This window comes from Talpa europaea, assembly GCF_964194135.1.
Source record: "Talpa europaea genome assembly, chromosome: 8".
Classification (NCBI taxonomy): Eukaryota; Metazoa; Chordata; class Mammalia; order Eulipotyphla; family Talpidae; genus Talpa; species Talpa europaea.
Window position 1 is genome coordinate 32,982,964 of NC_140075.1, and position 55,146 is coordinate 33,038,109.

At 38.9% G+C, this 55,146-nt stretch overlaps 1 protein-coding gene across 8 annotated transcripts; it reads right to left on the reverse strand.

Moving 5' to 3' along the window:
* Nucleotides 1–483: 483 nt before the first annotated feature.
* ZNF106 (zinc finger protein 106) lies at nt 484–38,862 on the reverse strand (the record flags this gene model as incomplete). Of its 8 annotated transcripts, none has more annotated exons than XM_084241263.1 (21): nt 484–540; nt 1,268–1,414; nt 2,927–2,998; nt 3,799–3,870; nt 4,672–4,791; nt 5,453–5,515; nt 5,948–6,139; nt 8,281–8,397; nt 11,795–11,929; nt 13,242–13,387; nt 14,340–14,395; nt 14,726–15,242; nt 17,709–18,050; nt 18,340–18,400; nt 18,485–18,639; nt 20,460–20,529; nt 21,765–22,392; nt 23,431–25,617; nt 28,455–28,655; nt 34,525–34,586; nt 38,809–38,862. In XM_084241263.1, the coding sequence occupies 21 exons, from the start codon at nt 38,860–38,862 to the stop codon at nt 484–486; spliced, it is 5,454 nt and encodes a 1,817-aa protein (XP_084097389.1). The 8 variants fall into 8 exon arrangements, with proteins under 8 accessions (XP_084097389.1, XP_084097387.1, XP_084097388.1 ...); XM_084241261.1 differs by having other exon boundaries at nt 14,726–15,503; XM_084241262.1 differs by lacking the exon at nt 28,455–28,655 and having other exon boundaries at nt 14,726–15,503.
* Nucleotides 38,863–55,146: the final 16,284 nt, after the last annotated feature.

Sequence of the window (55,146 nt, forward strand, 5' to 3'; positions counted from 1 at the left end):
TTCAAATGCAGTTATTACAACTAGAGAAATTAAAACTGATCCTAAGTCTAGCATTTGAACAAACTTACACTTAAGAGCCTGACTACTGGTTTAAACCATCATAAGAACATAAACTAAAAATCACAAACTGAAATTAAAAAAAATTTATGATCAAGCCCAAACTGGGTAACCAATTAGAATCTGTATCTTTAATAAACATCTGGAGAACATGAGTAGCATAAATTACTTTATGCCACGCCATTCCAGAGGAGTATGGTTCCTTAAAATCTGTTTAAATCTAACAAACCTCCAGCAAGAACTTATAGTGTAACAAATCACCCCACAGAGCTGCCCAGACTTATGCTAGTGGTAAGCCTGACTGACAACCAACTCTTTCCCTCCTTCCCTGATTCCCTGTGGAAGGAGATAGAGTGTGGCCTGTGTGAGGGGCCAATGTGATATTAGTTGCATTAATGACTTCCCAACATGGGAGGCAAAAAAACTTCATGAATCAATTTTGCTGTCATCCTCAGCATGTCGTTCAATGTGTCCTGCAGCATCCTAGAAATAAAGGGGGAAGGGCCTGTGAGAGAATAGTTGGCAGCAGAGTAAGAAAAAGTCAAAGCAAAGGGGGTCTCCCCAGTGGCATAGGGGTTAAGTTTCAGCACTATCAGTGCTATGACCTGAGTTCGATCCCAGGCCAGGAAGCTAACCCACATATGGCTCAGCAGATCTCTCCTGTCTCTCCCGCTGCTCCCCTCAGCAGTGTATTCAGTAGATCTGCCTGTTCTGCTCCCCACTCTGTCTCTAGTGAATCCTCTTACCCCCGGCACTTCTGACCTACATTCCAGTTCTTCTATGCATACATGCATACATACATACATAAATTTAAACAATAAACAATAACAAAGTCCAAGCCAAAGAGAGTTTCATGGGCACAATCTAAGATCCATACACAAAGACAGTTAGGATCCAGCTCTTTGTTAATTTGCTAATGAAACTATGTACTTGATCTAGAGTTCTGTCTTTGCAAAAGCACTGTAACAGCCTCTGGGTTCAGTTACCAGATTTGAAACATTTGAAAACTTTCTTTACTCTCAAACACAACCTAATTCTTCCTTTGAAACCTCAATAAGTTACCCCCAAATCTCTGAATAATTAATAAAAAGAAAAATCCCTAAACTCTTTATTGCAATGCTGAACATTCTAAGAAGATAAAAAAAGGTTTGCTTTTCCTTGCCCTGAGCAGACAAATGACCCCAGATTGACCCGAGTCCCACTAATGTACCTGCTTGGATCCTTTCCTAGCAGTGAAAAAGGCATCACAGTTCTTCCAACGACATTTCAGAGTTTGAAAGTTCGGATTCGTATGGTCAGTCAGTAAATGTTGTTTTAAATGATCTACAACCCCAAATATCAGAGAGCAACCATGCCACTGCATAGAAACAGAAAGAAAGTTACAAAGTGTATAGGAAATATGCAATCAGAACATTCTTCACTTGTACCCCAGAAACACCGTGGAAGCCCTTTATTTTTTAATTTACTCTTTGGCTAGAAAATATAAGGAAGCTACCAAATTAATGGCTACTATTAAAGTTGCCATTACATTGTTAGAAAAGGAAAATGTCAGTAAATATTTAGACAAGTTACCACAAAATTTCATGTAAGCCATATTTATTCTTTATCTTGCCATGATAAAGTGTGTTTCTTAGACCATTTATTTTATTTATTTTTAAAAAATATTTTATTTTATATAATTCTTACATCATTTTTCATTTTTGCACAATGTATGCATTTTCATTTTGGTTATATTCCCCACACAATTGCACCCCCCCCCCTTATTTTGACCCTAGTCCTTCCTCTCCCCCCTGCCCCATAGTGTATCTCTGGTTTATAGTTGCTTATTGATTTTGATTTTTACTTTGTATTAATTAGTCTTTTTCCTGTTAGACCATTTATTTTAAAAGGCAGAGAGCCTTTTAAAAAATATTGAAAGGTTTGCTTTTAGCAATTTTTTTTTATTGAGGTGTCACTGATTTACAACATTGTATGACTGACTTAGAAGTACAGGATCACACCCTTCAGGTCTTGAGTTGTACATTTTAAAATAAAAATGTCTGATAAGGAAACTACGTTGTGGAAATACTTGTCAAAAATTGTGTTTGCAATGGGAGCCTGATTTTACTCAGTCTTTATCACGTGTATCATAACAACTACCAACTTTTTTTTTTTTACTGTAAATTTACTTATAAATGTGGTTCAATTTCACTTATTAGAAGGCATGCAAGTTTTGCCTTGGCTTTCTCCCCACAGAGATTCTGACTAAAGACTGCAATTCTAACATGCTCATTTCAAAAAAGCAATCCAAATTTGAATTTTCCCTTGGTCAGTACTATCGCCACCCCTTTAGTTTAAAAACAGAAGGTATTCCCCTCATATCTTTAGATATATTAGAACTGATGAAACAAATTAAAGTTTATAATAAACAGTGTAAAAGTTTTAAATTGTGTTCCTCAAAAATCAATGAAGGCCCAAACCCAACTATCAATATATCTAATGCCTGAGGAATGGTATAGTAAGCAGTTATAGTGGGCAGGTCACAAAATAAGCATTTCCATTTTTTACTTCATATACTTCTATACTGTTCATATTTTTGTAAGCTTGTACTGGTTTTACAATCAAACAAAAGCCTCCAAGGAGACAGCCATTGGGTGGACAGTATTTAAATATACCTTACATCTAATCTTAAAAGAGGTTTTTCATTAAAGTAGTATAGAAGAATTTTATGTAGGGTTTAAAAAAAAACAAGCTTCCTTGTCTTATAGTGAAAGGAATAAAGTAGATGCTCAAATATAAAAATGCTAAACTGATGTCAACAAAGATCCATAAATTAACCTAGGGTTAAGCAACTCCTAAGTCTTATGACAAAAATAGTTTCATTTCTTACCCAGCAGCGGTAATTCTGCATCAGATTTAGTCTCACGGCCTGAATACTGCCATCGTAACAGCCAGTATAAATCTAGAGAAAGAGGTTTACCATATCAGACAAAAAAAAAAAAAAAAAAAAAAACCCACCAAAATAACGATTATAAAACATCCTAAAAATCAGTGTCAAAAACTACTTGTAGCTGTCAAATAAAACACAAACCTAAACCAAAACCAGCCCCAGAGTACAGCGGGAAAGGATCTTCTAGATCTTCTAGACGAGACACCTTAAGGCTATGCTCCTTACAGAGCCACAGTTGGGACCACACTGACAGGCAGGGCTCAGAGGCACCCACTTTTACTTTAACTGGGGTAGCTCTGGCGTCTACTGAGCATTATATAGTAGGTACCTGCATTTGATTGGAAAAAGGATTCTACAGCTCAGAGCTTGAAAAACACCCATTCAAGCCCATAATTTAAGAATAAAGTAAATCAAGAATTAGCAATGTTAAGTGAATTAGCTTCTGCTTTATATCTGCTACGACTGTGCCACACTGGTCAAATCACCTGACTCAATCCCAATGTTCTATTCACATCATAATATAATATCGCTGGAAAAAGCACCACTCAATTTTTTAAAACCATCTTAAATCTTTCGGTTCAATGGTAAGATTACTTTTTATTGTATTTATTTTAGCTACTAAGAGAAAAAGGAATATTCAACAATGTTACTGGGTTACTTCTCGATAATATGCTAATAGGTAGTCATTCAACAGTGAGACATGTCAGAAATAGATGTCATTTTCTGAAATGGCAAGGAGTAACATTATATGGGTTTGTAGAATTTTCAGTAAACACATTCAAAGGCAAATATGTAACAAAGCAAAAACTCACCATACTTTTATGAATGGTCATACACATAATCATGTCCTTGTGTCCTCCATAAACCTGCAACCGGTCGTGGGACTTAGGTGGAGGGAAAAATAGAGACAAAATTAAGGTTATTTAGACCTTCTGTTTAATAAGCATGGTGCCTGAAGGCCTTTGCCAGATTTAAAACCACACATGAGGTACCAAATGGAAGCACCAGGAGCATTTTAAGACATATTTATCTAGTGGTAATCTTTCTAGTAAGTCCTCCCCCTCAAGGAAGAGCTGGTCAATGGAGATAATAAAATCAATTTCTGTGTAGTGTCAAAGTCTCAAACCTGAAATTGCACTTAAGGAGAAATAGACAGGTTTTAGAGACTACAATTGTTGTCCAGAAGCCATTTAAGTTTTGATACCCTCGAGCCTGTCCCTATCTCAGAACAGTATTCCTGAAGGCACAGTCCCCAGACCAGCTGCTCCGTGAGAGTACTTGAGAGGGATGCACAGCCCAGTTCCCACCTCGGCCTTCATACATAAAAAAATATGCCCCAGGGCCTCCCCTGGTGGCATAGCGGTTGAACGCTGGGCTGCGAAGCTGCCCGCAGCCTCTGCAATGCTGGTTCAATCCCCAGCCACCGGCGAGGGTCCCACATGGCGCACAGACCTATCCTGCCACGCCCACTGCTCCCCTCAGCAGTGTATTTCATCAGTCTGCCTGTTCTGCTCCCTGCTCTGGCTCTGGTGAATTCTCTCACCCTCCCGTGCTTCTGACTGTACCCAGTGCTTGTATAAATAAATAAATCTTAAAATAATAATAATAATTCTTAAAAAAAAAAATGCCCAAACCCAAACAATCTCCCCCAATCATTCAAACAAAACACTGGATATGAATTCTACCTGTAATTCATAGACACGGACAAATTTATCCAGGCAAGCAGTCACCATCACCTTGCCTAGGATGTTCACCACAGTCACGGCGTGATTGTGACCTTTATAGATCCGCACAAGCTCACCAGTCTGCATCAGAAGAGAGGTAAGAGTCACTAGACTGACTTTCAAGATACCTTCCAACTTTTGAGGTTTATGATTATATAATTCTGAGGCTTACTTGTACCGGACATGCAGCTGTACTAACAGCTGAAGTACTCCCACAAGCATTTGTTACCCACATAAAATATATGAAATGTATCCTGATGGAGAGAACTTAGTGTCACAGAGAGAGAAGGCCCACAACTCTACCTGTAAATATACCGTAGCTTTTGAAGCATTTTCAATTTTATCATTTCATTGGAACTAGACAATACGTCTGTGAGGTTGGATTACCCCAAGGTTTACAGACCAGAAACTGAACTTCAAAGGGCTGCCTCTCTGACCAGAGTTGAGTCCTGTTTCTTCTTATTTGTTCTATTTTAAATTACATCTCATATCCATTTTTGCAAAACCTCAGACGTTCAAACTAGCTCAAGTTTTAAATGAGGCATTACATAACCTTGAATCTGCCCCCCACTAAATATTTCTGATAAGGTCAGATTTTCTAGGATACACATTATTATAAGAACTTATGCTCTTAGATTACTAAGATATTTACTGGGAAAGGGGCTTAACTGAAATTGCAAGAGGAATACATTAAGCTTTAACCACTATTCCATTTGAGATTTCTCTAACCACCATCGCTTACGTGGATGTTGTGGGCATGAACGGATTGATCACTGGAGCCACTGAACACAAGGTCATTCACCACCTTAAAGAGAAAATTCAATGAGTTAGACTTGTTAGAAGGTTCCAAGTTCCCTCTGTAACTTGTAAGGTACACTAGCAAATTCTAATTTCCATTCTATTTTGAGATAAACATAGTGAGGTATAAAATATGTTTCTTAGATATTTTCTGAACTGAAACTTATATCCTCACCACCAGGCATTCTGATTATGAGATAGTCTAGAAGGACAGAACGAATATCCACTTTCTACAATAAAATACATTTCATTGTTTCCCAGTTAACATATTTAAAAATAGCACATCCCTGAGTGAGCCAGGTCTAAGGAAAAGAAATATAATCTCCTTGTTCTTTTAAAGATGACTATTCTAAATAAGGATTAGAACATAGGGAAATGTCATTCAAACCCTCCTATTTGTGCAAGGCAATTAACTCTTATTCTCTTCAGTGACACTTGCCTTCATGCAAAGAATGGTCTTGCTGTGGCCCTCCAGAGTTCTGAGGAGCAATCCATTCCGTGCATCACGTACACTAATGGTACAGTCATAAGACCCCACAACCAGCAGTCTCCGGGCACCTTCCTGAGCTGTGGCCAGACAGCTGACAGCCCGAGGGCCATGACATTCAAAGATCTCAAGTCGTTTGTTGTTCTGAAAAATAAGCCACCATTTTATGAAGTAAAAGCAAAAAATAACTTAGCTGGAAAAATCTCAAAATCAACTAACCAAAAATGACTACCTTGATACAAACTCTAAATTCCACCACCTTTGACTTCCCAACTTCTGCCATACCCATTCAGCTCTCTGTCTAGATCATGACTTTCTCATCCCCCATTCCAATGGGGCAAACCCTTACCATATCAACTCATTTTTAACTTCAGCCCATAACTACCTTTATCATAATAAGAACTTGGTTCTTTTTTTTTGCTGCCCTCTCGTACTTCCCTTAAGTTAATGAGTGAGTGATCAACCTTTCCTTTTTTAAAAATACTCAGACATTTTCCAGCCTACCAGGAATTCTGTTTTTGCCATCCTAAATTCTCTACTGAGAACTTCTTTCTTAGGCAATTTCAGTCAGGGTCTCACATTCTTCACTTTTTTGTGATCTTACATTCTTCTGACTTCTGGCCCCACCCTGACTTCCAAACATTCTTTCATTCAGATTTTAGACTTGCTTCCCTAATCAATACAACAATGTTGTTCATAAAGTTTCCCACTTCCCCCAAGTCTCTAAAAAGGTACTTTATGTGCATACATGGGGTAAAACTCCCAGAAAATATGCACAAACCAGCAGCAGGGGGCCAATAATGCTAAACAATGATTCTAGCCATACTGATGCACTTGAGACTAGGCTGACTGGAGTTCGGGGACTGATAGTGAATAGGCCCTGGTAAACAGCACTGTCTTTCTGTTAAGATACCAAAAGCACTGCATTTTAGGAGTAATGTCAGCTTTCAAAATTCATATCTGTGCAGTCTTACATCTCTGTCTCAAGGCCCATCTTCTATACAGCACTAGAACTATTTTAAGAGACTGTTTCCATTTGAACTTACTGTCCTCATCTTACCTCAAAAGGTGTGCACCTAATGTTTGTTGACCTCTGATAACAGTAATCTCACAAAATAGGTGATGATCAAGTTTTACCCTTTAAGGTATCTTTAATTTATTCTTTATTCGTCATTCTTATTGTCCTAACCAAAGCCTAGGCTGAGAACATCCCATCTGGAATGTAATAGCTACCCTTCTGTGATCTAGCTAGTGAACCAACTAACTTGGGCTTGATTACGTATGTGCTAGATTTTTCTAATTTGATCCCAAGCATCTTAAAGACAAAAATCATGACATATTTTATAGCATCTCTTATACGTAGTTTCAGTGGAAAGAGAAATAGTAGTCACTAAACACAAAATGAGACTGTAATTGACTGGACATAGCAAACACTAATATGCTGTTAAAAGATAACAGGGTGACTTTGGGATAGTGTTAGAGCTAATTAGTAAAAAAAAAAAAAAAAGCTATCAATTTCATCTTTTAGATTACATTTTTTATCCATTCTCATCTCTTCATCCTTAATCTAACCTTTCACATCAGTTTCTATTACAAAGCCTCCTAATGGTCTCCCTGCCTCGTATAAATCTTTTTCAATCTCAGGAACTCCAGAGTGACTTTTTCTAAAATACAAATTGGATCATGTCTCTCATATTTTAAAAACTATAAGATGAAGTTTAATGACATTAACAAAATACACAGGGTCATCAAAAACTGGTTCCCATTCATTTCCTAAGCCTTTTCCTAGGGCCTAGCATAGAACAGATGCTCCATAAAGGTTAAACAAACAAATGAATTTATCTTTGGGTAAGTATGAGGTCACATAAACACGAAGGCAAACTTTTCACTTAGTTCACTTTACAGACTAGGCACCCTCATGAAACCCTAAATTGGTTCCAAACCACATCGATGTCATACTCAAAGGAATTTAAACACATTTTTCACAGTGTCATTCTCAAGACAAAATAAACTAGTTTAACCTGTGACTCATTATCTGGCCCCAAATGATCAGACTTAGTTTAATTTAGCAGTTACATTTTGGTCCTGGCACACTTAGCTCTGAGCAGAAAGAATGCAGGATCTTGTTTCACTTATACCAGAAGATAGCAGTTTTTGAGTTATCAACTAATTCTGTTGCTATCTCACATAAGAGAGGAACATGCCTGTCTTCCACTTTGTCCTACACATACTCACACTACTTTCACGCGGTACGGGAATTCTGCCTTCCCTCCCCAACCACTAACCTTTACGTTGAAGGTCACCACAGTGCCATTTGCCAGTCCTGCATAGAGGATTCGCCATCTATTGTGGAGGCAGAGAACCCGGTCTTCCAACTGTAACTGCTCCTTACACTCTCGAGTCTGATAAAAATGCACAACACCTAATCAGCAGACATTAACAGCAAAATAAAATGGGAAAACAATCCTGCTGAAAGTAGAGTGTCACATGATTGTTAGTAGGTAGAAAATGCAGCCTCCTTTTTTTTTTTTCACTTTTGAAACATGTGGTCAAAGACCCTCAAGCTGTAGGTAGCAGTGGAAACAAATATAAATTCTAATAAATACTACCATGCTTCTAATCTGGGATGTAGAAATTTTTCAAAGAACAGTATGTATTGGGTCTTACTCTCTTAAAATAAGTAGCCAAAGATGAAGTTAAAATTGCATTTGACATAGAAAAGGAAAATGAGGACTATAGTAGTATATTTGATAATTGCACTAGTCAAATACATGTTTTCCTCCAATTGATTTCTTTCCTTTTTTTTTTTTTTTTTAAAGATTTACTTATTTATTTATACAAGCAGTGGGTACAGTCAGAAGCGTGGGAGGGTGAGAGAATTCACCAGAGCCAGAGTGGGGAGCAGAACAGGCAGAAGGACCGAAGTACACTGCTGAGGGGAGCAGCGGGCGGCAGGAGAGGTCTGCGCGCCTTGTGGGACCCTCCTCTGGTGGCCGGGGAGCAACCGAGGATCAAACCGGCGCTGTAGAGGCTGCGGGCAGCTTCGCAACCCAGCGCTCAACCACTGCGCCACCGGGGAGGCCCTCCTCCAATTGATTTCTATTTCACTAGCTCTCAAATCATCCGCCATAATCGTCTATAGTTACCCAAGAAACTTAGAATATACAGAGTATCAAGCTTCATGATTAATACTTGAGATTTTAATTCAGTAGATCTAGAATATGTATGTTTAAAGTTTTTCTTAGTAATTCCTGCATCTCCACACTAACCAAGCACTAACTTTCACAAAACTGGTTTTTAGTTACAAATCTAATTATCTAGTTTAGGGCAGGTAACATAATATGTGTTCAATATTTGCTGCAGAGTGTTACATAAAGTAACTAAAGACCCAACTATAGCGCTTGTTTTTTTTAAGATTTATTTTTATTTATATATGCATATAAAAACTGGGGTATAGCCAGAGGTGCAGGATGTGAGAGGATTCACCAGGGAGAGTAGGGAGCAGAATAAGCAGATCTACTGAAATACACTGCTGAGGGGAGCAGAGGGCAAGACAGAAGAGGCCTGCTGTGCCGTGTGGGTTAGCTCCCTGGCTGGGGATCGAATTCCTGTAGCTGTGGCTGGTGATATCTTGATAGTGCTGAGACTTTCACCCCTGTGCCACAAGGGAGGCCCCCAAGTGTATTTTTAAACAGGTCTGGATATTAATCAAGATGGTTACAAGCGGGTAGGATGGGACAAGCTATGGAGAGGTTAAGAAGTAGGTTTTTAAAGTCTTTAATCTCTTTAGCCACCTTTCCTTCATACCTAAACTAGTCTTTCAAATTATTCAATCTCTAGCCATAAAATTACAAATATAAATGTTGCATATAGAAATTGTAAGATAAACAATAAGACAGTAAATATGCCCAATGTCAACACTCATGTTGCCTCTACTAAACTTACGTGAGATCTTTTTGTAATTTTAGAGAGAAATGTATTATACAGTATAAAAAATAGGGCTTCCCTGGTGGTGCAAGGAGTTAAGACACAACCTATGAAGCTATCCGCAGCACTGCAGCATGAGTTTGACCCCCAGCCGGGAAGCTACCCACATGGTGAAGCAGATCTCTCCTGACTCACCTGCTGCTCCCCTCACCAGTGTATTTCAGTCAATCTGCCTGTTTTGTTTCCCACTCTGTCTCTGGTGAATCCTCTCACCCCCCGCACCTCTGGCTTGTTCTTGTATGCATAAATAAATCAATCTTCAAACAATGACTATGTACATGCAATAACATATCTGAATTTCAGACATGGAGAGCTAAAAATAGGCATGAAAGAATACATGCAGTATCCTTATAGTTGTATGATGTTCAAGCACAGACAAAAGTAATCAACAATAATAGAGGTCAGAACAATGGTTATCTTTAGAGAGTGGAAGGTCTGAAAGAAGCTTCAGGGGATAGTTTTGGCTATCCTTTGATTTTGGTGATGGTTACACAAATGTATACCTATGTGATAATTCATCAAGCTGAAAGCTAGCATCAGTGTATTTTACTGTATGAAGTTGTACTTCAATTTCAAAAACTGGCTAAGAATGTTTTTCACTAACGTACATCTCATTATGGCAAACACTACTCATGTAGAAACCTTAACAATAGTGAAAAATGCTTTAAGAGTTCTTGCTGATTTTTTAAATCAAAATGGTACTGAATTTTGTTTTTTTAATATATTTCTTACATCATTTTTCTTTTTTGCACAATGTATGCATTTTCATCTTGGTTATATTCCCCATACAATTGCACCCCCCTTATTTTGACCCCAATCCCATCTCTCCCCGCCCCCTGTACTGAATTTTGTTTTAATTTTCATCTGTTGGCGAGATTGTATTGTGTTCAAAGTTTTTTTAGTATTTTCTTCTTTTAAGAAGTTTTTCTGTCTTTTCCCAATTATATATAGGACTTTCAGTATTTTTCTCTACAAAGAGATATAACATTATATTAAATCCATGCTTATCCTATCTTATGTTACAGTGGATAGGAACTATGCCTATCCTATATCCCTTTTTTTACTTCAGGTTAATTCTTGCCAAAATTTATTTATAATTTTTTAAACAGTTTTAAGTATTATTTCCATGTAATAAAAGTCACCATGTTAAATATACATTTTAAGTTTTGGTAAGATATACAGTCATGCAACTACTATCATTTCAACCTTCAGTTTTGGAGGTAACTCCAAAAAAGTTATCTTGTATCCTGTCAGCCAATCCCAGCTGCCATCAGACAACCCTGAGAGTTTTGCTATTGATAGAATTTAATATAAGGAGAATATTTAGCCTGTAGTCCTTTACATCAGGCCTCTGTCTCCTATCATATTTTTGAGTCCAACCCATGTTGCTTCATGTATTAACAGTTTGTCCCTTTTTGTGGCTAGTAGTATTCCACTTTTTACATACCACATTTATTTTATGCACCATATTCACCCTACTAGTTGATGGATATTTTCATTATTTTCCTGTAAAACATAATACTTTTATTTTGGAAATTTATGTCTTTTCTCTTTTTTGATCAATTTAGCGAAAAGTCTTTCTATTTTATTTACTTTTCAAAGTACTAATATCTAGTTTTACTGATTTTTCCTAAACAAGTTTGCTAAAATCAATCAGAAGCCTGGACCACCTCCTCCCCCACCTTCTCAAAAAAAAAAAAAAAAAAAGTGGGCGGAATAAAGCATCTGTGTTTGTTTCTTGAATGTTTTAACAATAAATACAGTCAAAATCAAGTCTGTATTATCAGTTTTGTTTTTTCTGGGCCCATTTACCTTAACATTATAGCACCGAATTGTGTGGTCACTGGAACCAGTAAAAAGGGCAGCATTCTTCCCAGAGGTTTGAGTAACCAGGAGGCAGTTCACTTTGGAGGTGTGGCCCTCAAAGACACCAATGCACTTCCGATTCTAAAGTCAAGTACACAACAGAGATTACTTGTAGAAACAGAAAATTAGATTACTTGTGCATATTGAGGATTAGAATCCTCAACCAAAAATGCCAAAACATAGTTCACTGCTATACTCTAGGTATTAAGGTAGTGCCTACTACACAAAAGGTGTTTAGTAAATATTTGTTCACTGAAGGGTCCAGCAGTCACATGTATTGAGGTGCCTGCAATTATGTTAGTTGAGCCATACCAAAAAGTATATAGGGCAATTTTAATTAATGAGAATTTTAATTAATGCCTAATTTAATTAGGGCAAGACTCTCTAACATATGGACCAAAGATCTAGCAACTCCCAACTGTAAACTATAGCTCATTACCCAGGTAAGTCCCTGCATTTAATCAGTAACTTGAAAGGATGCTCCACAATATTCAAAGACATATCAGGTGCCATCACAGGGCCTTGGGGTCTAGGTGCAGTTTCATAGGAGAACATACCAAGTGTTATCTTCACACTGAGATAACATTTAGGATGTACACACATACACACACTCACCCTATAATTTAGAGCTGAAGCCAATCTCCCACGTTACACTAACACCTCCTGGTATCACCGTTGTGTCCTGGAGTCATCCTCATGACCTCTTATACCATTAGGCTAAAGGAAACCATACACCTGTTGCCTACAGCAAACACATTTTCTTGGTTCATTACTTAGCCTTTTCACAGCATCAGCAATTTCCAATACTTTCCAGGTGTTCAGATGACATAATTTTCCTAAAGTTTCTTGGCTATCACTGTTGTTAGAATTTGATATATACCATATTCAAAACATTCATTCTGTGAAAAGTGACAGTAATGAGCGTGGGATTATATGAAGTGTAGTATAGGAGAAGAGGGCTGCTCTCCTTAATAACTTGGACAATTAATCGATTTCAGGGTGAAGGTCTCCTCTCAGATTTCCCCTATATTCATTCCATTCCATTTCTATTATGCAGTAGACAGGTGACCTCATTACCAACTCCAGGGCTGGGGCCTGACTGATGTAATCTCATCTCCTTTGCCTAGATGACTCCTCAGGGAGTAAAGGACTAGACCTTTTTTCTGGTGGTGGGGACCCCAGTGACTCCTGGCATCTACATGTGAGCAGACAAACTACCTTTTAGAAAAGAAGAAAAGGCAGAGTGGAAAGTCAGAAAGTATTGAAAGGATCTAAAGTCAGTCTATAACCTGCACCTACCTCTGAACAGCAAATAAAGTTCTCTATTTAAGAGAGTTGGACACTTTAAAAGCTGCAACCAACTAAAAATATTCAAACTGATTTATCAACTTACCACCAGATTATAAACTCGGACAGTTTTATCTGCTGAACAGGTATACAATAAGTTTCCAAATATTTGAATTGCATTAACTGCAGCTTGGTGCCCCTCAAAACTCCCTTCTGTGGGCTCATCATCATCTCCTGGCTCTGAAGAAATTTCTAGAAAACAAGAATGTGTTTGAGACTTGTCTGCTTGTGTCTGAAAAGATCCTAAAAAATCAAAACCATTACATAAAAAGTGGTCCTAGCATTCTCCTTCTAGCCAAGTTTCCCCAGCAAAATACCATGATTCACTCATGAAGGCTTCATAAGAGAAGGCCGAAAAGATCTTCCACTTAGAAAAATGAAAGATACTTATTTGAAAGATAATTTTCAGTGACAGTGTAAAGTACCAAATCTTTCCCACATCCAGTCTCCTCTGCTGCCACTTATTTACTTGTATAAGTAATTGTTCTTTAAAAGCAGTTGCTAAGATAAACTCATGCCATTCGTAGCAACATGGATGGAGCTGGAAGGGATTATGCTCAGCGAAATAAACCAGAAAGAAAAGAAAAATATCGGATGGTTTCACTTATAGGAGGAATATAAGGGAACCAAATAAGGGATCAGGAAAAATAGTTACAAAAAAAATTAGCAGGCAACCATAAATCAGAGACATTCTGCAAGGGAGGGGAAGGCAGAGGGATGGAAACAGGGGATGAAAGAGCACAAGGGACTATGGTGATGGTGCCCGGGTGAATTGGAGGTGGAATTTTATAGGGACGACACCTGAGAGGAGAAAGTATACACTGAACAAAAATGAACAATGATGTAAAAAAATACACACACACATATAATATATATAAATTAAAAAAAAAAATAAAAGCAGTTCCTTCAAAATCCTACAGCAATGAAACCTTAATACTATTGATAACTGGCTGAATAGTAAAAGAGCCAAGTAAGTGAGATGGGAGTAAGAAACTGAAAAGGCCAGAATATAAGGATTTAGGGCAACTCTTTAGGTGACAGCCCTCAAAGCCTACTCTAAAAGCATAATTAAGGAGAGTTAAACTCTGGTACACTTAGAAGCTTTTTTCCTGTGGTTAATTAAATAAAACAGAGAACCATATACCTGAAGAGTGCTTTGATCCTTTTATAGAGGAGATCACGGTCTGAGTTTCTGCCACACTACAAAATAATAGCAAAAGTCTTCTTAACATATGTGTGAACAGGACAGGTAATAATGCTTACATTTTCCTGACTCAAAGCATTCTGAACAATGGGCAAAGTAGCAATGATGATATAAGAGATCAGTTTTTCCACCTATAATTTCTACAGAAAGGAAAAAATACAGTAAATATTGACAACCCAAATGAGGAAGGGGAAAATCTCCATTGGCAAGGTTTGACTTTACAATATTTTACATCCATTTGAGTCCTTTAAAAATTTTATTCATCACAAAAGTCTGTTTTTTAAGAAAGGAAGAAAGCTATTCTGATTGAACCAATACATCTTTACCTTACAGGGATGCCATCTTTATTGCGAGTGACAATCTCACTGGTTGAGCTAACTTCATCACAGCCAGAACGAGAAGTTTCTAATGAGTTTTGCTCTGTGGAGTGCCAAACATCCTTTTTAGATGGGCTGTCCGGTTTCTCTTCTCCGGATTCAGAAGAATTGATAGATACTATTACAAACTGAGGATTAGGGATTTCTAGGACTTCCAGAGACGAGTCACTATCTGGCTCATCTCTGACACTCTCTTGTTCTGGGCCAGTTCTATCTTCCCAGGTGGAGGTTGTTACTTTCCCCCCTTTAGTTGACTTTCCAGTTTTCACTTTTCTTACAGGTTTAGCGGTAAATATATCCTGTTCAGTGTCACTGTTCTCAGGTACATGGGCAGCCCGTAGAGTTTTCTTCTTCCTAAGTCTCTTCCTTCTCCTGTTTCCTCTAGTTTCAGCTGATGTCAGAGTAGACTCTGCCTGTTGTTCAGGCTGGTCAGCTGCAGAGTGAGTCTCCTTCTCTAAAGGGGTTTCTGAAGCAAAGGACAATCTTTGAAAAAAACTGGTACAGGCTTCAGACCCACTGTTCCCCTTGGCTGGCTCTTCACCTTCTTTACTTAGGGTAGGAAGACCAATTGATTGGGAAGAGGGGCTATTTTCTCTGTTTCTGGTATTTCTTTGCTCCATGGAAAACTTCAATTCTTGGCTAGGTTCATGGAAACTTTCCCTTAGTGCTGATGCAGACAACGCTGCTGTGACCTCTGGATAAACTGGACCACTGTCAGTGATCTCTCCTGATTGAGAAGAAAAAAATTATTGCATATTTTATTGTGTCTGCTGTTTATAGCCATAAACTACAGTTATTGATTCCTGATTGCATCTTTACCAAATTATGACATTCTGATGTTATCCAAACCATGACGATAAAACCGTTCATCTCACCCCCTCAGACATTTCTACTATAGCACTTTGTAGACTTTGTCTTGCATGAGTATCAAAAATGGCATGCATGTCTTATACCCTACCAAAGCCCCTTATGGGCAGGGATTATTTTTATTGATCTTCTTTCTTTCTAACTTGAAAGTCTATATATCTAGCATGTGCTTTTTTTCTTAGTAGATACTTCAATATCTACTTAAATGAAGTGATTTCACCTTTATGTCTCATAAGTTTTATTATGCTTTCTCTTCACATCATCCAATTCAGCTATATACTAGTAGTTAAAAGTCAGCTCACTTGCAAATATCTATTTTTTTACTTAGTTATTTCATTCATGTGTAAGAATTTAAACAGATGAAATAAGCACAAAGACATACAATGTAGTGTTATACAGAATACTAAAGAAGAGGAAAAGCCTTAAAATTCAAGGGAGATCATATAAATTACTGTATATATGTGATTATGCAACTTCTCAAATACTATGCAATTACTACTAAAAACATTTTTAGATGAATTATTTTTATGGCACAGGAAAATGATCATGATACATTAAGTGGAAAAATGTCAAGTTATAACATACGATCATTTTCATATGTATAAAGTCTACATGTAAGCACATTTATGATTTAAGAATAATACATCATATTTACATTTATACAGTTTCCCAACTTTTTACAATACTATGAATTACTTTAGCAATCAGAAGAAATGATAAAAGCTATTTTTGAAAAAGTAGCTTAAAAAGTGACAATAAGGCCTACTCATTTTTTAATACTAACTACTATCCATATAAAAGTAATAAAATTCAATATAAAAGATAATATACATTTGATATAGAGTTCTAGATTAGTGTTGTACTAGGTAGTAAAATCTAGTGTAATTCTTCAGACCTTTTGGGTTTTGCTCAAAAAAAAAAAATCACACAATGCCAGTTTATTTGCTTTTTTAAAAAAGCATTATTCCTTTATTGTAAGATTTTATTGATTTTATTGATTTTGCATAGAAGAACTAGGGTGTAGACCAGAGGTGCAGGGGGTGAGGGGATTCACCAGAGATGGAGTGGGGAGCAGTACAGGCAGATCTACTGAAATACACTGCTGAGGGGAGCAGCAGGCGAGAGAGGAGAGTCTGCTGCACCTCATATGGGTCAGCTCCCTGGCCAGGGATTGAACTCAGGCCATCACAGTGAGCCGTTGTGGTGGTAGCACTGAGACTTAACCCCTAGGCCAGCAGGGAGGCGCCAGTTTATTTGCTTTTGATTTAATTTCCAAGATAGTACTATTTGGTTGTGTAAACTTCAGATAGATTTTAAATAGCTTAGTAGTTATTTTCAAACAAGGTGCTATTTTATGAAAATTTCTCAAAATTTTCACCCAAATTCCTATTCAAATCACAGAGTTCCTGCTTTTCGTCATTGACATCTACCTCTCAGGTTTATATCAATCCTAATTCAGAGAAAGAAAACCAGGGGATATATTTTATCTAGAAAATTGATTAACATCAACCACATTTATCTCACAAAAACCAATTATTTCTCTGTACTAATCCTAATAAAAAGAATGTCTTAGGTATTAATACAAAGTCAACTTGGTAATTCTAGATTAAATTAGGGAAAAAGTTACTGATGGTTAAAGAATTCTCCTGAATGAAGGAAATTTCCAAAAAAGTTCATCGTAGTACTTTTAGATTTTTTTTTTAAAGATTTATTTATTTATTCATTGCATAGAAGAAGAACTGGGGTGTGGGCCAGAGGTGTGGTGGGTGAGGGAATTCACCAGAGACAGAGCAGGGAGCAGAATAGATGGATTTATTGAAATATACTGCTAAGAGGAGTAGTGGGCGAGACAGGAGAGGTCTGCTGCACCATATGTGGGTTAGCTCCCTGGCCAGAGATCGAACTCAGGCTGTCATGGTTATAGTGCTGAGACTTAACCCCTAGACCACCAGGGAAGCCCCATTACCTTTAGATTTAATGGGCAAGTATGACTCTCCATCACCAATATAGAACAATACTAGGCCCACTATAGGCTTGCTCTGCGCCCAGAGAAAAGTTTACATACTATTAGCTTGCAGTAATTCCTTGGTCACACTGCAGGCTGAGCTCCGTGACACAGCATTCACATTCTCTTCTTGTTCAGGAGACATGGGTTCTTGTTTAATCTGAACCGATGAGTCTGGAGCAGGAACACCTCCATGGACTTGGAAAGTAGGAGGTGGGGTGACTTGGAGAGGGGCTCCAGTGGACGATGGAGACACATGGGAAGATGGAGGCTCCAGAAACACTGGGAAGAAGGGTGTAGGCAGCATTGCAGCATCAGCAGATGTTTGAGGTCTATTGTTCCTCTGTTCTTGTATAAGGCTACAGGGAACCTGGTCTGGATGCTCAGAAGGTTCATATGTTTCTAGAAAGGGAAACACATGTGTACAAATGCAAAAATGTTATCTGAAATGTCACCTGCTTTGAATCAATTAGTATTTTTAAAGATTACAAGAGAATTTTAAAGTTCCTCAAAGTAAATTGTCATATAATCACCAGAGATACAGACAGAAGAGGAATCAATACTCCACTGTTCAGATTTTAAGTGATTTACCCAAAGTTCTACAGGCACGACACAAAGAGTCAAGATTTGAACTCATGTCTTTTGATTCCCAAACTAGCCTCTTTCTATAATATATGATCTCTCCAAATACCTTGTAATCCCTGCAGAATCTGTATTCTATGGGTCCTCAGTGCACTCATCTCCATAGTTATCTAAAAAGAAAGTATTTTATTAAGCATTTACATACTCAGTTTTTGAGATAACCCATTTTCCTTAAATGTTCCATCTATTGTTACCTGCTGCTTGAGCATAAGTAGCCTCTGAACTTCAACATAAGCTGTCTGAAGTGCTGCCCGGGCTTGCAGAAGGTTGTTATCCATGCACTGCAATGATTTGCTTAGTTCTTCCTCCCTTAAGGAAATATTCAGCAGCTGGTCAACCTGAGAACGTTCTGTCAAAAAAATCATAAGGTTCAGTTTCACACTGGAGGCTTCTTTTTATTTTTTTTATTTTTAAAGATTTATTTATTTATTTATACAAGCACTGGATACAGTCAGAAGTGTGGGAGGGTGAGAGAATTCACCAGAGCCAGAGGGGGGAACAGAACAGGCAGACTGACGAAATACACTGCTGAGGGGAGCAGTGGGCAGGGCAGGGGAGATCTGCGTGCTTTGTGGGACCCGCACCGGTGGCCAGGGATCGAACCGGCACTGCAGATGCTGCGGGCAGCTTTGCAGCCCAGCGCTCAACCGCTGCGCCACCAGGGGAGGCCCTGGAGGCTTCTTTTTAAATAATATAGTTCCTCAGAAGATGGAACCACATCACGTTACCTAGGATAAGCCTTTATTCTCCCTCCCCCCATCCCCTGTAGGTCAGTAGACACTCATCCAAACTCATAAATCACATAGTTAAGCCAGATGCTACCAGAGCTAGAAACCAAAGGTGACAATTGGTAAGATGGAGGTGCCTTCTAGGTCCAAGAACACCACTGTATAATATCACTTTACCTAATCATCATTCCACCACTAGCTTTCCAAGGGAGGTCGCTGTTCCAGGCAAATCAACTCCCATTCTTCCTTTATCTACCAACATCTTTACTCAAGGTTTTGCTTACAATGGACCCCAGACCTGAACTGCTTGTGCTCTCCCCTCCCAATCCATATTTTCTAGTCTGTGTGTTACTGAAAATAATTCCCTTTATGGGGGCAAGGGGCCCAACAACTATAATGGAGGATTAAGGGTGACTTGTGGTGGGTGGCATGATGTGGTGTGGTACCAATACCTTTGAAAAAGGCGTGCGTCTATACCCCTAAATCATATATAGTGTTACCTCAACATAAAATAAGACCATTTAAAAAATAGAAAAATAGATGTCTTTACTAGTGTAGGCTTCCTAAAAATATACATTTTTATGTTTATATTTTATATTTATATGTATTACTAAATATAAATATATATATGGCTTTGAGATAGTATATTTTAAATAGAATGTTCTACTACGTATATTTGTCATCTTTATGTTTGTCTCTTTCCCATTCAATATGTCAAGACCTCGCTCCTAAACTCCAGACCCACGTACCAACTATCACTGTGATCATTCTAGCTGGTGTCTCTAATGTCCTTTAACTCAAAGGATCCAAAACAAAACTTGTCATTCTCCTGTATCCTCCTGCAACACTTGGGAATCTTCTTGTTCTGTAGATAATATCATCATCCACACAGCTTACCCACTCAGAACAAGGGTCATCCTTGATTCCTACCTTATCCAGCACAGCCCATCATCCAACACTCACTTCCCTCACTAGTCCTTATACTAAAACTCATTTAGAATCAGTGGAAAACAAAAGTTGTACAAGCATATCAGTCAAGGGCCCACACTAATAACTTCTCTCAATTCACATGGAAAAACAATCAAGATGTCTTAAAATGGAAAAATGGGAGAAACGGTTATAAATGACCAAGAGAAATAAAATTTTTACTAAATGGCCTCTTCTTTTTTCCACTGAAAAAGCCCTAAAGAGACTGTCTGGCTTTAACTGAAATCAATTTATCCATGCTATATTAAACTTTTGTTTACAGGTTTATATTACATTATTCTACACCTGTAATTGTATGTAGTCGAAAATTTAACTTTCCTATGCATTTAAGATGAGAAAGTTAAAAAAAAAAGGGTATTCAGTGTTTGGTAACTATAAGCTATACTGTCACGTTGTCAAAAAGTTAAACTGATATATGAACAATTTCTTTCTACCAAAGTATTTTGCACTATACCTTTCTTTCCTTTAATTTTCCTTCTTTTGTTTTTTCTCTCAAGACTTGGGAGTTCAGGGGAAGATCCATCCTGTGGAGATAAAGAAGACTGAATGATACTATATCTATGAAGACCATTATCCAGAAGAGGAAAGAAGTATCAATCCTAAGACAGTCATACATTATTCTTCAATATATATTATATTCTTCATCTCTAACATGCTAGTCTAAGTCTCATACACACAGTATGAACTCAAATATTAGTTAAATGAATGTATCTGGTTAAAAAAGAAGACTCCAAGGTCAAGTACCTTCCTAGAACCTACAGATGGGAAAATCACGAGGCTTAGGCAAAGCATTCCATGTTGGTAAGGCAAGGCGTAGATAGCAGTATGGACAAAGATGCTGATACATGTATCTGACTCATCTTGGCAGTTTCCACATTAAATTTCAGCAAAAAAAAACTATAACAAAAAGCTGAACAGTTTATGAGACAAGTGCCAGCATAATTAGCTTTATCATAGAAAATCTCTCATTCAGTAATGTCCACCACAGTGTCCAAGGCGCAGAATTGAATCTGAATCCAGATCTACAAACCATGTCCTTGATGACTGGGCTACACAGTAGCTTAGTATTTAGAAATAGCCCATTTCCTCACAGTGCCAGATCCAAACTATATCACCACCAGCAACTCTTTCTTTCCAGAAATGGCTCCTGAATGGGCTACTAGTGACAGAGAGGCCAGAAAGGAAGCGGTATGAGTGAAGGAATGGATTCTGAAAGGGCCACACTGAGTTACTGCAGTACAAAAGAGAGGTAACAGAAACTGAAAATATGTCCAAGACTATGCTCATGGAGATGCACTCTAATAGTATTACAACTACTCTAGTGTTAAGTCCACTAGTCCTGGGTCTAGCAAGCATACACGCCCTACAAATGCAACACTGGAATGCTTTTCTTCAGCAGCAGTTCAGAATGCATCAGGAAAACAGATAAAGTTACAGTTGAAGATATGTCTTACTCCTTGGTCAGGTGATACAAAGAATCACTAGCTTGGAGACAGACTAGTTTTAGAGATGACTTCATATTTTCCTAGTACTGTACTTTCATATTCAATTACATCTAACCTAGTAGAATTACTCAGTGAAAGAAACCAGTAGGATAAGATTATGAACGCAATAATAGAGCCTCCCAAGTCTTCTAATTCCAGAGCAGGGAGAACCACAGCCCCAGAAATTAAAGAAAAATTAAACAGTTAAATCTTTCTTAGAGTAACTAAGTCACCACAGGAAATGGTCTACAAAAAGCACAGAGAATCATACTCACTCCAGTGGCTCTTCGTTTCTTTCTAATACCTTGGCCGTCATTTTGTTCCGCACCAGAGGTACAGCTACTATCTGTGGCTGCATCTGCCAGACTGGAGACTGCAAGGGCTGAGGATGCATTTGATGATAAAGAGTTTCCTTCTCCATTACTCTCCTGGGCATTCTGATTCTCTGGAGGTGGTGTAGAACAGTCCTGACTGTTTGGGTCTCTTGCAAAATGCATCAAAGGTACAGCACGGTCGGAGGATAACTGTGCGCTATGACGCCTTTGGACAACATTTTCAGCCCTTTCACCTGTTCTTAGGGAGGCAGCCAGAGGTGTCACCTCCTGCTTCAGTCCCATGGCTGCTCTCTGATTCTGTGCAGCCCTCAATGAGTTACTAGGTGAAATTTGCTGAGGCTCATTTTCTTTGCCTGTACCTTCCTCACTGAAGAAGTTATACACGGAAGGAGCCCTGTCCATGATCACGCTGCTCTCAGAAAGGCTTCGTTTCCTTGCCAACCCCGGCGAGGAAGAAATGGAAATACCTTCCCACTGGAATCCTTCTAGATCGGACAGATCAGGTTCCCCATCCAAATCTAAGACCTCTTGCTCATTTTGAACCAGAGGCACCATTTCTATGCCAAACCTTGAAAGAAAGAAAAATCATAAATCAGATACGGTTGGGGGAAGAAGGCACCGCCTATTGTGCTGGGTGCTGTTAAACACTGGGGCTATAAACACAAATAGGAAGATTTCTGATCGCAAGGATCTTACAGACTAATAAGAATTCCAGATATAAAGTAATCAACTATAATATAAGTACTGTAATGTACCAAGTACTGGAGATTCATATAGGATTGTGAGAATATACGACTGTGAGAATTCATATACATTTGAGGAAGTAAAATATGAGGATCTTATTTAACATGCAGGTCCAAACCAACAACTAATACATAATCTTTAACAGCAGGCAAAGCAAAACAAACAAAAATATTTATCAAGCATTCACACGTGCCAGGCAGGCACTACACTAAGAACTTTTTAAACTCAGTAATACAAGTTATAGAAAAGGGAGAGGAGCACAATAAATGTGTTATTTCAACAAGGATAGAAAGTCAAGCTTGGAAGTCTACATAATAATAATATAGCAGGATTATTTTCAAGCAACAAAGCTATACTGAAGGCTGATTCCCATCCTTAAAAGTTGAATACCTCAACTTAAGATGAATGTTCAAAATATTACATTAAGTCTTAAGCATTTTGTGACAACAAATACCATGTTCAGAGTACATACAGAAGGTTAGCCAGCCACAGGTTATAAATAAAAAGTACTGAGAAGAATTATATTTTAAAAGTTGTACCACTTAATAAGCCCTGGAGATAGAAAGATTTATAAATAAAAAAAAATTTATGCTGTCACTTTCTAGCAACTACAACGATAGTGCTGAAATTCTAATCATTTTTCCCCCTTCATGCCAATCTCCTTTCTCAGAAGTAGGCATGCTTCTTTTCAACCTGAATCCCCTACTAGGAAAAATTTTATTTCATTTGCTATAGAGTGGCAGTCCCTATTTAAACCAGACATCTACAACGTATATTTTTTGCAAACATTTAATGAAAAGTAACAAGGGTCAACGGGTAAGTTAAGAAGAAAGAAAAATGAATACTGAAAAGAGACACACACCTGGGTAAGCCTTTGCCTAGCTCTTGCTTTTTCTTGGTTACTTGCTGAATGACCTGCTCCCAGTTGACATTTCTCCGAGATGCATTTAGGATCTGCCGTAGGGTTGGCTTGAGTCCAGATTCCTTCTCTGTCTCACTCTTTCGATGCCCACTAATATTGCGAATGCGGCGAGCGCTGTTGAGGTTTGGCTCAGGAAGGTGGGATCCAGGTTTGCTCTTCAAACTAATGTGTCGGGTTAGATCTCTTTGGAGTGAGGCGGGAAAGCCAAGTTTACTTAGTTCAGGCAGGAGAGGGCCTGAGGGCTGACCTATATCACTTTTTTGAAGCTCTACATCCAGACTAGTACTCTCAAAGCCTTCTGTTTCATATGATACAGGAGATTTACTAGGGTCATCGACCTGCGCATCTTCTAGAGAGGCTTTCAGGTTCAAGTCTAGCAGTAAGCCAGAGTGTGGACTAGCTGCAGGTGTTATCTGTAACTCAGATGGTTTCTGGTGAACGGCTGGATTAAATGAGGAAGTGGACAGTTTTCTAGATGTGTTCAGGTGTTGGTCTTCCCCCTCTTTCTCATCAGTAATGTGAGTGCTGCAGGATAAAACTTCTGTGGTTGAAGAGGCTATGGTTCCAATTTTTGCTTCATGCTTTTCTGTGTCTGATATCTCTCCATCGCTCTCATCTTCTAATGAGCGTACTTGAAACTCAATCTTCAAAGATCCTTTTTCAGACTCTTCTACATTCCTGCTGGCTTTCGCATAGTTCCTCGTCCTTTTAGAAGTGCTCAGAAGAGGATTTTGCAATGACTCAGGAGCCGGTAGCACCTCTTTGGCTTTTTGTAATGTATCATTTAAATTTTCATCGGGTTCCTTTTGAGCACCAAGTGTACTTTTATTCCCCTTTGAGACACGAGGGCATGAACTACGCAATTTGGATAGGTAAGGACCCTTATTATCTTCCATAGTGGGTTTTTTCAAGGGATTTGACTGTTCCCCAGGGAAAAAAGAATTAGTTTTTGTGGCTTTTGAGGGATTCTTTGACTCCTGCATTTGAGGAATTGGTTTGGTGACTGGAATTGGAAGGAGTGGGGATTTGAATGATGGCATTTTATTTAAGTTAGTCTCTTGTTCAGGTTTTTCTGTAATGGGGAAATCTCTCACCACCTCATAGGAAGTAGTACAGTCAGAAGTGGCCTTGTGATTAAGAGATTCAGTATGTGTTTCTTTTTGGGTTTTCAGCGTAGGGGGATTATTTGTGTCATCAATTTGGGGCTCCTGTGTTCCTGTGGCTGCCAAACTAAAATCAAAGAAAGGTCTGTCTGTCATTTCTGACTTGTTACCCGTGGCTTCTTTCACTCCTGATTGTAAATCCAAAGTCTTCTGAGTAGGGTAGGGAGTCCAGCGATGGAGCTTTTCCCTCGCTACACTGCCATTCTTCCCACCAATTTTGGAAGCTAGAGTGTCTGTATGTTTGGTAGTTTGGCTTTCCAGTTGCTCAAAATTAAAGTCAAGTAAACTTTCTGAAGGAAATGTATCACTTGTAAATCCTTCAGAAGGACCTCTGTATGTTCCCACTGTCCCAACTTTGTCATTTTCTTGCCGCTGCCATTTATATCTCTCTTGATTATATTTGTTTGACTTGGATTTCTTGTTCCATAGCATAGTCATGTCTTCCATTTGACAGTTAGAATTTCTGTTTCTGCCTGGTTGAAATTTGTCTCCAGAGGCACTGTAATTCCAACTATTTGTATTACGTACACTAGATTTCCAGTTTCCGTTATTGCTGTTCATATGCCAACTGGAAAATCCACCTGTTCCTTCAGAATGCCAACTGGAATTCCTCCCTGTACCATTATGATTCCAATCTACCATTCCATTATTTGAATGCCAACCACCTCCAGGATTACCATGGTTGTGAAACCAAGCTGAGGAGCCTCCTGAGACACCCTTATGCCACCCGGAACATCCTCTTGGTCCACCACTATTCCTCAAAGAATGCTGAAAGCTGTTTTTCCTAGTGTTATTAAAGCCATCTTTCTCCCACTTCCAGTCCCGCTGGGGAGGTCCACGATGATGCCATGCTGGCTGACCATAGCTCTCTCTGTCTTGGTAAGGGATTCGGTCTTCTCTTCTCCATTGAGGTCGCCTGTCATCAGAATTTATTTCTTGGCTACTATGGGAAGGTTCATTTTTTCTGGGGGGGGAAAAAAGTGTTTCATTAGTGATTTAAAGGTACTAATGCTTCCTTTAAAAGTTAACCCACCAAATTTCCTTTCTACCTCCTTCCACTGTTACTTAGCATATGGAATAGAGCTCATTTATATTTCCAATAGTAGTTGTTTTCACCTTTGAGTGATAACAAATTTCTATTTCACATTTTACTAACTTAGAAATGAAAGAGTATCCTCTTATAACCCCAGAAATATTAAAAATTTGACACATTTATATTTCCTCCCCTGCCTGCTCCTGTATTTCTTGACATATTCTGGGATCTTTCCCTGTCTAGCAAACAATTACTATTTTTACATTGTGCAACTTGTTAAATTTAAGTTCTTTTTTAAAAACCCAGTTTCCTGACCTATTTTAAATCTTAAGATTTATCTCTGCATGATCATTTTCATTAATAAACATTTTATCAAGCATACACTCAATAACTTAGTGGTGAAAGAAAATTTTCACCAGCTAAGGTCACAAACAAGAGTAAAATAGCATATACCAAATAAGTAGTACTCAAATCAGTGCTCTAAGGAGCTCCATGAGCGAGAGGCTTTTATAAAGAAGCCCAGCTATTTGAACTATTCATGTTAGACAAGGAGTCCACAGAAATGTGAATAAATTTAAGTAGACATCATGGGAATATAAACCTATTTGTTTCCAGAGAAAACCACCGTTTTCTCCTACAGACGGCCTATAGTATGTCTGCCATAGTGCTCAGCATATGGGCAGGTGCTCAAAAAATGGAGAAAAGCTAAAATATAAGTACCTACTAATTATCATATATTTAACATTAAGCACTTTATATAGATCATCTCATTTAATTTCCACACCTCCGATGCAATTATTCTTATTCCTACTTTTTAGATGAGGAAACAGGATTAGAGGTTGGATAACTTACCTGGAGTAAGATAGTAAGTGATAGTATGGCAGAGATTTGAACCTTGGTTTTAACTCTGATTCTAGAGTGTACACTTTTAAGCACTAGGCCTCAATTGAATGAAAATCCCAAAACAAAGTTCTTGAAACTGAGTTCCCTTTTCTGAACGTAGCCTGAATCTTCTAATGTTTAACTGATTTTGGATACAAATTGGAATTTCTTCCTTTTTCACAAGATAGAATTAAAATATTCACTTATATTATGGGTTAACCATTTCTAAACAGGAGACCCTATCCCCCCAAATAACAAGTGCTATTACATGTTTGCAGGATTTTATACAACCACAAACCAAATTGCTTTTCTCTTCTGTTTGCAAGCAGTATGCAATTTTTGACTTCCAAGGAGATCACTGACTTAGCTATATTAATTTGTTCCAGAAATGGGTGGAGAATTGGGAAAAAAAAAATCAACCACAAAGTATAATTATCAGATCACCATGAATTAGTCTTATAGAAGGGACAACAGTGTGCAGCTAAACCCAGAAAGATCACTCTTCTTTAAAACCTCATGAAGAAAAAAGGAAAACAACCTTATTAAGAAATAAGTAGATAACTTTATAAAAAGGCCACCAAAGAGGCATTATTAGAATACTTGATAGAATATTAACTATAAGAATGTCTAGCTCTTTTATCACATGACTTAATGTTGAATCATTTACATAAATAAGTTAATGATGGCACAGTGTGTAAGAACAAAAATAGAAGCTAGTCTCCAAGAGGCTCCAATCCCCTAAAAGAGGAGAGAGAATAAACTGAAAGTGGTGAGAATGTCATTTGAAGGACTAAGTAACTGAACAATTTAAGAACCATGTCGCTACTGACATTTAGGGCCTTGTTCAAAAAACTTTAACATAAGAGTGAAAAATATTTCTTTTCTTTTATATTCAAATCTTTACCTAAAAATAAAGTATAGACCGGATATACCCACCATACAAGAAAGCTCTTTAAAAATTTATTCTGGAATTTGAAATGTTTCTCATCTTATCCTAGGACTTAAAAAATTACCACTTCAAAAGGTGGTTCTATTCTTTCACTCCTATTTGAAAATTTCTGCTTCATAAGCTCTTCAGAACACAGGTCAGTAAGGTGAAATTATAAAAGCCAAACACCTGAGTTATAGATGCACATATGAAATTATGCAGTACAAGCTGGAAAATTATATTGCTCAAATGATCTTGACACTGTCAAACTTAAAATATACATTTATTCAATATATATTTACTGAAGCACTAAGAAGGGGATAAATCTGTCAGAGACCAGCTCTGATGAACAGGGTTGAGAAGAATACGAAAAAAACGAGAAATAAAGAATTGACAGACACAAAATAGAGTTTAAGAGAAGCAGGACCCAGGGGACATAAGGCTTCTCAGTCCCAGCTCAAGTGTCCCAGAGTGTCAAGTGCAACACATTTTTATTGAGACACGCCACCCCCCTCTCCTCCTTGTTAGTTACTAGACAATGAATTTGGTAAAAGCACCAAGTTAAATCACAAGAGAAAATATTTTTTTTTCCTTTAAGGACTGTAATAAGAAATACTATATGATACACATTCAAGCGAAGTTTTTGTACTAATACCTTTCCACTAGAAAACTTGGATACCAAACAGTTCTAAACATAGCAAAAAATTCAGATATGTAACAACTATACTAGCTTTTATGTAGATACAATACTGAGTTGCTTTTTTTGTAAAAGCAGAATAGCACAGCAGTTCAAGAAACAATTCTACTGCTCTTCTATGCATAAAAAGGTAACTTCGAGCTAAGCTTTATAACTAAGATACTTCTGAAAATTAAAGCCAGAAAGTAAGAGGGTGGAAAATGTGCTCCCTACTCTGTTCTGTTTCAGATAGTTTTTTTCAAAATCAAAATCATTACTCACCGACTTTGTTCTTTCCTTTGTTTTATTAACTGAACAAGTTCTTTGTCAAAATAATCTTCTTCCTCTTCTTCTCCCTTTCCATCATCTTCTCGTTCCTGGGCATCAACGTTATCTTTGTGCAACTGGCCAGAAATGTGCTTTGCATATGCAGAAAGACCCACTTCTGTGACCCCGCACACTCGGCACTCATGACTACTGTCCCTAGGGAGAGAGGGAGATGAGGGACATTCAATTCTCCCCACTGGCATGGCCCACTCACCAGATCTGTTATAGTTTCCTCTGAACAACAACGTGCACTTTGGTACAGTGAAAAATCAGTGATTATCAATTTCAATGCTCCTTTCATCACTTTTAATAAGTTTGTTCGCAAATTATTTTTGAATGAATTTAAGATTCTTTTCCAGCAATCAAGAGGCAATACACTTTGGAACAATGTAGTTTAGGAGGAGAAATCTTCTTGAGTTGCTGTACTTAAAATCTTGCCAGAGGAAACATGGTGAAAGGGGAGGCAGGGCAGGGGGCTCAGAGCAAACAGAAGTTGCTCTGGAGCACGCCCATGGTGCCAGCTGCACTCAGAAAGCCTGGTGACAGCTCTTACTTTTAATCTCTGGCAAAAGTGCTTTCTCCCAGTGAAAGTTAAGGGGTGGAGAAAGAGTAGGCGGTGTAACCAATCCCAACCCGGAACAGCTGGAGCTCTGCCAGGAATGTGAAGATTCCTATTCCGGACCCTAGGACAAATGATAGGAGTAGTCTCAGCAAACTTTTTTTGGTGTGCATGATACATGTGATCCACATTCTGCTTCAGAAGGGCTTATTTGAAAGGGAATGGAAAGTATTTCAGTTGTAGGAAGTTAACAGCTGCGCTAGGCAAATGGTTTTTCTCAAGTTTCAGAACATGCTACAGTTTAGAGAGAGGCAAAACCAGGTTCTTAAGAAAGAAAATGGGTAGGCTTTTTTATTTTCCTTTTCCTTTCCTCATTTAGGGAGTTTAAATGAGGAGTTTAGGGAGTTTAAGAAGTTCAAGTCTTGGATCAATGTCCAGAGTTGCTGTAGATGAATAATATAACTGGTCTTTTAGCTTCCTGAGATCCCTTGGTTGGTTCAGCTGTCTATGCAGTCACTGCTGAGAAACATATGAGCCCACAGCGCAGTAATGAATGGGACACTAATATCCATTCAGTAATCCTCACTGATTTAACTATCATTTGTCTTAGGCTTTTATTAGTGATAATTTTGCATTTCCTATGGCAATTTAAAAAACCATAATAGGCACAAAAAGCCTTATTTTGAATAAAAAACAAAAAAAACCCTTCAAATCTGAGTGCAAAGCTGAGGCTACTGAAATGGGTTGGGAGGAAAAAAGACGGGCGTCCAGTGGACCATGTGGAGGATTGCTGGGGCTTTGGTGGAGGGCATGGTATAACATGCATCTGAAGAGATGTGAACCTATACTCCTAAAACATACAGTGTTGTAAATCAACTTTGCCTCGATAATCATAATTTTTTTTAAAAAAGACATGCTTGATCACACACACACACACACACACACACACACACAATGTTCCATTCTTTCAAGTCAGAATTTGAATCAATTAACCAGAAGAGACCCTCAAAATTGAGCACTTCATATACTAGAAGATTGTTGCTATTACAGATCATTTTTAAAATGAATGTTCATTAAAAAAAAAAAATGATTGAACAATTACAGGCACCAAAGCTAAATATATGGTTACAGTTGTCTGGAGTGATAAAATAGGAACCATGCCCAGTAAGCTTTTAAAAAACAAAAGTTTTTTTTAACTTTGTAAAAATTATAAATAACACCTCAAAAAAAGCAGACTACTTTGTAAGGTGTTACCTTTCTATGGACCTTGTAACCTTAAATGTTTTGTATACAGTACAGTTTTTGACATAAGATACATTTTAACAAATTCTTACCAGACTCCCAAAAAATATCATGACCCCATTGTACTATACAGCAACATTCATTGTACTATACAGCAACATTCAACAGTACTATACAGCAACATTCTATACAGCAACATTCCAATTTCTTCTAATCCTTCAGGAACTTAAATACATTATTTTCCACTGTACTTACTACATTTACATTTATATGAAAGAATAATCCTCAACTTTCTCTAGCTAACCAGGAATATCCACGCTTTTCTCAGTGAATGCTAACTTGTAACAGAAAAAGAAGCCTTTTCTCACAGTGACACTGGAGTTAAAAATTATGCAAGTAGAAATCTTGTATAATGACACAGGAGTTAAAAATTATACAAGTATAAATCTATTTACAATGGCGGCATCAGAAGAATCTGAAGACTAACAAACCTATAAAATTAACACTAATAAAAATTCAAATCAACTGAATTTTCTCATTGTAAGTTTTAACTGTAAAATTATGGAAAGTGTTTTAGTCCACTTTTGTACCTAAAATTTTATAGAATGTTAAACTGTTTATTATGGTACCAGGGACATCCTTCTAAAAGTCATTCTTCAGTAAACTCCCTCATTTTTATTTTACTTCTAAGATGCAGAGAAATTTTCTCATGTCTGAACCATCACAATCCCTCTCTCTTTATAGATACAACTGGAAGGCCATGATGACCAATATTAAAGAATCCAGTGTAAAGTAGGTAATATCTGACCAGGTAAAAATAAACATCCACAATCATAAATCCACACACTTTGCAATACCCAAAACAGAAGCATATGTAATACATGTAATGGACACTCAAACACCTATTTTTAAAACACTTCTCTCCTTGTAAGAACGTATATAACCATAGCTCTAAAGTCATTTGACAGAGGACCTCAAGAGATCCTAGCCAGCAGGCTACAGGCAATAAATGCAACGTAAAGTTAACACTCCAAACAATTTATCAAAAGACAAAAATTCCTAATATTTTTCTTAAGAATGAAATCTAGTTTTTAAAAAAAAGGAAAGAAAAAGCTTTATAAGAAACTTCAAAGAGAGAAGAAAATCCAACTGTCTATAATGAAGGAACAAGGTAGTTCAAGCACATCTCTTGAAAATTCTAATGTGTCTGTAGCCGGAGGCAACTGAGCTGTTATGCATGTAATATGCACTCACACATACAGTGTTTAGGACTCACAGGTTTCAAAAAGTTAACAGCAAATTAAATAATACTTTAATGACATTATATTTTCTAATTCTTTATCAATATCCAGTTAAAATACTTACAACTTTGTTTAAATACATGAAATAACTGTTGGAACAAAAGTACTGCTTTATTTTTTGGCTAATAAAGGCAATATTTTCCTCGGGGTGCTTAAAGGAGGGCCCAAATTAGCTTCATCCTGTTACCACACAATTTCCTCTCATGTGTGAAAGGCAAAGCCTTGAGATATTCTATCCATAAGCTTTTCTTTATTAAGCTTGCTCTAACTATATCACAGCAGCTGCTTGATAAATAAAGGTTTGTGCCTTTTTAATGGCATCTATCTGTAGAAACTATTTACAGGCTACGCATCTAAACAAATATTAGTAAGAAAAAAATAGGGAAATGTCCCAGAGGTCCACAATAACCAATTAAGACAAGTTACTTCTCATTCAAGTTTGCATTCAAAACCTAAAATAAATGCTCTTTATGTTTTTCAACCACAACACAATCAAAAATCACAGTGATACAGAGAGACTCAAAATTTTAACATGGAAAGCCAGTTGTAAAGCATAAAATGCAGAAAAATAATCATAAACTATAGATAAAAAGGGAAAAAAATGACTGATAATTCCTTTTTCCCTACGGTGCAACTAGTGATAGCAATCTGTCATTACAGTAAGTGCTCCAAGTCAATAAATGGTTCTTGAGACTTTGTTTTTTAATAGTTTTGTTAGCTGTTTTTCCTTGCTACCTGCTTGCCTTCTCCCTTATAATTTATTATAGGCCAGAAGGTCATATAAAACTGATTAGCACTGTATCTAACTAAGTAAGTAAATACCAAAGTGCTCTCCTCTGAATAAAGAGTTTGGTGCTAAAGCTGATGTTTGTATTGTCAGCTCAGAAGGGTCTAGTGCATTCTCCTTTATTACTTGACTATGCTCCAAATAACTGAAAACGGCCGACAAAATCTCCCATGGTACAGTTAAGTTGATGGGTGGGAAGAAAGAAAAAACACAACAATGCATGTAGGCCCAGCTGTGCAATAAGACAAAATGCACATACAGAAATATAAATGTACACATACACGCACGAAGAGGTCTAGGTAGACTATACATCACACAGTTGTCTTTCTTAGAGAGAGGGTGAGAAGACTTTTTCTTTTTATGATTTTGTATTGACTTGTGAACATGAATCATAAATAGCCAAAATCTGTTAGGAATCTCTGAATAAAATAGGGACTTCATCTTAGAATGAACTGGGCTTCTCTCTTAATATACTGACCTGATTTGTTTTGTTGGATTTTACAATATAGTGCAGGTCAATGTCAGGTATGTAGCCAGAAAAAGGTGAATTCCAAAGGAATCTGATGGAAATGGGTTTAACTAAGATTACCCATATACAGATAATCAAATGTTGATTATATTTCATAGGTTTCCAATGAAAATGAATAAAACTTCATGTTGTTATAAGGGTTTCTCCACACTCAGTGAGTGCACTCCTCTTATACTGATGCTAAGACCTATCCTTCACAGAAAGAGACTGAAACCATGGAAAAATTCTACAAATATGCTATACAGATGCTGAAAGTTTAATTACATACTAATTTGCCCACACAATCTAAAACTGTATTACTGGGCCTCCCTGGTGGCGCAAGGGGCGAAGCACCGCACAATGGAGCAATCGTACTATGAAGCAATCTGCAGCCTCTGCAGCACAAGTTCGATCCCCGGCCAGCCAGGGAGCAACCCACATGGCACAGGAGACCTCTCCTAACTCACCCACTGCTCCCCTCAGCAGTGTGTTTCTGTCAATCAGCCTGTTCTGTACTCAACTCTGTCTCTGGTGAATCCTCTCACCCCCCGCATCTCTGGTCTGTACCCCAGCTCTTGTATACATAAATAAATCTTTTTAAAAAATAAATATAACTGTATTACTGAAAATACAAATAATTTCAGATGACTTAGGCTGGCATTCAGATATTCAGCTTGTAACTATTACTCATAGAATAAGATATAATTAATCTTTCTTACTCACACAGTCTTTCTCTGCTCGACACTGTCCACAGAGGTAAAAAAGACATGGAACATACAGACATACTACATATAATTTTTTTAAGGTGCTTACTTGTTAGATTTTCTTTCCCCAAATAGCTCAAGTTTTAAATCACAAAGCAGCACTTAAATACTCAAGATTTGCATTTTATTTATGCTACTGAGAATCAATGCTGTGAAGAAGCACACTCTGGACTGCTAAGATCATCCCAGCACCATTAATAGCCCATAGCAAGCACAGCTGTAACACTGATGAGGCAACAATATGAAATGCCCCAGCAGCAAGGCTGGTGTGTGAGAATAGGAAAGCTTATTAAAGAGAGAACTAGCTTATCGCAACCCACCTGTGTTGTAATCCACTTGCTAGAGCTGATGTGAATATTATCATTTGAAATGCAGAAAGATTTACCCTTTTTGCATATCAAAAAAATGATGGCAGTTGCTATTAATTCTAGAAGGCAATTCTATGCCATGAGACAATATTAATTTACAATGATTACTATAGAATGAGTGGCAGGGGCCTCCCTGGTGATGCAAGGGTTAAGTCTCAGCACTATCAAGCTATCACCAGCCGCTGTGACATGAGTTGATCCCCAGCCAAGGAGGTGACCCACATGGTGCTGCAGACCTCCTATGTCTTGCCCACTGCTCCCCTTAGCAGTGTATTTCAGTAGATCTGCCTCTTCTGCTCCCCACCCTGTCTCTAGTGAATCCTCTCACCTTCCCCCAACCCCCGTACCTCTGGCCTACATCCCAGTTCTTGTATGCATAAATAAATAAACAAAATAAATCTTAAAAAAAAAAAAAAAAAAGGAATGAGCTGGCAGGCTTATCAGCACACAGACCCCCCAACACTCACAAGTTTATGGAAGATAGCGGTTCCCATACCTGCCCTTCAGGTTTTCAAGTTCCCTGTGATGCAACATGCTCCTCATGTGTTCGTCCATCTCCTTCAAAATTAAAGAAAGCAGATTAAAGGGAATTGCTTTGGGAAAGAAAATTCCTCAGTCAACAATTGAGGTTGAAGCTCCTTGTGTCAAAGTAATTTTGTGGTGACTCTTCTCAATTCAATATTGAGATCAGTTTATTTTAAAATACAATAATCCTTTAGCTGTGTTTTTGGCATTAAAGAAACTGTTACCACCTATTTAAGAGGCTTCCTGAAAATGTGAGAGAGCGCATTGTCTTCAGGATGCAAATGATTAAAGAACAAACTACCTGGTGTTTTTAAATTCTATTTCCAAACAATGAATTTTTTAAAATTTCATTTTAAAAAAACTCTGAAGTTATACAACTAATTGGGCATGTTTCTCCATAGAGCAGTTCCCCTCTTTACCATGAGAGGGGTGCAGGGGGTTCTACCCCAGTGGATGCCTGAAAATGCAGATAATCCTGAAACCTCTATACACAATGTTTTTTTCCCTACACATACATATCTATGATAAATTATAAATTAGGCACAATAAGAGATCACCAACAATAAGAAAACAGAACAATTATAACAATATACAACAGTAAAAACTGTGTGAATGTGCATGCTCACTCTCTCTTAAATATCTTATTGTAGGTAATATTTTTGGACTGCCATTGGCCATGGGTAACTGAGACTGCAGAAAGTGAAACCTGTGGATAAAGTGGGACTACTGTACTCTCCCCACTCAACTGAAAGTTTCTTATGAGTAAGCTACAACTCTCATCTACGTCTTGGTCAGGGCCTGGCATACAGTTGTCAGTACTGTTACAAGCATAACAAAAGTTTCTCTATGGTAGGATAGAGTAGGAAATTAAAAAAAAAAAAATGCTTTGAACATAACAGCTCAATCACACCTTCATCCTGACTACTACCGCCTCCCCACCTCCTCCCCCAACTGATGTTTGGTTCTAATAAACAGTTTGAAAATTTACTAGATTCTTCCCCTTCCTCCATGTCACCCTCAGTGGAAAGGAAATAAAATCTGTGGAAAGCACTTCCACTAAAAAAATGCACATGCACATACACAGACATCCCCCCAAAACATGTAAAACTCTATCACTTTGCCACACCCAAGTATATATAGCTTGCATACCATAATTAGAAAATGATGGTTTACATATAAAAGGGTTTCTATTGTTGAGTGTTACTATTATCTGTGCTTGTGCTAAGTGCCTTGACATTTTCTCACTTGAACCGCCAACTGCTGAAGGAGTACTAAAAATGCCATTAAGACACAAGGATGCAAAGAAGGTAACTTGCTTATTCACCAAATATTTATCAAGTGCTTATTATATGCCAAGTACAGAGACAGGCATTGCACGGATAAATGTAAAAATATTCACAGTATTGCCCTCGCATAGCTAATCAAGTGGTCAAACGAGGATCAAATCCTGGCAGATCTGACACCAAAGCCATGTTTCCAATCCCATGTGACACTGTAAGCATCTACTGCACTGAAATTTTTCATTATACAGTCATTTTGTCAAAAAGACAACTTAGGGCCTCCCTGGTGGTGCAAGGGGTTAAGCACCACACTATGAAACAATCCGCAGCCTCTGCAGCATGAGTTTGATACCTGGCTGCCAGGGAGCAACACACATGGTGCAGCAGACCTCTCCTGTCTCGCCCGCTGCTCCCCTCAGCAGTGTATTTCGGTCAGTCTGCCTGTTCTGTTTCCCACTCTGTCTCTGTTGAATCTTCTCAACTCTCCTGGCCCCCAGCATCTCTGACCTGTACCCCAGCTCTTGTAGGCATAAATAATCTTAAAAAAAGACAACCTAACAACCTATTCTTACTTTTAATTATCTACTACAGCATAACGAAACAGGGTTGTGATTCGAAACACTTTAAACAGCAATTTTACTGAAGATAACCATCATTTTCTTCCTATGTCTACAAATGCTTCATTTGGAGAACACAGCTTTAAACATGGCCCCTTCCAGCTACAGTGACTAGCCACTAACTAGAATGAACACTGAAAAACTGAATCACATTAGTGACACAATATAAAATGAAAAAATCCATGAGCTCTTAATATACAACATTTGCTCAAATCCCTATGCTCCCTGTTGTTCAATTGTTCTTTGCTATTGTTCTCCTTGGACTAGGTTTACATATGCCAAATTCCCTTTCCATGAGCTAAATTTAAGTGGCTTCTGTTTCACATAGTGAAACTATTCTTGACTAAAACAGTATCCACTGTTATGAAATAGGTTATTCACTCTGATATAAAAACCAATTTTATTTCAGTTATAAAAAATGCTATCATTCAAAACTGGTTTTAACATCACTTTTGATCCTCTAAAATACTTCACTGATTGTCTCCTAAATTTATATGCAAAATCCTCTTCCAACCTGCTGCAAGGAAGAATACAGTGAGACAACAGAGCTTTCAAAATAACACAATGGGCCACAGACATAGGATTAAAGTAACAGCCCCAAATGCATACCTGCTCAGTCATCAAACTTCTAATTAATTCATTGTGTATTAATTAGCATTGTGTTTTTTATTAATAGAGGGAGAGGAGGGGGAGGAAAGGATTTAATGGTTGAATTTAGAAAACATTTTATAGTACAAAATTTTTTAAATATTTTTTAGTTCCAAGGTTTCTCAATTTTTCGTAAGTTAATGAGCCTCAGAAGATTCAGGGATGTTACAGTTTTTCCAACACTTAAGTTACCACACTTAAGAGCATTTTCTCTTTCACAGAGTATTTGGAGAAGCCAAAGTTAAACTAGTTTGGGAAACCTGAAGCACTGCTTCAACATAAGTTGTTCGTGGTCTACCTGAAAATATCAGTTATCCCTTTCAATTAACCCATTCTGTTAATTTCTTACACCAATTAATTTTTTTGGGGATAAGTCATGCCATTCCTGTGCTTAAAAACCTACAGTTTGCTTTTCCCCTTTATTAGGTTTCATGGAAAAGCATGAAGAGATGAAAACACATTTTTACACTAGAGTAGAAAAACGCCCAAAAAGATTTAAAGTGGCAAAATCCTGAGATGAGGCAGCTTATCTCTATCAGCTCTTCCATGAAAGTCTGACACTATGTCTGACTACCCATCTCACACCTTCTCAATTTCCATTTCCCTCCAATCTGAAACACAATGGATTTTTATTTATTGAAAATATTAATAAACTCTGGTCTAGATAATTTTCAAAACTAAAAGAGCAGCTGCTTTATTTTTGTAAAAGATAGCAAGTATATTATTAAACATGATTTTAAAATTTCAACTGATTTATCAGTCACTAACAGAAATCCTACAATGGGAAAGAGAAAAAAAAAAAACTTCACCCCACCCTAAGGATGGATCATAATTAAACTCCTCGGTCTGGCATTCAACATTTTATCAAGTGTCTTCACCTAAATTACAAATTGTAGCCCCACTATTCCCAAGACAAACTGTTTTAATCAGTCTTCTGACCCACTCCAAAAACTGTTAAACTAGATCCTATTTCTGTATTTTTGTGTATCTTCTCCCACCTGAAATATCTATTCTCCACTTCTTTTAAACCATCTTACTACCAAACATCTTCTAAGGGTCACTCAGATTTCCCTAGCTCACCTTGCTCATGCTAATTATCACAGTTCTCTGAATTTCCAATGACAATCATCTTGAAAGTACAGGAAAAAAATCCCTCAGTGTTTAAACTAGCAGCACTACTCTGAAAGCAAAGAATAAAGGTGAGAAAAAGCAAAAAAGTAAAACAAATTGCAGCCAATTTTCCTAAGGCACAGGTAAACTAGCACTTAAAAATGAGTTTTTCTTTGAGCAACATCCCCACCTAGTGGACATCTCAGGTACTGTTAATACCATTTCCAAGCTGCACTTTGACAAACAGAAACAGAAAGCAGGCAGATTTAATAAATGCTGTATCCTTAACTAACCAGAAGGAAAGTAAGAGAATCTCAAATAACATGAATTTCAAGGCATTTATTCTATAACTGGTTACTAGGTAAATTTATCTTTATTATCTACTATTGAGTCTCCTCAAATTCTGGGTGGATAATACAGTTTAATAGTGTAATTATGGTTTAGTAATATAGTGTACTAACTTTATGAGGCAGTAATGAGAAAATAACCAGTGAAAGGAGGCATAAATAAAATGCTATTAAAAGCTTGTACCCATCTATAAATTTCATATGATGTCACTTTTTACTCATAAAAGTCTGACTCTCCCTCTTCTATTATTACCTTTTTTGAGCTGTACACAATGTGGCACAATATGCATTTTCGTTCTCGTACCATAGTGATCAGATCTGAAGCATTCAAAGTCACACCTGCAATGAGGAAGCAACAGTTAGTAACCTGTTTTCCCCCAGATGTCTTCTTAGATTCATCATAACATAACCAAAAATACAAGTCTCGCATCCTACCTCTACCCTGCTCCTCCCCCAAGCCTTTCCATGTAGGTAAAAGAAATTCCAATTTCCAGGTGCCTAGGGCAAAAACTTTGAGAGTCATCCTTGATCCCTCTTCCTCAACCCATATCCACCCTCATCAACAAACCCTGTCAGTCCCACTCTTAAATATATCCAAAATCCAACTACTTCCCACGACTTAGCACATCTATTATCTCATGCGGTACTTAGCCTGCTGACTGACTCCCCATTCCACTGTTGTCCTTTTTAGTCTATTCTCAGAACTGTAGCCAAAGATTCTCAGAACAGAATTCTTATAAAATTTAAATCAGACCATATAACTCCTTTTCTCAGAATCTTCCAGGAGGTTCTCATCTTACTCACAGAAAACCCACAGTATTTGCCCAAGTTACATAATCTGTTCCACACCCACTTTCCAATTTCCTGTCCTACCACTGGCCTATCACCCCATTCAGCCCCCCCCCTTACTATTCTCTTCCAGCATACCAGGGTTCTCCATCTCAAGGCCTCCTGTTCCCTCTGCCTGAAATATTCTGCTTTAAGATGTCTTTATGGTTTTCCTGGCTCTCTTTCTCTCATTTCCCTCAGGTATCTGATATGATACCTCATTTCCTAGAAAATACTGTACTTTCATCCCCCCATTTCCTCTACCCCCTTATTAACTTGATTTTTTTGTTGTTGTTGCAGACATTCTAGCAGCATGATTTTTAAATTTTTTTTAAATGTTTGTTGTTGTTTTTTTTTTTTTTAAGAAGTGGGGTACAGGCCAGAGTCATGGGGGGTGAGAAGATTCACCAGAGAGAGTGGGGAGCAAAACAGGCAAATGTACCAAAATACGCTGCTGAGGGCAGCGGTGGGAGAGACAGGAGAGGTCTGCTGTGCCATGTGGGTAGCACCTTGGCTAGGGATCGGACACAGGCTATAGAGGTTGGCCTCTGAGGTGGTGATAGCACTGAGACTTAAACCATTGGCCACCAGGAGACCCCCGATTTTTAGTTTTTTAACAACAATATGGTTGATTGTTTCTACATATAGCCCAGCATTACCTACTCCGTGCACTCTTTTATAAAGTGATCTTGCCACCACTTATTAAGAGGTAAAGTTTACTCTCCTTGTCCTATGACATATTTTGACCAAGAAAATATGGTGGAAGTGACTATGTAATTTCTGAAGCTGGGCCTTTAAAATCTGCAGGTTTTGCCTTGGCATATTTGGAACTCTCCCTCTTAGAACCTAGTCACCATGCTGTGACACTCCTGAATCACAAGGCAAAAACCATGGGAAAGAACTGAGGTCTCCATAAACAAATAACAACTGGGAGTATCTGACAACCTCATTCAGAGAGGGAGCCATGCAGGGCATTACAGGCACAGCCACTGGAGAGTCCCCTGAAGAGACCAGTTAAAGAACCATGCAGGTGATCTCTTAAACGCAGAATTGTAAGAAATAATAAAACAGTTGTTTTACGCCAGTACATTTTGGTGTTGTTGATTACACTGCAAGGTATACTTGAAACAACAGTAGATGCTACCAGACACAGATACTACCTGACAGTATATATTTGTTTTTCTCTATTTTTCCCAATTAAAAACTAGACTGCACAAGAATAGGGAGGTTGCATATATTTTCATTATTATAGTCCTAGCACTTAGTGCGTGGCCAACAATATCGGGCATATTGCAGGCACTCCTTAAGTATCTGTTGAATTATTCCAAATGGAACTATCTTGGGTTTCTAAATGTGAGACACAGAGATGCAAGTAAATACTGGGGTTTGGATAAAGACCAGAAGGTTTTCTACTTTACAGTCCTCTAGCACTGGCATGCTCCCTCTGGAGTCCCTGCAAGGAGTTTAATTCTACTCCTCAAGCAGCATTGTTTTTCCCCTCCACACATACAACACCAGGTTCCAATTCCAGTAACTTCTTTGCCTGGGTTTGTTCCTTCAGGATTTCAAAATTGCGAGTGAAGTTAAAAGCTTCCATAATTGAATCTGTAACTCCTAGACAACACGGTGGGAAGGCCAGTGAGAACAGTCCTAAAGGTCGCTACGTCTCCTGGTCATTCAGCAGTTCCTTGCTATGGCAACACTCTTCATAATACCATAGAATGTCTGAAATGATTTTATTTAATAACAAAGCAAAGCATAAAACATCAAATCTAGATTATAGGGTGAAATTTTAACATCTGAGAAAGCTGAATGTTAACTAGCTAAGAAAATAAAATAAATAAATCTTTATGGATTGGTACAGTGTTATTTGGTTTCAGTATTGCTAATAATCTTCTAAATCTCTACATTAATGTCACTCTGGTGCTGACTGCCAAAATGCAATTATTCTTTTAATTCCCTTCTATCTTAACACCTTGTATTTTAATAACTTACTTTGACTTTATATTTACAAGTAGTATTTTGTAATTTTATTCAATAAGCATTTATTGAGCACCAAGCACTATTCTAAGAGTTGGAGAAACAGACAAGAAAGTTATGTCCAGAAATGTTGTTGAACACCATTCCAAGCTATCAACCATCAAAGCAAAACAGTAACAAAAACCTTAGACACAACAGTCAGTGGAAAGTGTGACTTTGTGCACAAATAACAGCAGTCTTTTGTGGCATTTTTATAGATATACTCCACTGACAGCTAAGCACTAAAATATAAGTTGTGTTCTATTTAATAAAGTCTAAACCATCAATTTCTAGCAAATAAATAAAGCTCTCTAATAATCTCTATCCACCTGTTAAACAGACTCCCTCTTTCTATTTGTTTTTTCCTTTCACAAGCTCCACATTTCTAATGTGCATATATTAAATTCATTTTCACTTTTATAAACTCACAAAGTATAACTACTAGTAAAGTACTTAATAAGGGAGAAGACCTAGTATTAAACACTTTGGCTGAATCCAGCTAAAGACAAAGGAATTTTAATTTGTATATTCTTAAACTGGATAAATAAATGATTTCCATTAAACTTTCAAATGCTGAAAGTTTCCATTAAACTTTCAAATGCCTCATGGTCTTCTTGATGGGAACCAATGCTTTCTTTAAAAGTCTTAGTGATTAGATGCCAAGAAATAAAAACCATGCAACTAGTGTTCTCAAAGTGCTTGAGAGGTTACATTATACAAGTAAGTGTAAATAAACAATTCAACTACTGATGTTCTCACTTTAACCACCTGACATCCACCCATATAATTTAAATATACTCTCTATGAAAAGTTTCAAATTTTCTCCAAATAACTATGAGAATTACCTGTGGCATTTCTTGGTCACAATAGCCTAAAAAATCCTATAATACATACTTTTATTCTGAAACCTAATTACTAATACAATTGCCACTTGCCTAGGCAAAACCATATTGATTCTTTTCTTTCAGATTCTCAGATTTAGTGGCCTGTTTCTGTTTTTCATTGCTATCTCTTCTCCAATGTAATAAACCTGCATGACCTGCTCTCCTTTCACTCACGCAACTGCTCTAACTCACTATCATTCCCTGCCTTGATTCCTGCCCCCAATCTATAAAAAAAGTTCTAAACTGGGCCTCCCCGGTGGCGCAGTGGTTGAGCGCTGGGTTGCGAAGCTGCCCACAGCCTCTGCAGCGCCGGTTCAATCCCCGGCTGCTCCCTGGCCACCGGAGGAGGGTCCCACAAGGCGCGCAGACCTCTCCTGCCGCCCGCTGCTCCCCTCAGCAGTGTACTTCGGTCCTTCTGCCTGCTCTGCTCCCCGCTCTGGCTCTGGTGAATTCTCTCACCCTCCCGCGCTTCTGACTGTGCCCAGTGCATGTATAAAACAAAACAAACAAATAAATAAATAAAACATGCCTCTATTAAAAAAAAAAGTTCTAAACCTGAGCAAAATCACTTACATAAGCTTATTAATAAAGAGAAACATAGCTCTACAGGCAGAATAGAATTTTTTCAAAGATCTCCAAAGACCGAATTTTGTACTTCACTATGCCCTCCCCACCCTTACGCAAGGCCTTGTGAATAACTATTGTCTCCTAACACTGTAGTCCATCTCAAACATCAATGTCAGACTATTTCTCCAAATATTCATTATGTAATTCAAGGATGGAAAATAACTTTTAGTGTCCAAGAACTTTATATGAAACACTGAGACATTATCCCATTTTTTTTTTCTGTTAAAACCACCTGGGAACTAAGAAGAGGCTGCTTGTTGGTAGGGCTCTCTTGACCTTACCATGAGGAAGGAATCTGTCTTTTTATGTACCTCCTAACATTCACTACAATAAGGTCAATAGTATTTAAGAAATCTGACAAAATTAAAGCCAACTAACACTCCCATACAGACAATAATATACTGTCAAGTATTAAAGAAAAAAAAAGCCTAGTTATTGGTTTGCTTGCAAGGGAAGTCTGGAGAGTAGTACTCAGGCTAGAATCTCTTCTGAATTCCAGGTAACCTTATGTGTCTCAGCCTCCGCAACAAAAACTAATGGATTCTGGGCACGCAAGACAGAACAGAGAGAGTAGACAGTGTCCAATGACAGAACAAGTTTTTTCAGCTACTCCATGGTCATCCAGAAAGTTATGGAACAAAGATATGACTGTAACTTCTGAGATGTTCTCACTTTGCTGAAAGGGTTTCCCCAGAAAGTTTCAAGGCTCCTAACTAAGGAAGGAATTTTAGTAGGCTGACAACAGCGGTCAGGAAGTATTTTTGGGCCACAACTTTCAAAGGCTTTTTCCGGGTAGCTGTCCAATTTCTAACTAAGTGCTGGCTAGCTCTGACGTTTCCCATGGCAAGTGATTGGTGGTTTCCGGCATCCAGTATCTTGGATGGAGCATAAGCTCATGAGCATTTTACTCACTAGCATTCCTACTGTGTATATTATCTGCCCTAACACAACCCTTTGCAGGAGTATGCACCAACCACTCTTTATTAGTAAGCACAAGGCTAAAACAAAGACAGGAAGTTAAGGCTGTGACTCAGGAAAAGGCATTAAGCATTCTTTGCCCTTCATCAGGCAAAGAAATGGGCAGGGCTGACCATAATCTGATTCCTTACCTCAGAAATAGAACTAGTGTCAGGTTCTAATATTTTGTTCAACTCTGCAACTTAGCAAGTAGTATGTCCTAAGAGGAAAAAAATAACTAAGAAAGAAGCTGGGATAACACTAACTTTTACAAGGTAATAAAAATACTAGAAAAAGTTCTAACAGAGTCATACGCGCAAAGATAGCTTGCAAAAACACTGCCAAAAGTATAACTTGTTGCATTTAAGAGTTTCAAAAGTTGACATCCCTCTATTTATATCATTTTTACGTTTTCAAGTAACCCCAAAGATTTACATAGGAATTTCAAATTCTGTGAGATAAATTATAATCCCTGCAAACTGAGCCTGGCTGATTACCCAATATTCTTCTCAAAAAGGTCTGATGTTTTCCATGCATCTTGTTACTAACATTTAATAATTTTCATCCATTCTGTAGGGCAGTGGTAGCAATCATCTTCATTATTACTTTCTATAGACTCTTTTAAGTTCATGATTGACTGTACCACAGTGATGGTGTACAACAGTATAGTATTTACCTTAAAGTCTGATGTGAACAGCTTTCTGGATGCCTTTCTTCTGTATTTAAAAATCATGAAGTCTCTGAACAGGCTATTATATAGTTTATTGGAATGTATGTTCTGCAAAGTGGTAGTATTTGCAAAGTTTGGATTTGCCAAAATCTCCAACATATCCTTATAAATGTCAAGTCCAATGTTTACTGAAAGCTCAGTTGTATACAGTACCTGTGGCAGTGATGTAGCACAAATCTCAGAAGCATGTAGTAAAAAAAAATGTGCTTAGACAAAATTTGCTACTGTTCAAAAGTTCAACATTCCAACAACTTGGAAAATTTCCCAGGGACTGAATTTACCTTGAAATTACCAGCCTAAAAAGAATAGCTGTATGATATCCTTCTGAGTGGTCTCAGTAATCCCTCTTAAACTATTCTCAGATAATCCTGCACTTCCCTAATTCCTTACACTGCAGCACAAGTTTTCTCTCTAAAATGCAAATATTCTCTTGATTTTCTCCCTATATTGTATTGTGGACAATTCTGAACATAGAAATACTAAAAGAATTTCATAGTGAATATCCCAAACCCAGTTTCCCTTATATCCTTACACCCACCTTTGAGATTCTACCTCTAAGATTTTATTTTATTTTATTTTATTTTTTTAAGATTTATTTTTATACAAGAGCTGGGGTATAGGCCAGAGATGCGGGGGTGAGAGGATTCACCAGAGACAGACTGGGAAACAGAACAGGCAGATGGACCAAGGTACACTGCTGAGGGAAGCAGTGGCCGAGACAGAAGAGGTCTATCCTGCCATGTGGGTTTCGCCCTGGCCGGCTGGGAATCGAACTCATGCTGCAGTGGCTGCGGATTGCTTCATAGGTTGCGTCTTAACCCCTGAGCCACCAGGGAGGTCCACCTCTAAGATTTTATCACACTTGCTTTATCTCTCTATCCTTAGTCACACAGTCATAATGTATTACAATCTCTTAATATTTTGCCTAGAATTTGGGAAGGGGATCTATGTTCATTAGGCAGGCTGTTTGATAATTTTTTTTTTTTTAAATCTGTAACACTTTTGGGCCTCCCTGGTGGCGCAAGGGGTTAAGACGCAACCTATGAAGCTATCCACAGCCACTGCAGCACGAGTTCGATACCCGACCAGGAAGCAACCCATATGGTGCAGCAGACCTCTCCTGATTCACCCGCTGCTCCCCTCAGCAGTGTACTTCGATCAATCTGCCTGTTCTGTTCCCCACTCTGTTTCAGGTGAACTCACCCTCTGCACCTCTGGCCTACACCCCAGCTCTTGTATGCATAAATAAATAAAAATCTTTAAAAAAAAATCTGTAATGTTTTTATCAGGTTTCAGTTATTTCATGAGCTGGGAAGTATTTCTCTCCTTTGTCCATTTTTTGCAAGTTTAAATAAGATTGATATTCCTTATTTAAATATTTGATAAAATTGTGGCCCTGGTTTTCTTTGTGGGCAAGTTTTTTGTTTGTTTTTTTTTTTCTTTGTGGGCAAGTTTTAATCAACATTAATTCCATTTCTTTAATGATTATATAGATTTTGCCTCAATTTATGGGAGTTTCAATACATTGACATTATCAAGAAACTGTCCATTTACATTGTCAACTTTGTTAGCATAAAGTTGTTTCTAATATTCCCTTATTATCCTATAGGGTCTGAAGTGGCAAATCCCTTCCATTCCTGATAGTAGTAATTTTTATTCCCTTTATCAATCTACAGGTTTATCATTATTTCTTTTCAGAGAAAAAAAGAATTTTTTTCAAAGAACCAACTTCTGGCTTTGTAATTGTGTCCTTTTTCTATTTCACTGATTTCTTTTGAAGCCATTTCCACAATGCTTATGTTTCATGCCCCAGTCTCACACTTTTAAAATGTCCTTCAATGGCAACCGGTTATTTAAGATATAAACCAAAATATTTAAAGGACTATTTGGTATGGTCCTTGGTAATATGTACTCTTTAGGAATGCAAAATGAATTTACAGAAAGCAACTTTGCCCCAAGTCTCTATGCTCCAGATAAAATGGTATTTTTCAGTTCTTCCTACCCACCACACTCCACCCATAGGACTTTTTCATACTGAAATGCTTCTATTCCTTTCATCTAGCTAACTACTCATTCTTCAAATCTCAATCCAAATTTCACTTGACTGGGGAAGCATCCGTCATCACCCAAACTTGGTCATATACCCTCATTATACAGTATTCTTCTAAAATCCTGTACCCCCTTTGTACCACTTTGTAGTCACAGCGTGACTATTTTTGAGGCAGGCAGAATAGCAACTCTCACCTATATCAGACATACTAAGCTCTCTTTCTCCTAAAATACTTTATTATGGACTTTTTCATTCATACATAAATACAAAGGATTAGTATAACAATCCCCAGCGTGTACACCAGTAAGTTTGCCCAGCTATGATCACATTTAATTTGTTCCTTTAGGGCCTCCCCAGGTGGCGCAAGCAGTTGAGAGCAGTACTGTGAAGCTGTCCGCAGCCTCTCAGCACCGGTTCTATCCCGGCAGGCGGCGAGGGTCCGGTCCGACATGGCGGGGCAGACCTCTCCTGTCTCACTCACTGCTCCCCTCAGCAGTGTATTTCATCAGTCTGGTGAATCCTCTTACCCTCCCATGCATCTAGCCTGTATTTCTTAAATAAATAAATAAATAAATAAATAAATAAATAAATAAATAAATAAATAAATAAATAAATAAAACTAATTTGTTTCTTTAAAATTTTTTCCTTGAGGCCTCCCTGGTGGCACATGGGGTTAAGTCTCAGCACATTGAAGCTACTGCAGCACTGCAGCATGAGTTTGATCCCCAACTCCAGCCAGGAAGCAACCTACATGGTGCAGCAGACCTTTCCTGTCTCGCCTACTGCTCCCCTCAGCAGTGTATTTCAGTAGATTTGCCTGTTCTGCTCCCAACTCTGTCTCTGGTGAATCCTCTCACCACCACCCCATACCTCTGGCCTACTCCCCAGCTCTTGTATGCATAAATAAATAAAATAGATCTATAATAAGAAAAAGCAGAAAAAAAAGAAAGAAAGAAATCTGGTTCTAGTCTCAAATAATCATAAACAGATTTTTCATCTATGTGAATATCCTCTGAGACATCTGAAAATGATGCAAGATGTAGAACAACTCTTTATACCATGCAAGGGTGTGCCTCACATGGTTAGATGTCTAATATCCCTCAGCTCCATCCACTAAAGTCAGTCACCCTCCCAGTTATTCTGAAATCACAAAATACCTCCACAAATTTCCAAACCTCCTTGGGATGACCCCAAACTCTCTGAAAAACCATTGGATTAGAGTAAAAATTAAGTGCAAAATCTCTGTAGCCAGTCTGCTTGTGTCTGAAACCTGTCTCCACTGCTCACTAGTTGTGTGATCTTGAGCAGGTAATTTAATCTCTCGGTGCTTCAGTTTCCACATTTGTAAAATAAAAATAATATCAGTATCAATGTCATGAGAGAAGTAAATTTGAAAATCCAGAGGGCCTGGGTGTCAGTGATTTACTTCTTAAATGATTTACCCTTTTGTAATTTCTAAATACTTAAGCAATAATGCTATATCTATCTATCTATCTATCTATCTATCTATCTATCTATCTATCTCATTTTTTTTTAAACCTAGAAGATTTTAGGCCCAAGAATCAATACTGCTTAATGGTTTCATGGACAGAACTATTTTGGAACTACGAAATCACATGAAGTTTGACTTTCACATATTTTTTAACTTTCACAATGGTTCATCACAGACTATCTACCCTACATAGATGTATCCCAGTTTATATGCCAATAAGTATAGTCTCATTAGATACTTATTACCTGTCCAAAGAGATAGAGACAAGTAGCATAAATACTAAGAATAATAACAATTTTACATTTACATATGAGTTTATAGTTTACAAAGAGTAAGGTGGGGGAAAAAGATGACTTTGCAATTAGACAAAAGTAACAGGTCTACCTCCTTGAGTAAATTTTAATCTCTCCAAACTTCAAATTACTATAAAATAATACTGCCACATAGTTACCAGGGATTCAGTTAAAAATTGTTTTTAAAAAGAAGCAATTTCTCACAGTGAGCTTTGTCTTTTTAAAAAAAAAGATTTATTTATTTATGCATACAAGAACTGGGGTATGGGCCTGAGGTGGGGGGAAGGGGAGATGAGATGATTCACCAGACACAGAGTGGGGAACAGAACAGGCAGATTGAAATACACTGCTGAGGGGAGCAGTGGGCCAGACAGGAGAGGTCTGCTGTGCCATGTGGGTAGCTCCCTGGCCTGCCGGGCTCAAACTAGTGCTGCAGAGGCTGCAGATAGCTTCATAGTGCTGTGCTTAACCCCTTGTGCCACCAGGGAGGCTCGAGCTTTGTCTTTTTAAAGATAATTATAGGGGCCTCCCCAGTGGCGCAGTGGTTGAGCGCTGGGTTGCGAAGCTGCCAGCAGCCTCTGCAGCACCGGTTCGATCCTCAGCTGCTCCCCGGCCACCGGAGGAGGGTCCCACGTGGCGCGCAGACCTCTCCTGCCGCCCGCTGCTCCCCTCAGCAGTGTCCTTCGGTCCTTCTGCCTGCTCTGCTCCCCGCTCTGGCTCTGGTGAATTCTCTCACCCTCCCGCGCTTCTGACTGTACCCAGTGCTTGTATGTATGTATGTATGTATGAATAAACAAACAAACAAACAAACAAATAAATAAATCTTTAAAAAAAAAAAGTTAATTATAGTTTGGGGCCTCCCTGGTGGTACAGGTTAAGCACAGCACCGTGAAGCCATCCACAGCCACTGCAGCAGGAGTTGAACCCCCAGTAGGCCAGGGAGCAGCCTACATGGCACAGCAGACCTCTCCTGTCTAGCCCACTGCTCCCCTCAGCAGTGTATTTCAGTAGATCAGCCTGTTCTGCTCCCCACTCTCTTTGGTGAATCCTTTCACCCCGCACCTCTGGTCTACACCCCAGTTCTTGTATACATAAATAAATCTTTAAAAAAAAAGTGATTTCCTATTTTTTTAAAAAAAGAAAAAAATTAAAGCTTATAAAGAAAGCGATTCCCCTCCCATTTCCCAGTGCCTCCACCTCCACCTCCACCTCCAGCAACTGTTAACCAGTTTCTCATGTATCCTTCCAGAGAGAGTCTATACATATATATGCAAATACACATATTTTTAAAAACTACAAATGGCTGCAAACTGCACATCCTCTATGCACTTTTTTCCCACTTAATATATCTTGGAGATAAATCAGTATTAGCACACAGAGGACTGGCTCATTGTTTCTGAGAGATACATAATTTATTTAGCCAGTACCCTACTGATGAACACCCAGGACACTCTCATTTTTTCAGTTTGCTCAGATTAAGAAATAAGAGGGGGCCTCCTTGGTGGTGCAAGGTGTTAAGCACCACACTATGAAGCAATCCACAGCCTCTGCAGCATGAGTTGTATCCCCAGCCAGCCAGGGAGAAACCCACATGGCGCAGACCTCTCCTGACTCACCTGCTGCTCCCCTCAGCAGTGTGTTTCAGTTAGTGTGCCTGTTCTGTTCCCCACTCTGTCTCTGGTGGATCCTCTCACCCCCGCTCTTGTATGCATAAATAAATAAATCTTTAAAAGAAAAGAAAGAAGAGGAAAAAACCCATTTGACTGTAAATTCAATGAGAGGTTTAGGCAAGTGCAACTGGAGTATTCATATGTAACTTGTTTGCCCTTATTCACTGCAAACACAAATTAATCCTAAACTTCCCGCTTACATACTCCAATTGCAAAAGACACAATTCTGTATACTCCTCCCTGAGCCATTTCTGGTCCCAGAAATAAGTCTGCTAGCATCTACCGCTGTTCCGTCCTTCTTGTGTACAGGAGAGTGCAGACTACATGGGCCCTAACCCTGGGTGTACAACAATCACCATTCAGTCTTTCCTTTTTAAATCTTTCTTTTAATCTAAGCAATTGGTTCTGAACTTAGTGTTTATAACATCTAAGTTGGTATAACAGGGAAAGGATGAGCTGTGGCATCGTATGTTAATTTTACCTTCTAATGGTTATGTTATCTTGAGCAAATTACAACCAAACTCTGAGACTTCTGAAATGTGCTCCATAAAACCACGTTCCATTACAATATCTCAATTTTTTGTTACAGACCGAAGTGAATCTGGCAAATGTGTAATAGATGCAAATAAATCCAAGCTGAATGGAAACATTATCTCCCGTGGATTCATTCAACACCAAACTTAAGAAGACAAGGTTTAGAGCCATTACTTGGCCCCTGTAAGTGCTCAACAGTTTTTTGACTTGAGCAAATTAGATATAAACTATTATGGTGGATAAAGCACTGGTTTGTTAGCTAAGGATTTCCCTTAATTAGGATGGCAGTCCCGAGTTGCTAAAAAGAACATGGAAATTTCAAACTTCCCAACAAGATGGTTTATTTTGACTTTCAAAGAGAATTAAATTGAATCCAAGGGGGGTTTGGGGGGGATGTGCAAAACATTTCCCCTCCATAATTATGCACTAAGATTCAGGTTAACTATTAAACCGACACATAGTAAGCGCTCCATAATTAGTAGCTGTTACTAAGACGCATCTCACGGGGACAGAAGACCGAAAGTGGAAAAAAGAAAGGAGGCTGTCACTTACGGGAGGTCGGAAGGTGTTGCTGGCCTCAGACCTGCAGGCCTTAAGCACCTTGGTCTGCGGGATTCCTGCTGCACTGGGGGCCCAAGGAGGTCAGCGGCTTTCCCTAAAGGTCAAGGATTGCAGCCAGGCTTCCTGCTGGAGCTGGGAGCAGGGCTGAAACGCCCCCGCGAGAATCTGTACCCTGAAGCCAGAAGCACCGCCCGCCCATAAACCCGCGCCGGCTCTAGGCGAGAGGATGACGGGGTTGCCCCGCGCCGCCCGCAGACGCAGGAACCCGGCCGCGGCCGCAGCCCGCACCTCCCTACGCGGAGACCCCCGGGCCCTGCGGGCTCCGAGAGGCCACTAAGCAGCCCGGCCCCTCGATACTCACACTCAAGCCGACCCTTCTTACTCCATCAGGCCGCTGAGGCCCCGGCGAGGGAGCTTCCTCAGGCCCCCGTCGCCCACCCCCCCTCGATTTTGGGCCCCGCGGCCCGCTCGGGACCCGCTCCCCGCCGGGCACCGCCGCCGCCGCCAGCGCGCAGGCGCACAACCGCGCTGTCGCGCTTTGACTTTTTTTTTTCTTTGCAGTCCGCCTTTGTCAACAATCGAGCTTTATTGGAACACAAGAGCGTGAACAACGGACATGGAGGGTGGAGGGTTTCCTCCAGGAGAACAGGGCGGCTTGAGAGGAGTTACTGCGCCTCGCTGGACTGCTGTGTGACTAGATTTCTTGTTTCCGTTTTAATTCTCTTTTATTTTTCCAGGCCTCCCTTTGTTCCGTCCTAAATACCCACCATTCCTTTTAAGAAATTAGAACCGTCTTGGCTAATTTCCGACCCTTCCTTCCTTGTGAAGCTTACTGAAAAGCTTGGTAGAAGGTGCAAGAACAGATAACACCTGAGTTCAAATCTTGATACCAGCTAATGGCGATTTATGGCTTTGATCAAATTACAAACTGTCAAAGTAAATTAAGGTGGTATCTTACCTCTTAGGGTATCGCTGGGATTAAATGAAATAACATTTCAAATATCTACCCATGAATAGTGCCTATCATAGAACAAGCATTCCATCAGTACCAATGATCAATACCTTATTAATCGCTAATTAATTTCTATTTATTATTAGCCCACACTCATTCCCTCAGGATCCTATATTAGTGACAAGAATTAGTCACCGAATCCAACTTACATTAAGACTGATAATGTGAAATATTACTCCCCCAATGTTACTGAAGCTTTAATAGTATCTGTTTAACAAGACAGTGCCTCAAATCAAAATAAACAGATACTTCCATCTTATTTGTAAATCCAGATTTGCTTCTAGAGGATCGAGGAACTATTCCAATTCTGTATTTGTGACATCACAAGTCCTTGAAACACTCAAGGTCTGGGTTATGTTGCTCATTCTACTCTCCTTTAAAGGCATGCAGCGGAAGAGCCGCTTTACCTATATGCTCAGGGCCATAGTCCAAGGAAAAGCCTGTAGAAGACCGAAGTCAACTGTTGGTTAGCAACAAGGTAATCCAAGACTAGTGTTTCTCAATCTTGCACTATTGGCATCTTGGAGAAAATTCTGGTGTTGTCCTGTGTGTGCATTGTAGGATGTTTGGCAGCATCCCTAAATATTAGATGCCAGTAGTACTCCCTTACTTCCCCCTCCCACCACCACCTCACTGTCACCTTGGGAATCAAAAATGTCTCCAGACACTGCCAAGTGTTCTCTGGAGGACAAAAATGCCCCGATTAAGAACTAAGGCTATATACCAGTGACCATACCAATCCTAAATGAACTCAATTATGCACTCTCTCCACTTCTGCCCTGAAGAAGTGTTTAATACTTGAGAAAGTCACACAGGGAGAGAGAAACTAGTAAGATTATTCTTATCAGTCCTATATAGTCCTGAAATCTGCTTACCTATCCTACTACTTTTCTCTGGTCAATATACTCTATCACATTCTACAACATTCCACAGCTTCACTACTTTCTTTAAAGCTTCCAGTTCCTTTTCTATCAGAAACAACCTCATCTTGGGCCTCCCTGGTAGCGCAAGGGGTTAAGCATCAGCACTATAAAGCTATCTGCTGCTATTGCAGCACCTGAGTTGGATCCCCAGCCAGGGAGGTGACCCACATGGTGAAGCAGATCTCTCCTGTCTCGTCCATTGCTCCCCTCAGCAGTGTACTTCAGTAGATCCACCTGACCTGCTGCTCCCCACTGTCTCTGGTGTATCCTCTCACCTCCCCCATCTTTGGCCTACACCCCAGCTCTTGTTTGCATAAATAAATAATTTTTAAAAAAAAACACACAAAAAGAAACTACCTCATCTCTTATTTCACAGAGAAAGCAGAGGTTGTCAGATAAGAACTTCTTTAATTCCTGTTACTAAACATACAAACTTGCAGACACATACTTCCTCTCATTATAACTGAAAAGATACCTTCTCTCTCTCTTCCAAGATCATTCTGCCCATCAGCGCTTTGGATTACCTCTATACAAATGCTCACAAAATCTTTACCTACTGACTTTTCCTTCTCTTTATTAAACGGTTTTCTCTCAGTTGTATGTTCCTTGTCATGCGTTAATTTCTAACAAAAATCCAAAAACAGGAAAAAAAATTGACCCTTTGTCATTCATTCTTCTTCCTCCCTCAGAAGGCCAAACTTTTCAAAAGCATTCTACAGCCCCTTTCTGCATCTACCCTCTCTCTAATCTACTACAATCGTTCAACCTTACCATTTCACCACATAGTGGTCACTAAAATTACCCAACACCTATGTTATTAAATTATAAAATTATTTCTTAGGCTTCATTTTCCTTGACCCTTTACATACAGTCCACTTCTCTGGTTCTCTCTCCTCCCCTTCCTCACCCTTTATTTCCAACATTGTGCTTTATTTGTAGAGGTGCATGGAGGGGACACCACACCTGCAGATCTACTGAAAACTACCCAACAGCTGTCAGTGGTCATACTATAAATGCAGGTTTGTTGTTCGAAAATTGTAAGGTGTGGGGCCTCCCCTGGTGGCGCACACACACACACACACACACACACACACACACACACACGAAAGAAAGAAAATTGTAAGGTCTGGCCATGGTCGATTTGCTAAAGTTTATTTCCTCCTTCACCCGGGAACATACAACGAGTTCTAAACGTCTAGCAAGGATGAACTACAAGTAATTTCCAGAAGTGCTATATGTTGTTGGCCTAAGTTGTTTCCACAGCCTGGAAAACTTCGCTCCCTTCCTCCCGGACTTCGGGGACTTATCTTTCATGATTTAAGTTACTTCCTCTGAAAACCCTTCCAGACACCCCTAAGAATAAGGCCCTTCGTTCATTATGCGCTAGCGGCGCCTCGGATGTTCTACATGCTACGCACCCTATTCTATCCACTAAAATTTGTTTGCAAATTTATCCGCCTCTCTATACAGATCAAAAGCTCCTGGAGGGCAGGAAAGGCACCCAGTTCGCCTTCCTTCAGCGCTCAACAGGCACAACCTGGCACAGAGTCTGTCCTCGGCAAGAGTTTGCTGCAGGAACACTTCACCTTGGGACGGGACTCTCACCTACGGGGTTAACGGGTGAGTCCCCAGGTTCTCGCCTGCGTGGCGCAGAGCTTTAAACCCCCCGCGCCATGATTGGCGCCTGCCGCCGGGCAGTGTCCGCGCCGCGGCGCTGGCGAAATGCGCAAGCGCGCCGGGTCAGCGCGCAGGCGCAGGAGAGGCGCAGCGTCAGGGCCAGTCCCGGCTGTCCGAGCTGCCGCGGCCGCAGAGGAGTGGCCGGAACTGCTCGGTGAGTGTCCTGGAGCCGGGCTGGGGGACCTCGCCCTGGGGAAGCTTCAGATCATGTCCCAAGGAGAAAGTGTATTTCGTGACGTTTGAAAAGTGGCCGGGGTCGGGGTCTTCAGGGTAAGAGGGGATGGAAGGGGAGGAAGGGACGCCCCGGCCCGGACTGGCCAGGTCGGGCCCGGAC